Here is a 55,956-nt window from a genome sequence, read left to right on the forward strand (position 1 = left end):
TCATGCCAAGATACCAGTGGCAGAAAAATCGTAGACACTTCTTTGCTGAGCCTGTACAGTAAAGCCTGATTCATACTACATACTGTCGTTGCGCTGCATGCTTGTACATCTGCTATTTTTGAACGTTTCTTTGAAATCTTGACAGTGTGACAACTACTGATTCAGAAGGCATTTGTAGAATCGGCCTCAGGTCTTAATGTGTTTGAAATCAGCGCAGTGGCCAGTGAAGGTGAGGCTCAACGGGTTTCCTTACTAATCACATTATCCACAGTGTGACCCCGGTTCTAAGGAGGCCCCGCACTATAGTCTATCTATAGAAGAGAAGTCCTGGGTCTGAGGTTCTAAGGAGGCCCCGCACTATAGTCTATCTATAGAAGAGAAGTCCTGGGTCTGAGGTTCTAAGGAGGCCCCGCACTATAGTCTATCTATAGAAGAGAAGTCCTGGGTCTGCGGCGGAGAATAAATCCAGGCAGACAATTAGCCATGCTTCCTGTGGGCAGTGTGTCTCCCATAAATCTGAGAGGCAAACAGGGAGTGGAGAAAGACATTGACGAGGACACCAGATGATCCACGCCACCCTCCCACATCAAATGCAACGGGATGAATTTGAGTCCACATCAAACCACGGCGGGACGTGTGGACTGCACAACAAGTACAACCTGAATCTCTAAAGCCCAGAATCCTCCCTAGAACCACCGCACCATCTCACAGATGCTTTGCTTTGGTAGCATTATCCTACTCTTCTATTGTAGAATCACCATTGGCCAACATAATTACAACATCATAAATATAAGATCGGTTCCATGATATCTGTGCAGCATGCTCAGTTCTTTGGATTTTGGTCGCTGTCAATTTTGTCAAATCCAAACCTGGACTATGGGTTGAACATAGAAACAAACAAAACCCCATTGGTTTCTACAGGTCACTTTTTCGGCCAATTCAAATCCACCATCTTGGAACCTCAGGTCCCGAAAAGCAACCGGAAACGAATGCCAATGGCTGGGTTTCCCAAACGCATATGGTGTAAGACTTGTAGTGCTGCACATGCTCAGATGCCCTCATAGGCCGCACACAGAAGCCTGTGAACATAGACATTTCGTGCATAGATGTACCACGCAATGGTAGGCCTCAAGCCTCTGGGCAGCATGTTGCACAGAATCATAAAATGCTTTCATCCACTTTCAACTTGGCACCCCTGGGAGCTAGCTCTCTTGGCACGGCTTGTTGCTTGCCTTGTATATATATATATATATATATATATATATATATATATACATATATATATATATATATATATATGGCCTACTTGCAGCGTCGGCAACGCGTTTCCGGTGTTTTGCCTACGCTGCAAGTTGAAGCCGCGCACGGTCATTTCCATCCACCAGCTGTTTAAAAACCCGGAAGAGACGCCTTATCTAGGCGCTTTCTTGATGCCTCTTGACACTACTGTCTGGATGTACCCATTTGAGGATGAAAAGAAAAATGAGGACGGCTATTGTGATTGGCCGGAATGTGATGATGTATCTCTGATGATGTATGATGATAAGAGCGCCCCTCACTTCACAAGTGTGATTTTCTTAATGGTGCCGGATGCCTGCCGGCTGGTCAGACCACTGTTCCAGGAGCAGATAGGAGTTCCTTATAAGAACTACCACAGGAATGTGATGGATGGCTCTAATGGATCAGGTTCTATCTGAGCCATGTCCAAAACCACAGCTGGCCTCCAAGGACCCTACCAGTCAGACACTCCGGACTCATAAACACTGCCTGAGTGAACATTACTGTCAGGCACTGAGATCTGTGTTTAACATCAGTTAACTGGGAGAATATAACAGACGGACGGCGTTTCACGATTACTGACAAGTTAGATCAAGCGAGGCCGGAATGAATAGATCTGTCAGAGGAGTAGTGCTGCTACCAGCGCACTGTCCTGTCCGGGAGCTTCCTGTTCTCAAAAGTAAGAGCAGTAATATACATGGAGCTTGGCGGCGCGCAGCGCTGTGGGAATCAGAATGTAGGTGCTGCATGTGACATTCAGAACACGTCCCTGATTGAGGACCAAGCCTATAGACTAGCACGGCCTGGAAAGTAGCAGTGAGAGAGAGAGAGAAAGAGAGAGAGAGACCCATACCAGACAAAGACAGCAGTCAGTGGCAGGTTTCCAGAGTGGGGCAGTTAAACACAGAGCATGACCCTCCAACCTGCATGGACCCCAGAGAGAGCGAGTGCAAGGGAGGGAGGGCATGCAGACACCGGCCTGGTACAAGGACTCTTTCTTACAGGCTCTGTTTAGTAGCTCCTATACAGCAGTGGTTCCCTACCCTTTTCAGGCTTCCTGTGACACCCCCAAAATGTATCACATTTGAACTGGGGGACCCCCACCCTGATAAGCACTGATGTAGAAGTTGAGGCATTCAATTTTGTTTGACTTGTCTTCCACACGTAAATATTGTGAAAACAGACGATCTACAAGCTGTATAGTGTGCTTACTTAGAGAAAAGATGGTTGATATAAACATGCAACAGAATCCAATGATTGAAAAACACCCCAAAACGCTTGCTTATTGGGACTTTAATAAGCTTATTTTTGTTCATGTTGTCACCGCTATCATGACGTCAGTGATACTTTGCTTGAACAGTCGTTATTTTTGGAAAGATCTGGGAAAAATTAGGGGAAAGAATAAAATAACAACCCCCATCGCAGGAAAAAAAAGGCCAAACATCACAAGAGTGGGGTCTTATTAAAAAACTGGAGAGGTAATTATTTGACTAGTACAGAGTTCTGGGGGACAGCGTAAATCGTTAAAACAATTGTCCACCAAAGTCCACAAGGCTGAGTTATGACACCTGCGGCCTGACAACTTCTGTCCAAGCAACACATCATGTGCTGTTTACACTGTGTCCGCCAGATGGGAGAGATCCAGGCAGAGGGGTACTGTAAGACCACGGTGCATGCCGGAACTGCCCTCCAAGAAAAGAAATAAACTGCGTGCTCTGGACACCTGAAATCACACTTCACTTCACCGCACGCACAGTTGTATGTTGGTGTCACACTCGCTGAAAACGTATCCCAACTTTAAAATAAAGCTCTCGACGCGATGGCACTTACATAGAAAAGTCAGTCCCCCCCAACCCCCTCCCCCAGGACATTTATGTTTTGCGAGGAACAGAAGTTTATGTAGTGTGGCAGGCTCCGTTCGCCAAATGAGTAATAGATAGCCTGCATAAGATTTGGTCATGTCAGTCACAATTAAGAAGCAATAACGTGGAGTGTCTGATGAGGTGAAAGATGAGGAAAAGACAACTGGAGCAGAGCCATGACACAAGCACTGCAGTAACTTGATCTATAGGTCTGTCTCCAACTCTCTTGCATGCACACACACACACTCTCACACACTCACACACTCACACTCACACTCTCTCACACACACACACACACACACACACACACACACACACACACACACACACACACACACACACACACACACACACACACACACACACCCACCCACCACCACACGTGTCTAACCACTGTGGTCTGATTTGGGACCGCAACTATTTAGAAGCAGGGTTTCTTTTTTATATTCTTTCATTGAACTGATTAATCCCTTATACCGTATTTTATACTTCGGCAGGTTGAGCTTGCAGATATGCTATTTTCACTATCGTTTTTATTTTACTATCGATGATTTTCTTTATAATAGATTTATCGATTAGTTTGATTAATGTTGATCTTGGAACTCCTTTTTTCTTCTTCTAACATTCACCTAAATTTAATCTTTCATCTCGAGGGAACACCAACATGCTTGAAACTTGCTTGAAAATGTATTCAACACTCCCTCTATTCCCCCCGGGCCTTACGTTCATGAAGAGCAGCCAACGTGAAACACAGGCCCACAGCTTCTCAAGGACAGACTTTCAGCAGAGGGCACGAGATCACAGACCCGTGGGAAGTGAAGGGAAAAAGCCACAAAGGAAGGCAAGCCTGTGACAGCACCTGCGAGCAGTACGTGAAGTCTGATTACGTAAAGTCTTTTGCAGAAAAGAACTGGCTTGAATAATGTGATATGCTATTCACTTTAAAGACAAAATAAGTTTTATTTTCGCCGAGCGACGCCGTATGACAGGCTTGAGGTCCACACAGCTGACCATGGTGACACGACAGTCACATTCGGGAATGACATCACCGTCTCACAGCTCTCTCTCTCTCTTTCTCTCTCTCTCTTCCAGGAGCGGATGGCATCACAGTGTGGGGACGTCAAAGGCACAGACCCCACTCCATAATCCTGGAGTGTACATCAGACATTCCCCAACACACTGTCAGATATCAGGTTACATCATTAGCAAACACTCTGTTATCTCTCTCTAATTGACCCGGCACTGTACCGGCAGGGAGAGGGAAGGGGGAGGCTATGAGTAAATGTGTGGGTAATGGCAACAGACTATATTTAACTGTATTATCCCGGAATGAGCAGTGATACATCGACTGCCCGGAGGAACAGCTAGTAAGATAGAGTTTCGGTCCATCTGCCGGGACTGCATGCATGTCTGTCTGCCCCCTGTGTGACGTGACAGTCAGTGACGCCTGAGGAATAAACGTGTGCATAACACGAGCATAATGTTTTGCAGTTGTCCATGTCCGAGTGACACCGCTTTCCAAAGATGTTCAGCTGTCACGGCACTTACCGTTACCCATACAGTCAGGTCTGAAGAACTGCAATGGTTACAAACATCCCTCTTTATTACCTTTCCTCCCTGTCTTCCTACGGATCCTCATCTTGGGAAAAGAGGGCCAGGAATAGTTGAAAGGAGAGTCAGAGTCTGAATCCATGACTTTGACTGTATCCTAAAAGAGAGATGTTGGCCTCAAATACCTCCGCTTTTACGATAAATTAGCGACAAAAATAAATAAATAAAACACACTCCTCATTGGACTTCCATTTTGAGTGTAAAACCAGAACTGCAGACGAGAAGCGGCTTTTTTCCCCCCAGAGACTCACTGGACTGGAGTAGTAGACTGACTGTCACCTCAAGAGAGAGCCAGCATGTTCTCTCTCCCCTGCTCCACATCTACACCCCTCCCCCTCAGAAACCTCCCCCTCCCCCCCAGACAGGCTCTGAACCCGCAGTCCACCAGAAACGTAAGATCTCACACTGTTGTCCGTTTCTCGGGCTCTCTCTCTGTCCATGCAGCTTGTTCCCTCTTCTTGTTTTCCAGTGTTCTGTCTCTACCATGCTTTCTTTCTTTCTTCCTCTCTTGCTCCGTCCCTCCCGCTCCTGCTAAAATCTGTGCCAACTCTGTGTCTCACTCATTCACTCTTTCAACAACCACACACAGTGGAGGGGGGGGGGGGGGGGGGGGTATCCACAGAGACACGCACTGCATGTGGACACACACACACACGAGGAGAAGAAGTGGGGGTAAGTTTTGACGGGCGGAAAGAGTGACTGAAGGAGACAGACAGAGAGGGCGGGGGGGGGGGGGGGGGGGGGGGGGGGTCCGGGTCCGGGTCAAACATACTAGGTGACTTTAGAGCCAACAGCAAAGATAAAAATGGGGAAATTAACACACAGCTCAAGAGTGGTGCAGGGGTGCTGCAGGAATCATTAACTTTACACGGGTTATGATTGTCTCAGAGATAGGCCAGGCTGCAAAGTGTGATAAGCACGCACGCACACACACGCACACACGCGCAGGTTTAATTGTCTCTCAGGATTCCGCTGTATCTATACAACAATATACCCTCAGAGGAAAACTTTGAAGACTCCTTTCCATTTTGTCTCTCTCTCACACACACACTCTCTTAGCATGTGAAAGCCGGCGGGGGGGGGGGGGGGGTTGATGGAGGCGGGTAGACTGCCAGGTCAGCAGGCTCACCATGGAGACAGCAGTTGAGTGCTGCTGCTGTTTTTCCTTGCTTTCCATCTTCTCTCTCTCTCTCTCTCTCTCTGTTTGTTGGGAGTGCAGTCTACCGGCTAACGCAAATTTGAAAGATTACGGAAAAATAGAAAAGTAAACGGAATGGAGGCATCATAGAACAGCAAATAAAAGACATAAGGTTAAAGGGATGGGATGAAAAAGAGAAAAGCAAGGTAAATGATGCTCTATTAGCTATTCCCCCTTGCTGTTGGCAGGCCATGGAACTGGCACTGTGCCACCTTTGAGCAAACAGTGCAGACAAGTCACACAGCCCAACCGGCATAACACTTTTGCCTGGATTATGATTAGTGAACAATTATCATATATATATATATCGTGAAAATAGCAGATCTACAAGCTCGTAAATCGGCTGATTTAGCTGTATAGTTTCCAGCAACGTCTCGTCATAAAGAGCCCCCTCTCACTGATCTCCGCCGCCTCGCCGTGTTGTGGGGCAAACTGAACCAGAGCTGAATGGTGTGAATGACAATTCACACGCTTTGCGTTTGCAAAATTACTCATTTGCCGACTAGATTGAACGGAAAAAATGGAAAGACGAGGCTTGCGCTCGTACAACTACATGCTATTAGGAAGAGAGCATTATCTCCGCAAAATCGGGGATATTATGAACACACACACACATAATGGAAAGATGATTTTGACAGCTACTGCCCCACTTTCAATGCTACAACTGATGCGCAGCGCAGTAGCATACCTTATTGAAGGAACAAACTATTATAGGCCTACAATTGCTTAGCGAAAACATCTGCAGAAATCTTTCATGCCCCATGCTTATTTTACATCTGCTGGTGGGTGCTCAAACTGCTGATTCACATCCACAGACTAGTGCAAAACAGAAAATCGTCAATACTTTTTCTAGTTGAGTGCTATGTTGATTGCCCATTTGTATATGATAACACATGGTAGGCTATGATTCAAGAACACTTATTAACAATATATAATAGGCCTACCTCTAGATCCGGTGCGTTTTTTTATTGATTGATCTCCACGTTAACACTGTTCATTGAAAATAGCTGATCTGCAAGCTCACTAGGTTGTAGATGGATTACAATACTAATAGTGATATATAAATATATAAATAAAATCATGATATGACCAGCTAGACACCCAATTAAAATAGAAACCTCAGATTATATAAATGTGTATGTGGCTTAAATAAATGATCAGCCGTGCACATTTGCTTGATACTTGATTGTTTGATAGAAAGTCCAAACAATAAAATCCTCCCTTCTAAAGTCCTGCTGTTATGGCACAAGTATGAACCGAGCAAATCTGCACCATTAAAGTAGTGTAATAGCATGGAAAAGTCACTGTTTACAAGCTCGTCATGTCACTCTAGCAAAGTGATTGATCTGCGTCTCTCCTAGGGTCCTACTTGCCCCACAACAAGGATGTGGGCTGGAAGCGACAAATGTGTACGCCCCTTTTGGGACATTTTGCTGGGCCCTATTGTACGCCACCATTGTACTAGATGGCGTACAAGGTGAAGTATAACACGGGAATAAGTGGTTAATCAAACTAATCGATTTAGTTGATTATAAAAAATCTATTTATATTGATTTGTCGATAAGAAAAAAATCTAAGGTCTGCGCATCTTTCTGCCTTTAAGTGCTTATCTGCAATGTCTCCTATGTATTTCTGATCGTACAAACGCACGTCTTCAACAGATCCATTTTCACAACCCCACCCATACCATCCATCACCATATTCCAAACTCACCTCAAAACCCACCTGTTTAGGCAGGCATATGGCTGACCTCTGCTGCAAGCTGTGCCCTAGTTTTGTTTTGCTTTTAACTGTTTTTGTATCAACTGTTTTTAACCTGTACGGCGACCTTGAGTGCCCTGAAAGGCGCACTCAAGGTAATATTATTATTATTATTTGTTTATGTTTTTATTTCCGCAGCTCGTGCTGTGCTACTCAAACACTAGCGGATTATCAATCATTCTTTGACAACATTCAAGTAGAACTACCAGAAGTACAACCCAGGTAAAATAATGTGTCATTATATTATAAAAATATATAAATTGTGATTATAGGTCACTTCCTCCTTTTAGTATGGATGGCTTTCACATTGCAGCAATCCGTATCCGAGACTTAATTGATTGCGATCCCGGGTACGGTTAGGCGCTCCGCTCCCGGGAACGGTACGCATCATTCACACTACCACAACATCTGCAAAGTGGTCCCGAGTGCGCACCCGGGACCATAGTGTGAATCGCCTCTCAGACCCAAAACATATTTTGTTGTCGTTGGATAAGATTTTGTGGTATAAGATAACAGGCAAACATTATTCTACATCCTCTAATTGTGTAGACTTGTAAATTAAATAATGCAGATGTTTAACAATAATTGAACTCTTGAGTTAAAGATCTATATGGGTCTACTCTATTTGGTTACCAACTCTCCATCATTTAGATGGAAATCACCTGGAACCCCCTCAAGGACCACTGGTGGTCCCCGGACCACTGGTTGAAAACCACTGGTCTCTTCTCTGAAACCAGCCACTCTACAAGCTCACAATGTGAGGTGCAGGGGGTGTGATTTGGGTTTGTGCTGGATAAAGTGCAATAGCGTGAGAATGGGAAAGTTTAGGACTAGAAAATGGGACGTAATACAGTCATCAAATGAAGACCAACTGTGCACAGCGAAATCTGGGGTGTTCGTGTAACCCAGAGTGTATACAAATGTAGCCGTAATGTTTTGGGGTTTTTTTTCTGGAGCAGAGAGAATAATAAATAGTTTCTCTGGTGTGGCGGTGGACCGTGGTCATGCTTTAATCGTGTCTTTGTGAAGTGTAATCCTTCTTTCCGTTCTCCGATTGGATCCTATAGCCAAGGGTCACAGTCACTCTGCACAGTGAAATCCTCAGTGTTTATTTTACACAAATGGAACCAAGTGGACCCCATTTGGTTCCATTTGGATTCAATGAACACTGAGGATTTGACTGTGTGCTGAGCTCTCCCAGTTTGAGTTGTGGTCTTGTTATCTCTCTCTCTCTCTCTCCCCCATCCCTCTATTCTCTATATTTCTCAGACACACAAAACCAGCACAGGCGCTTGCACATGCGCACACACACAGACGATGCACGCACGCACACCCTGGGGATCTCAACAAGCTGCTGTTAAAGCTGCATTCAGCAGAGCCTTGGCAACCTCCATTCAGACTGAAGCCCCCCCTCCACACACACACACACACACACACACACACACACACACACACACACACACACACACACACACACACACACCTTCTTAAAAATGCACATACATTCACACAACAAGTACACACGTTGCAGACACCATACGTGCCAGGAGCCTGCATGTGCACAACTCCCTTTTTCCATCTGTGTAGAACTCCCTCAGGTAGCATTAAAATACAGATGTGTGTGTGTGTGTGTGTGTGTGTGTGTGTGTGTGTGTGTGTGTGTGTGTGTGTGTGTGTGTGTGTGTGTGTGTGTGTGTGTGTGTGTGTGTGTGTGTGTGTGTGTGTGTGTGTGTGTGTGTGTGTGTGTGTGTGTGTGTGTGTGTGTGTGTGTGTGTGTGTGTGTGTGTGTGTGTGTGTGTGTGTGTGTGTGTGTGTGTGTGTGTGCGTGCGTGCGTGCGTGCGTGCGTGCGTGCGTGCGTGTGAGAGAGAGAGAGTGAGCGCACATGCATGATTCTGTGTGTTTAAGTGTGTTGTGTGTTTTAGAGTGTGTGTGCATGCTAGGGTGGGGTGTTTGTTTGAGATGCGGGGGCATTACGAGGGCAAAAGGGGGAAAGGAGTGTTTGCGAGGGGCGAGACTGACAAATGACAAGCGGAAGGGTGGAGCACAGAAGAGGAGGGAAGAGAGAAAGAATGAGAGACAGAGAGACGTACTGTAGGAGAGAATGAGAAACAGAGAGCGGGACAGAAAGAGACAATGATGAGAATAGGACCTATCTTGCGCCCCAGCCGCACTACCCACAATAGAGGGTATGCGCATGCATAAAGTGAGTGGCAAATCGAGTGGCAAAGTGAGTTTAACGCTGTTTAATGTCGGTTAATGCAATCAGATAGGACTTTTCTGTTTGAAACTTTGGATGTATGGGCTGTCAAGGCCAGAAAGTCGTTTTTTGCAGTAGGCGTTCATGTCGCTGTCTTGCGCCACCAGCCTTGTCCCTAAAAAACCTGCGCTACCCCTTACATTATGCTTAGATGTGGTTTGGGCATTACATTAAGAGCAGGCTGCGCAATTCATTATGTCCAGTGCTACTGTTATCGTACAATCTCTCCCTCTTTGCCCATGGAAGAGGCAGTCCAACATTGATAAAATCATATTTGATACAGAATTATGTGTAATTATGCACACACGTGGTCAGACAATGCAGCAATGTGCTTTCCCATATAGGTGCGTGGGCACAACACCAATTTCACGGATAGCACAACTACAAGCCCTTCAGCCACACCTTCAGGCTCACGTAAGGGAGTCTGCATAATGTTCAGTGGGTAAGGCACAGTATCGCTTAGGGGTAACGCCAGCTGCCATGTGCAAAATGTACGGAACGCATAGCGCCAGGGATATCGCAGGGCGCAAGATAGGGCCCAGGGAAACAGAGAGGGAGAGAAAATGAGATTCAGAGACAGAGAGAGGAGGTGAAAGGAGTCAGGGCTGGTCAGGGGGAACATGACAGCTATGCTCGAGATTCCTCATCAGCTGCTCAGGACGTGTCTACAGGAGTTCTGTTGACTTTCACCTCAGCCATGGAGGCAATATTTCATCGCACACAGGTTGACTTGAAACATGGCATACACCCCTTTTGCAATGGTTGAGAGCTAGGAAATATCTAACAAGGAATTTGAATAAAGCATGATTTATACTTGGTCGTACAATTGAGTCGCACTCCAAAAATAGCCTATGTACAATGTCACATTGTGACGTGTTGTGAGCTTGTAGAAAAGCTATTTCCGGCGTGTGTGTGAGAGAGACCAAGTCTCATTCTGTCTGACTTCTGGCCGTTGGAGAATGGCATCGACTGGGACAGGAGAAAAAATGGAATTCAAGTAGCCGATGTTATTGTAACTAACTAGAGAAGGCTGGCAGAGCTAGGTCACAGCCAGGCAACACGTTCCAAAGGGAACTGTCTGAGAAGACTGTTAAAATCATCAGCAAAGCAAGGCAACACAACACACAGCATGAAATGGCATAACCATACAGCGCGAAAGCAACACCCACCGCAGGATGTTAAAAAAAACAGAATGCTGTTGTGCAGAGCCAAGTGCGCAAAAGCCTGATCCCCTGAGCTGAGTAACCACAGCATTCTTACACACAGGCATCTGTCTGCCCCGCTCTCATACCAGCCAATCATTAACCCACAGGATGTTCCCACTCTCAAAGCCTTCCCTAAATGGAGCACACCAACCTGGATTAAAGACGAAGCTCCTACCCCCCTCTGCCACTGATGCAGGGTAAGATGTTCTGAGAACAATGTCTAGTTCTGAGAACAAGGTTCAAGATGAGCTGCACTGTGAGTCTGGGACTGTTCTGCATGGCTGCCTTTGTTGGCACATAATAATGACATGAGTCCAAGTTCCACGAGTTCAGCAGAGAGTTAGGGATGTGCATGACTGACCAAAATCACGACAACAACAAAGAAATCCACTGCTTTGGGCAAATTTTCGTTAAATTTTCATTTAATATCCAACAGCAGAAAGTAAATGGTAAATGGTGCATTTATATAGCGCCTTTATCCAAGGCGCTTTACATAGATTGTGCATTACATTCACCCATTCACACACACATTCATACACCGATTGCGGCGGAAGCCATGCAAGGTACCAACCAGCACATCGGGAGCAATTTGGGGTTCAGTGTCTTGCCCAAGGACACTTCGACATGTAGCCAGGAGGAGCCGGGATTCGAACCGCCGACCCATGGATCATTGGACGACCTGCTCTACCTCTTGAGCCACAGTCGCCCCAGAAAGTGTGAACAATACATCAGCGGCCATTTACTGTACAGTATACTAGCCTGCACAGTATTTTGGTTGAATTAAACAATCCAATACAATTTCAATGGTATATAAAGTCAAATTTGAAATATGAAAATCGATTTTGGAGACAGGCACGAATAGGTAGATTGGGTAGAAGGCCGCAGGCAGAAAGAAATGTGATCCTGTAGTCTTGAAGGGGAACGGAGGGGCCTTGGAATTCTAAAGTTAGACAGTCATGTTCTAGACCGAGAGTCGACTTCCAAGTTCCGTTTAGGGGAGAAACCGTTTCCCCCCGCTCGCAGGGGGTTGGCGGCTTGTTGACTGAAAGTTACTTAAGATGACCCCCTCCATACCACCACCCATACACCCGTAGGAATAACAGCACCTAACACAACAACACTGATCCCTCATGCTTTGTATAAAACCAACCACATAATACCACCCGATGGCTTCGGCACTTCCACCAAGTCAGACTTTTGAAAAACAACACTGACTGTACCAGGACGTTCATAATGTGTGTGTGTGAGCTCGGTTAAATCATCATAGCTACTTCAACTCTCTCTCAGAGTTAAATGAACACCTGCACATGTGTGTGTGTGTGTGTGTGTGTGTGTGTGTGTGTGTGGGGGGTTACATACCTGAGTCAGATGGTAACGGACCGTCCTCCTCCTCCTCGTCATTTAGGTCCTCGGTCAGGCAGAACATGAGCGCCTCTTCGTAGTCCTGTGTGACGACAGTGAAACGCAGCGCGTCCATTTGTACTCTAGTTTGTCAAGACAGACTGTTGACTCACGACAAATTCAAGGAAAAGAGGGCTCTGTTTTTCTTCTATTTTTTGACGATGGGTTCTCAGATGGCACTGAAGGCTTTACATCACGCTACTAACTACAGCACGCCGACACTAAAGCTTTACATCATCACGCTACAACAGCACACGCTACCACCAGCACAACGCACACAAAGAAAAAAAAGGCAGCTGGATTAAGTACAAAAACATGAGTGTTTGGCAAGTGCCTGTGTGTGTGTGTGTGTGTGTGTGTGTGTGTGTGTGTGTGTGCGCGCGCGTGCGTGCGCGCGTGCGTGCGTGTGTGTGTGCATGCGTGGAGAGGGGGAGCAATTAGCTTGACCATGTGCACCACATGAACGGGGTCCTACAGGTTGAGGACAGTGTGTGTGTGTGCGTGTGTGTGTGTGTGTGTGTGTGTGTGTGCGCGTGCGTGTGTGTCACACTTGTTGCACACCACACCACTCATAAAGTGTGCTATTCACCAGTATGTGCCAGGTGGCTGCTCTGTACTCTGACACCTGAACAATGAGTGCTGTTGAGAACATGTGTGGTGTGCTGAACTCATACATCTGCATTTCTACATTTCTTCCTATTTTTGATATATTTTATTTTTAATTTGCAGATAAGACCAACATCTCTGGAACGATATGTGCCCTGTTGTTGTCAATTCCAGTGGTGGACACTAACTAAGTACATTTACTTACAATTTTGAGGTATTTGTACTTTACTTTGAGTATTTCCAATTTCCAGTACTTTTAGTTTTACTCCACTACAGAGACGATCTGCATAAAGACTATTCTACTTTTGGTACTTTAAGTACATTTTGATGCCAATACTTTTGTACTTTTACTCAAGTGCATTTTGAATTGAGTATTTCGATATTGCAGTATTGATACTTTTACTTAGGTAAAACATTTGAATACTTTTTCCACCACTGCCCCTAGCCTGGTAGTACTGTAGTCCCTTGTTGATGCTGACCCCTACTGGTTGCTATAGGGAGGGCGTAGGCCAGCATGTGTATCCTCCGATACACTTGACTCCGGCAGTCCGCTTCTTTTCCCCCGACAGTGAGGAGTTTCACCAGGAGGGCATAACGCATGTGGAGGAACACGCTACTCCTCCCAGTTCTGAACAGGCACCCTGACCAACCCGTAGGAGCTGCTAGTGCAACCGCAGACAATATCGTCCTCAACTGGCTTCCCCACCCTCGAACAGAGCCAGTTGTGTTAATTTAGGACAGCCGGCCAAGCCTGAAGCAATGCCGAGGATTCAAACCCCTAGTCTCCGCGGTGGTGGGCAGGAACTTTACTCGCCACTCCAGCCCATGTCCCGTGCGTTCCCCATCCTATCTCTACCAGTGAGAAAAAGGAGTGACAGGCAATGGACTTCCCACACTCATTTTAAAACAAGAAGAAATCCTCAGTCCTCACCGTAACACACTGGTTGAATTTCAGTTCAGAATTATTTAGCTTTTTAGGCTGTTTGTGAATCAATGCAGAGAATTGCGTCCTTGGTTAATACTGAAATACTCACGTTTTCCACATCGGCCGAGATGCCTCCATTGATATCAGGATACGATTCTTCAGAGAGAGGGTACAGGAAACAGGTAATTACAAAGCCATGAAACTATCAAGTGAGCACAGATGTTTGTCACAATCTTTAACGATGCATTTTCTATATGCACAGCGTCCCTTATGTATCGCTTATGTCAATTTAACACTTTCCCTCCCATTCACGAGTTAATTGATGTAGAACAGCTTCCCTCCCGTTCACGACTTACACAAGTTATGTTTTCATTGTTTAATTGATGTTTTTAATACGTTTTAAGACTTATTGTGTGTTCGGACGACGTCACCGGAAAAACATCCGTCGCACTGGCTTGCTAAGACTTCTGGGAAATTGAGGCCCAATGCATTCCAATGGCAATGGCGGCGCACAATGGGTGGCTCTGTCCTACACTCTTTGTTATTGATCGGCAGTTTGGATTATTTTTCAACGCGACGACAAAGGATCACACCATTTTAAGGCGGATTTTCATTAAACGGAACGATGATGTCGGCGTGGTGGTTCTTCAAAGGTTAGTGAAAAACTAGGCAGTCAAATGGGGATTGCGATGTTTTTATCCCGCAGTCAAACTGTTAATAAGCTCTTACTTTTGTTTTCCCCAGGGGGTATCATTACCATGTGGCCTTGATCCTCTATTTCATTTAACTAGCGTGCCTTGCAGATCAAAGGCCACTGCGCCCACCAAAAACAAAGCTTAGTAGTCCTACAACTACAGCCTATCTCAAACCCTCACCCTAAACCTAACCTCCCATGGGGCAGCACATCTAAACCTAACCTTAACCCATGTCTAACCAATGACTAGTCTAAACTAAGTATACACCCCGTCTCTGGTGTGGTGTTCTGTACAGTTTGGAGTCATGGGGAGAAAAAACGCCAGGAGACTTTGGAGGTAGAGACCCATTAAGAATAGAAGAGTTTGGGGAGCGTCTGGCTGATGTGGAGATGATAAAAAGACTCCTCCCGGGTTGAATTGCTGACAGTGGTGCCTCCGACTTGGCCTGGACAGTGGACACTTCAACAAACACAATTGGTGTTCCTGGGTGGAAAGCTGGCAGGGGAATGTGGCCTTGCAGTAGCAAGTCCTACTGGTTAGTCCAGGGGGCCTGTTCAGCGGGGAGGCAATCTGGTAATGCGAACCCTGTGTGCATTCGCGCTCACCCAGTGAAAACCTTCACTGTCAGGTGAAAAGAAGCGGCTGGCGACTCATGCACCCGCATCTGAGGAGGCATGTGGTTTTCTACAGCCTGTCCAGACCAACACTGGGGGTCGGCAGCAGTACACAAGAGGGATGGGGTGAGGGGGGGGGGGGGTGATTGGGGGCTGTTTGGCAACACCTATATTAGGGAGAAAATGGGGTGCTGAAAAAACAAAATGAGAGTTGAGGCAGGAAGTTTGAGACAAAAACTAAAACATACACAGAGAACGTTAAACAAGTCCATAGCTGTTTAAAGACGAAAGATGGTGGACTATTATCTGACAGGGGGCTTTCTCTGCCTCTGCGTGATACCAGACAATATGCACATTCAGTGTCCCAGCAGACTGCTGCCAGCTGGCTCCGAGGCTGCACCCCAGTGGGATGGAGAGGAAACAACCTTTAACATACTACCACACACACACAGCCGGGGTGAAGAGGCACTAAAGAGTGAAAGATTCTGCTGGCGTCTCTCAATGTATGGTGGTCCTTACTCCTGAACGGGTGAGTCTTCACTCGGAGGATTACTCAAATGAGTTAAGAGTGTGTGCGTGTGCGCTTGCATACTCTCAAGCTTGTAGTACTTGTACATCCCAGTAGAGCGCACCCGGGTTCAGTGAATATTGTACATCCCAGTAGAGCGCACCCGGGTTCAGTGAATATTGTACATCCCAGTAGAGCGCACCCGGGTTCAGTGAATATTGTACATCCCAGTAGAGCGCACCCGGGTTCAGTGAATATTGTACATCCCAGTAGAGCGCACCCGGGTTCAGTGAATATTGTACATCCCAGTAGAGCGCACCCGGGTTCAGTGAATATTGTACATCCCAGTAGAGCGCACCCGGGTTCAGTGAATATTTTCCTCTGATCCAAGAGCCAGTATTCCTTATTTATCCGCTTTCTCTACTTGAACCGATGAAGCTAAACCACTGCTAGTAAACATGGAAGACAACAGTAAAGATTGGATGCTTGGGAAAAGCCAGGCATCCTACTAGATCCCATAATGTAATGTACAGAGACTTGGAACAACAGTGTGATACCATTCTCACTAGGCTCATCCACCAGTTCTTCTTTCCCTAAGATGGTCTCGGAGCGCTCTCTCCTGAGTGCTTTGATCTGTGGGACACAAGGCATAGTGGAGAGGGAGAAGTAATAAGTATTTGTACACTGACTCACTGATGTAGATGTGAAAATGACTGAGGGACTTTGGAGTTTTAGTGCACACTGTCTTTTGTGAGGCTTTTCAGGTACATAATATGGATAGCTAGAGAGCAATAGATATAACACTCTAAGTGTTACTTAGACTCCCAAATTGAGCATTCTAAGGCTTATGTGTAGAGTTTTAGATAACATTAATTTAAAGTACTAAAGTACTGTTATAGTAATGTTTGTTTGTTATTTAAGTTCAATGGGCCTCATTCACTAAGCTTGGGTACACGCAGATTTTATACTTAAGTGCAATTATGAGTGTTTCCACGAACAGAGTCTGATTCATGATAATTTGTTGTTAATGATTTCTTGCGTTGGGTACACTGAAACTCTGAGTCACGTCTCCTCTGGAGCAGTCGTACTGTATGTGCCACTATACAAATCAGGCTTAGCTCTTATTGGAATCCCTTATTCTTCATGCAGAATAATAGTAACAAAACTCAAATAATGTTTATGTGCCAAACATTTGTCATAACTTATAAAAGAAAAAAAAGGGGAAAAAAAGTGGTTTCAGTTGACAATTAGAGATGAATATAATTATTATGTCCCTCAGCGTGTTTGTTGTTTCTGCAACTGTGAACACATTTGCCAAATTGATTATAATGGCCTATCATGCCTTAATGTTGCAGGAGACCACACAGACGCACATTAGTTACACAATAGACTACACATCTTACCATCGGATGAAGCAGCCTGGATAAAGTCAGTATCCATGATCAATAAACTCTTATCCATAATCTACTGTATATCAGATAGTGGCCAAGACGTTGCAATGCATTGTACGTTTCTTACAGTTTCAGATCTGTTCTTTTAGACGATTGACACCATTGAACTTCACAGAACCTCAACATGGTGAAGTTTGCTTCACGTTGGATGTTCCAGTTGCCTTTTATAAATGGGGCGTAGAACGCATACATGAACGTGCATTTGATTTATCAAGGTGGGATGCATCATAAGATAAACCTGTGATGCACACAAACCAAGGCTTTACACAAGGCTTTACAGCATATATCCTAAAATCGACACTAAAATATAGTAGGAAATGTACAAACAACTTTGTGAATAAGGCCCAATGACTTTTAAGCTAGCCAATGTTATGTTGCAAAATGTTTGTTTAGCCACTGTCACCCAAGTATACAGTGTACACTGTACATGCCAAAACAACATACTCAGAAATAAAAGAGACCGATGCCAGGATTGAGGGAGGAACTCAAAAATGGCATTTCAACGTTTCCCTCAGAAGCCATCATGATGTTGTTTTACTGACATTTGACTGTTCCAATATTCCAGTTATCTAAAGTCCCACACAATCCCCTACAATCTTTAGGTTGTAGGGGTGTGTGTGTGTGTGTGTGTGTGTGTGTGTGTGTGTGTGTATGTGTGTGTAATCTCAGAGCGTGTGTACTGTTATTAAATTCCTCTCCTTCCTCCCCCCTCTGTCCACGACTTAAAATCTCACCCTCTCTCTATTAGCTCTGAGATTGTAGATCGGCCAATTTTGGGAGAGTACAGTTGAAGTGGTTAGGATGCTAGGATTTGTTTTCTCCCAGCAGTCTGACCCAAGCCTTGCATGTTTGAAATGCATTACAAATTACAAAATCACAGAATGGTGAATCTGTGTCCAGATACTGTATGGAGCTCAACGCACATGATCTGCCTGTACTGGGCACAGAGACAGAGCAGAACGTACAACACCAATGATTCATTAAATGGGTGGCAAATTCAATTAGATGAGGTTTTCCCTTGAATGAAGTAGAAATCTATACTTCTGGCATGGCTAAGTGCAAAAGATCCAGTTCCACATGTCTGATGAATGGCTCAGGGTTTAATTTATATATAAATGAGGCCCATGAGAAAATGCATCAACCTAAAGTACCCAAGTATCACGACAACCGTCACCACTGACATTTTTTATAGTGTTTTGTATCTTAATTTAGTCACGCCAATTCCTGATGCCCCATATTCTAGCCCGTTGTCACTGCTAACAATCATGTGCTTCCTCTGATACACCTGAGAGTGAGGAGTTGGAGGATGTAACACATGTGGAAGTACACGGTTACACACTGTTGCTCCCAGTTCCACAACCCACTTAACAGGCACCCTGATCAACCTGTAGTCACTATAGTGCAAAGACAGAGATCTCCCTCAACGTCGGGCATCCCTCCTGCGAACGAACGTGGCCAATTGTTTTCGTTGGATTCAAAACCACTGACTCGTTTTTTCGAAAATGTTGAACTAAAAGACAAAGTCATTTTGTGCCTGGGCGTTGTGCTCTGCAAGTAGTCGATCTACAAACTCACAACACGTCACGCTGCAAAGCGTTGTGAGCTTGTAGATCGGCTATTTTCAGCATGCAGCATGTAAGAGCGACTTACATTAGGCAAGATGACTTATGAAATACTAAATCAAACGTTGCTGTCAAAATGCACACTGCCACTGACCTCTTTGAGGAAGTGTCCATCTCTGAGCCTCTCTCTCAGCAGCAGGATGTCACTGTGTCGGCTCTGCTGCTGTGAATTCCATGGCGAGTTCTGGCGGATGGTCAGCGCCAGGTTCTCCGTGTCGTGACAGAACCTCAGCAGGCGGGACCGGTCCGCCCACACCTGGGAGAGACCTGCCGGAGGCGTGGCCAGGGGGTTGGGCGGGCTGTGTGGCACGCACACACACACACACACACACACACACACACACACACACACACACACACACACACACACACACACACACACACACACACACACACACACACACACACACACACACACACACACACAGTGAGATTGTTTAAAAAATTATGAAAAAACATTCCTGAGTTTGACAGGTGATCCAAGCAGGTGTTTAACATTTTCTGATTTGAGCATAAGACACGCTTGTTACAATGTACAGTACATTACAATATTCGAGATATCTGAGGAATGCCAATTATCTGGGGCAATAGTACGTTAACTGTAGAACAGTCTGGCTTCTCCGTTCTATATAAACCATTAATTTGATATAATGTGATGCATACATACCTTCTTCTGAAAATTTCACAATTCACAGATCACTCATTTACATACCGTAAGATTGCCGTGCACTGTGCCCAGTGGTTCTCAATCTTTCCAGGGTGTGACCCCCCCCTAAATAATCATATTTAATCTGGGAAACCACCAAAATAATTATATTTGAACTGGGGACTTGGAATTGCAGGACTTGAGACATTCAATGTTGTTTGATTCGGTTCCACAGATAAATATTGTGAAAATACTGTAGCTGATCAACAAACTAAGGTGGTGTGAGCTGGCTATTTTCTAATTTTTTGCCTCTTTCTGATATTAAGTAGATTCCTTGCATTATTCGCAATATTTGACAATTTGGCCAATGTTTGACCAGTTTTTATAGTATAGTTTGTTGATTACCTTTCATGCATATTAAGGTCTTAAAAGACCATACATTGTTGCTTTACTGTTATCTGGGGACCCCCTGACCCCCCTGGGGGTCCCGACCCACGTGTTGAGAACCGCTGCTGTAAGTCACAGTATGACTCCATGATTGTCGAGCACTGTGATAGACTATATAAGTGTCGTACTGCAGTGGTTCCCAAACTTTTTCATGTCAAGGACCCCAAATTGACACTAATCAGCCCACGGACCCCCATTTTAAGAGATATAAGAGATATATATTTATATTGTAAAGTCAAAGTTAATTTAACTTTGAGAGTGTACAAATGGAACCAAATGGACCCTAACGGGTCCATTTGGTTCCCCCTAATGGGTCCATTTGGTTCCATTTGTACACTCTCTGAGTTACAGACCCATAAGGGTCCATTTGGTTCCTAACTATCATTTAGCTGGGGACCCCCTAGAACTCCCTCAAGGACCCCTAGGGGTCCCCGGACCCCACTTTGGGAACCACTGTCTTACTGTAAGCAGCTCTAGGAGCTCTGCGTTTCACTAATGTGTCATACTGTGTAAGAAGCTCTAGGAGCTCCGTGTTGCCCACGCTTCGGGCCAACTGCAGCGGTGTGACGCCCTCCTCGTTGGGCAGACCGACAGCTATCAGACCACCAGGCTGGCACAGCAGCAGCTCTGACAGGCGACACAGACCCCAGCGCACTGCCAGGTGGAGGGGAGACTCCCTGGGAGTGTACTCTGGAGAGAGACAGAAAGATACAGGACGGGTCTTAATATGCAGATATGTGAAACGTTTAATTCCTCGAATATTACAGGATCATAAGAAAGGTGCTGCCAGGGAGAGCGAATTGAGATTCGCATTAGTATAGTATTACAAACTGGCTCTTGGTTGTGGCAAGATAAAAGGTAGAATTATGCCTACGGAGTGTGTACTTACTGTATGTATGTATGTGTGTAAGACCACCAGTGGTGTGAGCCATATGGACGAGTGAGGACTGAGGAGAGTGAAAGGGTGGTGTTGAAAGATGCAAGATGCATCTGCATGCAACCTGAATAGTACTGTGAACTAGAAAACCTTCAGAGATTCAGCAATTCCCAAACTGTGGGTCGGGCCCACTGGTGAGGCTATTGCATGTGGGCACCCAAAAATGTGACAAAACACTAATAACAATATAACATTGATATTTAAATATAGGCATAAAATCATGGTATCTTTTTTCTTTAAAACATTGAAAAGTTCATTTTCATTGCGATACATAAATAAACACGGCAGCTGTTCAACTGCCATATTAAGTGGTCAGATGGGTGGGCCGCAAAGTTGCAAACACTTTTCAAGTAGACCCTGATGCAGAAAATGGGAACCAACACATGGCCTGTTATGGTCATTCTAAATGTCAATCAAACAGGGATGAATACCCAACACACAGTCAATGTTGCTCCGTTTAGATTCGTTCAAGCTCTAGTCTCCATCAGGGTATCTGCAGTTTGCACTGGTTTTTAAAGAGCTTTCATCTACATGGGTGTGGCTCTGCAGTCACATGCTCAGATAATGAGTGCAACGGATGTAATCCATTCCCATTTGCTACCGATAATCACCACAAGCTCTCAAGGCATAATACATAATATAATAGAAGACAAGAAGAAATTATAACAAAGAAAGAAGAAAGACTAAATTAATTTGATACCTGGTGGCAATCGATCCTGTGGTACTTGTAATGTAGCCAATGTAACTCTACGCATCATTGCTGTTTATTTAGACATTTACATCACACTACATTTCCACATTTGTGACCGAACAGTGGTTTCAGACACAAGGGGGCCTTGGTCATTTTTCATTTTATTTTGTTTACATATTATGAAACTAACAACTAAGACAATCTCGTCAGAAAGCACAGCTGTGTGTGGTGTGGAGACCACAAACACAAAACTGGCAGCGACTTGACTTTTCTTCAGTGGGCGACGACGGGTAATCACTTTATACTGTTATTACAAGATACAACAGCATCATATCAAGTTAACAAAATGATGTTGTTGTGTTTACTATTGTCACAGAAACACTGCAACTAATCTGGGCGGCTGAGCTGCGTGTAACTGGAGAACAAAGATAGCTACGGCCAATCGAAACCACTCTATGTAAATACGTGCAGTAATGTTCAAACCCCTAAAATTCTCAAATAAACTGTAAATACAGATTTTTGCAATGTAATTGCAACGATTTAATAACACTAAAACGACTATCTGTTGGAATAAAAACCTTCTTTAACATTCCAACTGTGTTAATGTGGCTAAAAACGAAAACCACAAAAGAAAAATCGAATGTATTTTGGTCAAATTATTGTGGAGTTCCATTAGCGCCGACTTGTGATTGAAACCACTGGGACTGGCACATATGTATGTGCGCATATGCTGATGACATGGATCTTCATATGTGGGCATTAAAGGGAAAGGCCTGGCTGCAAGATAAGATCTCCTTATGGACATGAAAGGGACACAGACAGACGTTTACAACAGATACTCTGACTCAGACATATTGGTCGGATCGGCAGTGCGATGTAGGTGTGAGGGCCTCGAGCAGCCCGAATTCTAGATACCTCTAGATACCGCTAGTTATTTGTATTTGCAGCAAATCTTATGTGGGAAAAATGAAGACAATTTAAAACACATTTCAGAGCACCATAGTTCTGTTGCAGTAACCGATCATAAATAATTATGGCTTTTTCTGTCATAATTTCTTTATCTTATATATTCTATTATTATTTTGTATTTATTGTGTATTATTATGTATTGTGTCTTGAGAGCTTGTGGTGATTATCTTCTGTAACTGAGAATTATTACACCTCGGGCACACATTATCTGAAAGTGTGACATGAAAAGCCACACCCATGAGGATCACTGCTCTTTGAATGTCAGTGCAAATGTTGAAAGGTTGCTAATTAAAATAATCAAACTGGAAGTACACAAGTGTGCAGTATTCTTCCCTATGATTTTTTTCCCCCAGCGCCAGCACCTCATAATGTGGTGTTCCGTGTGCGTTTACATTCTCTCTTATTGAAGTAATTCTAAATATGACCCAACCACGTGCAAGTGAACTTGAACGTGAACGCTGCGACCTTGGACCTGTGCTATTGGAAAAAAACAATAGCACAGGTCCTAACCAACGTTTCTACCAATTGGATTAAAAACTGTCACGGTAACTGTGTTATTGCTGTGACCATTGGTTATTTTATTTAAACAACCAAATAAACAAATAAACAGGGGTGATTACAATACACCTGTTCCACCGGGTGCAGGTGTAAAAAGTGTGCTTGCAGAGCAGGACAGCAGAGCCCAGAGCCAGAGAGATCATGTTTAGAGAATAGAGAGCACTCCTCGCTGCCGATGCAAAAAGAGCAGAATAGGCAGACGTGGCACTAGCCATCACAGAAGCAAGAAGACAGAGAAAGAGGGATGTTGAAAGCAGATGGGATAACACAGCGAATCGTGTCTGTCGAAAACCTTGATAATTAACCTCATTACCACAGACCAATCAGTGCCAATGTCTCTCCTCGCGTCCCCATTTTGTCAATCTCCCCTGGCATGGCACTGAATACCTCTGCTCCACTGACCCACTTTAACGTAATAATGGCCTTTCAACAAACCACGGACACGTTCTTACAGTACGTCTTCTCCTGTCGCTCACAGTGGCCCAGCTTCCCTCTATCCAAGTTCGGGAAATGTCACAAGCTGATTCACGGCATAAACAAGTGCACTATAGACTATATAAGTGTCGTACTGCAGTGCAGTGGCAAACTTTTTCCTGTCAAGGACCCCCAAATTGACACTAATCAGCCCGCGGACCCCCATTTGAAGAGATATGCCAGGGACCCCCATAAGAGAAGATTTTTACGGCTCTAGCAGTGATTCTCAACCCGTTAAATTTCAAGGACCCTCAGTTTGATATGCATTAGGCTTCGCACCCCCATTTAATGGCATTTCTATCTCTGTACAAATGGAAATCTAAGCAAGTTAATCTAAGTCAAGCCCCAGATAGCCAAAACCCAATTTATAAAAACCATACCAACGTTTCAAAACATGAGCAGTTTATGTAACACTGCTGATGGTCAAACTGGCTCTTCGGTCATATCAGCGCTGCAAGTGATCTTAAACTCTTCAATCAACACTTGTCAGTATAATCCCAAGAAATGTCAATGATAAAAAAGATCGACACTGGGCAGACGGAGTGCAGCAGTAAAGTACAGTCAGGCACATTGGTGATGTCACAGGCAATGTTATCCAGACAACCATACGGAGACGCTGCGGCCAAACAGACTGCCATAACTGTATTATCACAAAATCTGATTTGTTATTTACGTTAGTGGCCTACACACCCACTCAACGCATGCACACACACACACACGCGCGCACACACACACACACACACACACACACACACACACACACACACACACACACACACACACACACACACACACAGTGGTATTTCATGAGCATATTGACCAGCGCAATGAGCACATAAACCCTACTTGCACACGCACACCACACGCACGCACGCACGCACGCACGCACGCACGCACGCACGCACGCACGCGCGCGCGCACACACACACACACACACACACACACACACACACACACACACACACTTAACCTGGGGCTTCTTCCAGATGGGGAAGCTCTATTAACCACATTACATGCTGCTTAAATAGCTTTGATGAAGTTAACAGAAGCACACCATGTGACCGTGGTCACTTCCGTTCTCAACCCAGTGAGAGCGTGTATAATGGGAGTGATGGAGGACAACATGGAGAAGGAAAGGAGGAAAAACAGGAGGAGCAAGTTGAAAAGTTCACCTTCCTTGGATAGCAAAAGGGTCCAATTTGCCACTGCTGACAATGACAAGTAAGGAGCCTTTGAAACTCATCTGTTCCCATGGTTTTGGAAAGTCTTATATTCATAAGCTTTTGTATATTGACAGTGCATGTTTACTACTATTTGTCTTAAGAATAGAACTGGCAAGACCTGGCAATTACCTGTTAGCGTTTTCCCACTGATGGCTATCAGCACCAACACACGAAAACACATCCAGAATAGGCTAATTATGTTCAATCTGGCATCCTTATTTGTAAGGACAGGGCTTAGGTCATTCATAATAACTGTCCCTACCCTCTCCACTGGTGCTGCCCAGGACATTCCAGTTTTGAGGGATATCCAGGTTGGCCATGGCCAGGGCCACGCGGCGATCCATAGCCCAGCGAGAGCTCTCCTGGCCCAAGTTGAAGAGGCATCTCAGCTCCTTGTGATCTGTGGAGCTCAGCCGGTGACCGTGGGTCACCAGGTGCTCTGCCAGGTCCTTAAAACAAAACAGTCACGTCACCAATAATTAGTCCTAATACAGTATATAGCGTTTGTGTGTCTGTAATGTATCATGTGTTCCTGATCAACTGCAGGCAACATCCTGGAACAAACCATTTGATTGAGGATCATGGCATGTCAAATTGGGGACAAAGTTGGCATGCCCAATTTGATTTCACTGCAGTTTCACAAGGTTATGGTATGGGACTATGGGTTAATGTTGTAGATCAATTATGGTTAAGGTTAGGATACGGTATGTGAATTGTGAATGTACAGGTACGTCAACACATCATTTATACCCTAGGTGGGTTTGGCGAAAGGGCCTTTCTGTGTGATGTTTTCATGTTCTCCCTGTGTCCCCTAGTGTAGGTACCCTCACAAAAACATCTTAAACTGCCTCCCCCTGGCCAGCCGGGGCGGCTGATGGAGGGGAAAGGAACTGGTTGGAATAACCAACATGTTCCTTCCACGCGCTACGTCCAACCAGGGAAACTCCCCCCAGGTGAAAAGAAGCGGCTTGGACTACTCATGCATAGAAGGAAGTATGAGGTCAGTCTGTTGCTCTCCCTGGGTTGGCAGAGGGAGTGTAGTAGAGCCCAGGATTACATTAGATAATTGACACTGGGTGACAAAATCATGGGATAAAGATTTAGAAAATAAAAATAAAGTTAAGCTATTTCCACTACTTATTTTTAAACGTTTGAAAATGTATGAATGTTTTTCAACATGGCGATTATGCAAAACAATTGCTATAACTGGAATAATTGTGATTTGGCGATTATGTAATAATTGCGACAGGCCTACATGGGTGCGCGTTTCTGATGCTCCTACCTGCGCGTCGTCTTGGATGTACTCCAAGGTAGACCCTCCCACCCAGGTAAGGGGCGTAGCTTCAGAGCACAGGTAAGCCTGGACAGACACCACCTCGGCCAGGTTGTGTCCTACAGACCAGGCAGAAATTACATCATCACACGACCACACCAAAAGCAAACCACGTCATTGACATATTGATGACACAGACAACCCCAGCATAAAGCCTTATTAACCTGTGAAGACCTGATTCTACAAAATAAGTAAATCAGTAGTTCTCAAATTTGGACCCATCATCTGAAAATGTTTTGTTCCAGGACCTCCCAGAAATTATATTAAAAAAAAAACGATTTTTCTAAAATGTTGTGCAAGCATATGTTCCTATTATAGCTAAAAATCTAAAATGACACAGATGCTTTCCCAGTTTTTAAATAATGGGTAAACCACACAAAAAATAGGGACTCCAGGATAACTCTTCCAAAAATCTAAACTACAGAACTGTGATGGAGAGCAATTTATGAATGATGAATACACAACAATGCAGAGCTACTAAGAGTAAGCTTTAAGGGGGTATTCTCTGTTGGTGGTATGTGGTGGGTGCTGTGTGTGTGCGTGTGTGCGTGTGTGTGTGTGTGTGTGTGTGTGTGTGTGTGTGTGTGTGTGTGCGTGCGTGCGTGCGTGCGTGCGTGCGTGCGTGCGTGCGTGCGTGCGTGCGTGCGTGCGTGCGTGCGTGCGTGCGTGCGTGCGTGCGTGCTGCGTACATGTGTCTTAGTGTGTGGTTGTGTGTTTCAGACACGGCCACCTACCGGGGACCATGAAGCAGAGCATGACATCGCTCTGAGCTCTTATGATGTGGAGAAGCGTGGAGCCCTCCAGAACGATGAAGACCTCCGTGTCCTCGGACACCGACTCCACGCCCTCCAGCAACGCAAATACTTTCGCCTGTCCCTGGGAAGATGGGCAAATGAAAGGTGAGAGAGAAAGGTGTTGTAAGTCAGTGGTTCGGTCCCCACACACTTTTTTACAACTTTTTAATACCTAAAACAAAAGTTAATAACTGGTCAGACGTTAGCCAAATTATCAAATAATAGATGAGAACGAAGCAAAATGTGGGAAAATAGTCAACTACAAGCTCACAACGCCTCACGGAGGCATTGTGAGTGAGCTTGTATCTGTATTTTGACAATGTTTAGCTGTGGAACAGAGTAGCTGTGTAATGCTTCAACTCCTACAATTCCAAGTGCTTGTTAGGGTGGAGGGTCCCCAGTTCAAATATGATTATTTTTGGGGGTTGCCGTCTGAAAAGGTTCAGAACCACTGCTATAAGTATGCTATATATGATTACAGTGTTGAAAGGCGAGTCAGAGAGCCATGGTTCTGAAGGAGTTGCACAGTACTGCATTCAGCTGGAGAACAGAAATAACACTTCCCCTTCAAATCAATAAAAGCAGGAATGTCTTGGTGCCTGCAACCATGATCTGCCCTGATCCCAGCAGTCCAGACAGAACACTTTTAGACCACTGCTCTAAGAGAAATGAGACAGGAAGATAAGCCTTGTCGTGAAGGTAAGAACATGTTCTGCCATCTCTGTCTGGATTCTATCACAGAACCTCAAGAATGAAAGGAGAAGTATGACCTCAAACTCCACACACACACACACACACACACACACACACACACACACACACACACACACACACACACACACACACACACACACTAGCCCTTTGTCTAGCGCATCAATAGCAGAAGCATTTCACCTTAAAATAACTCCATACTCAACCAACAAAATTAACCTTTGACCTTTCTTTAAATGTGTACACACACACACAGTCACTCATTATGATATTGTATTTGATAATATTTGCTTACATCTTTTAGATCCTCTCAAACTCAAACTTACAAAGAGGTACTTGACCACAATTCTACTCTATTTGACTAAAGCTTAGCCTCACAGACCACAGGTCTATTCAAATGCACCACCTGACAGGAGACATCAAATAATCGTTGGATAATAAAAGTTATTTTCTTTCCTCCGCCCTTGTGTGAGTTCAAAACCGCACAAAGTGAAAACACTGTTGTGATTACAGCAGAGTTATTGATTGACTAAGTCATACAAAAGTAGAGCTTGCTGAGAAACTGATTGATTACATTATTTTGTTCCTTAGAGAATATGATCTAATGCGCAAAAGATGTGTAATTCAAGAATAATGAAAGTCAAACAAGTGCCTATTTGAGTACAACATAAAAAAATCAGTCTCCAGTCTTGATGATGTTGAACTGATGAACCCAAGCCAGGTATAAATAATGTCTGGCTAAAATTACCTTGGATTCAGACCTGAGCACAGAATTTGGACGCAAATTCTACGGTTCATTCAAGACTACGTTTCAGGGAGACAAGGCTAATGTTTGAGGTTACATAGTTGGAATTCATGGTCCCACATGACTGCCAGCCATGCTGATTTTTATACTTAGCCATATGATGGTGGGTAAATTCAGCAACACTTACATACAGAGGCACTTTCTTTCTGCTCAGCTCCATCTGCAAACCAAAAAAACAACAACAGAAAACTTTCATGGAGAATTCAAGGAACTCACTGGTGTCAAAATTCTTTCTCCTACTTCCTTGGCTATTTGTGTGTGTGTGTGTGGGAGGGGGGGTGCCCTCCTTTGATCCCAACAGGATTATCAGTGATAATTAAAGTCTGATGAAACAACTGAATCCTTTGATCCCAGTATGTCCATAATTACTTTAATGATGGCAGCTCCATTTTCCATCTCGCCACAACTCTGTAGAAGCACACAAACACACCTCAATTATGTGATGGGGATCATCATCTGTTCATGACTGAGAGATTCGTGTCTTGTCTTGATATGGCCTAGGCATGGGCCTATTATAATGTGTCCCACTTCCACAGTGAATGGTAGTCAGTGCGTGTCTGTGGCTTATCGTTGGTTAATGTATTTTCCCAGACAGCTGTACTGGCCTGCTTCTTATCAGTGACCACTTCCTAAACAGGACAAAGCATATCAACATGTGTCTTCATAACCATAACAACCATTTCTCAGAGAGAGAGAGAGAGAGAGAGAGAGAGAGAGAGAGAGAGAGAGAGAGAGAGATCGAGACGCACAATCATATAACGGTAGTTAACTTTGGTAAAGAGATATAAGAACGAGGTGTGTGAGGTGAGGAGAGAGGTAATAGTCTACTTGCCAGCCCATAGAACCCCATTGTGAACCCATTGTGTTGAGTACACCAAGGTTTTATGTTAGAAATGTTGAGTATGGGTCCCCAGCATGTAGAAACTGCTGGATGCTAACTTGCATGTTGAGACATTTTCATGATTGGCATAATATGTGACCATACCAACCTATAGAAGGCAACAAATACAAAATGTCATCATGCTTTATGTAGCATGTGATGTGTCAAACTAGGGGGTTTTCATGATGCTGAATCCATTCCAAGCTTTAGTTTTGCATCATTGGGCTCTAAACGGCCATAGCCACTTGCCCAAATGTGCTGGGTTAGTGTTTTACTAATGCTTGGAATGGATTCAGCATCATGAAAACCCCCTAGTTTGACACGTCACATGCTACTTAAAGCATGATGAAATTTAGATTTTTGTTTCTACATGCTGGGGACCCATACTCAACATTTAACATAAAACTTTGGTGTACTCAATATGCCTGGGTTCACATTCTGGCAAGTGGACAGTGGACTAATAGGCTACAAATGTCATACTCATAATCATGTCAATTAGTATAATCATTCAAGTTTAGACCTATTGTTAATCCACCCCGGCTCTTCAACAATGGGTCTCACGGTCTAGCCATATTCTGAATGTTCTCTAAGTCTAAAGTAAAATACCAACAACAACATGCCTGTCGGGAATTACAATTTTCAAGTGTAGAATAGTTTTTCTTCTCGACTTTACCTACCTCGAAAATGTTTAGCCGTCAGTTGGCACAGGACACAGGATCTGGCATAACAAAACACTAATTTACAACTAAAACACAGCTTTGCCCGTGTATTAACTAATTCGTTACGATCGACAGCGAATCCAGAAATGAAAAGAAAAAACGTCGAACAAACTCCTCTTATGTTCTCAGCTTCTGCCTGGAGAGTGCATGAGGTACACTTTACTGAGTAAGCATCCTTTCGTCTTTGGTGGAGGAGGTGTGTCAAATGAGTTCTGTTTTCCTTGTGGATTGTGGAAGTAAAAGTACCACATACTTTCTTTTACAGTCTTGATTTTCTTTAGGATACAGCGACCTCTCATGGAGAAAGAATAGTTTGCAAATTTAGAATGCAGAATTATCTCATTATAATCAGTGGAAACTAAGTAACTACTAGTATTTCATACAAAGTACAATGTTGAGTGTTTTCTTTTTCTTGTTTCTTTTTTAACTTTACTGGAGTATTTCCAGTTTTCAATACTTTTACTTCTACTCCATAATTACATCTCAAAGGCAAATGTTGTGCTTTTACTCAAGTAAATGTTCTAAAGGTACTTGTAACTGAGTATTTCTACATTGTGGTATTTCTAACTTTTGCTTATGTACAAAATGTGAATACTGCTTATAATACTGTATAGTTATAATAACTCATACTCATATTGCTTTGACTTATGATAACTGCTGCTGGACACACTTAGATGTGCAAAGATGGTGGAAGAATTAAAATATAATATGCATTACATCAAGTGTCTTAGATTAAGACGCTCGAGTCGTACGAAACTGCGAAACAACGTAAAAAGACATACCTTCCACTCCTTGGAAAGCGCTGGTGAGGCAAGGTTAGTCCACTCCCATTGTGGTGTGTTTTGGTCGCGTGGGGGCGCTGGTTTCAGATCTCTTCATGTATTTATTCACCATCTTCTTCTTCATTGGTGCTTCCATCATGGCGTCCTCCTGCAAGGCTAGCGAGAGACAACGTGATAAGCCCTTTAAAACTTTAAACGAACAGCTTTTGTTCTCTTGTCCAAATAACGAAAGTCTCTTTTTTTAAAGCCAGTAATACATATTGCTACACATATTCCTTCGTATAGAAATTCATGTGTCTGAGAAGCCTTCGAAGTGGATGGTGAACCATGGTGAACCAAGTGGCAGTTGCTGAACCATGTGTTAGCTGGCTAGCTAAGTGCTGCTGAGTGCTGAAGAGAACACGCTTGCCGATTTTGTGGTATGTTATGTCTTATGGTCCACCGTTTATATGTTTAGTTCTAAATTATCGAATAAGTTAACTAAGAGTTTAAAAATGTATAAGTGTCAAGTTAACTCTGGTTACATTTGCCACGTTTCATCGCTGTTATTCGCCATGGCGGCTTTTGACTATTTTTTTTTGGGGGGGGGGGGGTCAAAGTTCTAGTTTTTGTCTAGCTCTGGTCCATAGCCGTGCGTCTAAAATGCGATAAACGTCTAAAAATGAGGGTTTTTTAGACATCTATTCTTAGATTAGACGTTGATTAGCGGTTGTTTAAACGTCTATATAGACCGTCTATATATAGACGTCTAATAGACGTCTAAAAAAACTTTAATTTTTAGACGTTTTTTATCGCATTTTTAGACTGCCCTTTAGACGAATATTAGACTTCTATTAGACCAAAAAATGCTCAGTGGGGCCTTAAGGACTTAAGGAGAAGTGGACCAGAGAGTGTCATGGACAATGTCAGATGTTGCCTGAAACGGAACTAGTCTTAAATAAACAAGGGACTAAATTAATTTCGCTCCTATGCCACCAAAATGTGGAACGCCCTACCAACAGTCATGCGAATCCCTTGACTCCTTCAAAACCGCTCTCAAAGGGCACCTACGGAGTACGGACGGCTGCAATTCGAAACTGCCCCCCGTAAAATCTGAATCCCCCACCCACCCCTTTTCCCCCTCACTATATGTTTTCCCCCCTTTTTACCTCTATGATGATTTCCTGTTTTTGGCGTGTATAAATGTAGTGTATAAATGTTGTTCAGTTTTGTATTGAGTTGTGCTCAAAGTACTGTAATTCTCCAATTTGTTAATAAATACTTCAATCAGCTTGAGCTAGACCTACCATTATAGTCATAGACATATATTATGTGTGTACAAATGGAACACAATGGCCCCTACGTGTCCATTTGTTTGTATTTGTACTACACACTCGGAGTTATAGGGGTCCTTGAAAATTAAAGTTTGAGAACCACTGTACTGTGGCTAGTCCAATATGTGCCATAATGTCATAGTAAATTATAGCCCCTTTCGCGACCCTCAGTTACCTTTTCTGTATTTTGGACGGCGGTCCCGAAAGGGGCTATTAAGTAAATTAGTGTCATACATATTCAGAAGAAAGCCTGTAGACTTGATCTTCAGTAATTGGGTCTTATGATCAAAATAAGAATTATAATATGTGAAAACAGTCTAAAACGGACAAGTCTTTGGACAAACGCTCTGTTGGAACATTAAACAGGTTGAGTGATGATTATTTGAGTGATCCATCGACTGAACATTGTGATGAACTCAATAATTCTGACAACCTCTTTTGGCCTACAGTCAAATTCACTGGGACACACACAGTGCATACGCTTCTCCCATCCCTCTTACCAGCACATTTGCCTGTTGTTGCAAATTAATTACAAGTCTTGCCATGGACACATTTTGTCTTTGTATGGACATCGGTGTTAAAATCTGATCAATGATTTTACGATGTAGTCTAATCGATTTCTTGTCTCATGTGCAATATTTGGCTTACTTTTAACCATTTTTGTGACAGATAAGATCATCAGTAACCAGTAACACAGACATGGCCTCATTCAAACCTACGAAGATCCAAGTGTATCCCAAATTAGGAGAAAAGGTTACACAGGATACACTGTACTGGAAAAACTACAAGGTATGTATGTTTTTTCTTTTTTTGAAACGGTTTTAATAGTTTCAGTTGGTCAATACCTTTTAAATTAACTATGCTTTCTTGTTGCGCTTTTGACAGGCTCCAGTCCAGATAAAAGAATATGGAGCAGTCACAAGCATAGACTATTCTCCCTTGGCTCCACATAACTATGCTGTGACGGCATTCACAAGGGTGAGTTATTAGGTCCTTGCAGACTGGACGTGTTTTTTTTGAAAACCGGTGAACAAACGCTGTTAAAAATCCAAAACGCGCAGCAGTGTGCAAGGACCTTTAGAGTTAGAAGAGAACATTTAACGGGTTGAGTGATGATACCTATGAGTGATCCATCGACTGAACATTGTGATGATCTCAATAATTCTGACAACCTGTTCTAAAAGAAACCAATGTTTCGGCAGGTAACTGCCAAAAGGCAGTTACAGGGTATGATCGTACCCTGCCGCAACGTTGTTTTCTTAATCTGCGTCCCGTATTGCCACTTGCCAGTGTGCGGCCACCTTCTTGTCTCTTGAAGACGCACATTAACCACTTAAACCCTATATACCTTGTTCTACAACAAATTGGAGATATTGACGATCAGATCTATAAGCTGGCATTGTGAGCTTGTAAATCTATTTATTTTTGGCCTATGATATGCCCAAATGCCATCCAATGGGGATGGCAGGTTAAAGATTAAGTAAGTATAAAGACACTTACAAATCATGCAATCTGACACTACATAGTCAGATTGCTATGGTTTGGCTTGATGAAAAATTACATGTTAAATTAAAAAACTTGGTCTACTGGTATGTAAAGAACGGGGAAAATAACTGTTAATGTTGGAATTATCTTAAAAAAATAATTGTTTTGTCTGACCTCTTAGATCCACATCTACGGGCCGTTCTCCCAGGAGCCTGTGAAATCATTTACAAAGTTCAAGGACACAGCGTATTGTGGGAGGTTCCGGTCCGATGGACAGCTCCTTGTTGCAGGATGTGAGGACTCTGTGGTGCGGCTGTTTGATGTTAGTGGCAAAGTGGCGCTCAGGATGTTCAAAGGACACACAAAGTAAGTGTCCTCCTGTGACTTATGCTCATGTGCCAATTGTCACATGCTTGTCCAGCTTAGAATTTAAAAAAAAGTTGTCTTACAGACATGTTTGTTGGACAAATTCTCTTCTCTCTTAGAGTTAAAAGAGAACATTTATCGGGTTGAGTGATGAATATTTGAGTGATCCATCGACTGAACATATGATGATCTCAATAATTCTGACAATCTGTTCTAGACAGCAATCATTCACTGAGGGAGGGAGGAGGGGGCACAGAAGCAAAAATGATGACATTAAAATTATGTTTTCCCATTTCTTCTCAGGGCTGTTCATGTAACAGATTTCACCTCGGATCGTTATCAGATCCTGACAGGGTCAGATGACTACACCTGTCGACTCTGGGACATTCCCAGCGCCACTGAGCTGACCTCATACAAAGAACATACAGATTATATCCGCTGTGGAACAACTAGCAAACTCAACAGAGAACTCTTTATCACTGGTAAGTAAATGACACCTGAACTGAATTTCGGCCACCAAAAACAAAAAGTTCGTTTTTTTTGGCCCAAGGGGTTTAAATGATTACTGAAAGAATGTGTGACATGCTTATCAGCATTATGATGTTGAAAAGACAGTTCAACGGTTGCATGGACGGACGGGTGGTGTGTGCATACACTTGTCCCATACAGCGGCTCATCCACGTTTGCTTCTTGTTGCAAATTAATTACTAGGTGCCATCTGAAAAGTCCTTAATGTGTAGATCATCCACCTTCAGCGAGCGACGCGGCTGGATTAATACATGTGCATAATAAAGCCTACTGCATTGAATACACTTGCTTGTTAAACCTAATCCGGAAGTTTAACAAACTGTCTTCTGTTGGACAAACGCTCTGTTGGAGTATATAGAAAGGAACATTCAACAGGTTGAGTGATGATTACTTGAGTGATCCATCGACTGAATATTGTGATGAACTCAATAATTCTGACAACCTCTTCTAGCCAACAGTCAAATTCACTGGGACACACACAGTGCATACGCTTCTCCCATCCCTCTTACGATTTGCCTGTTGTTGCAAATGAATTACTAAGCGCCATCTGAAAAGCCCTTAATGCAGCAAACGGCTTCAAACACAAATCAAATCAAACTTTATTTGTATAGCACATTTCTAACGACCGAGGTCGAACCAGTGCACTAGATCATCCACCTTTGGCGAGCCACACGGCTGGATTAATGTGCATAATTAAGCCTACTGCATTGAAGAGACTTGTTGAAGCTTGTTAAGCCTAATCCGGGTGTTTAACAAAGTACAGAGTTTTGATTGATTACTTTATTGCAAATGCAAACGGCACAGGGTACAGTTAAGCACTTGGTCCAAAAGGATAGCACCGCAGAAAGACCTTGCCTTGTTTCCATTCCACTTGTCTCTTGTTAACAGAAGACCTTTTTTTTTTTTTTAAAGCAACATCAAGCAAAAAACAAACATTTCTTTGGTATTGGCAAAGAAGAGTGCTCAAATATAAATTACTATTTTTATAATGAAAAATTGGTTTGTGTTGAGTGAAGTTGTATGCAAATAAAGCATATTGCATATATGATTTATAGATGTTTTGGAAGGAGGGCTTTACTTAAGGTCTTTGTAATTGACCGTTGATATTGTACTGTAGGTTCATACGACCACACATTGAAACTTTTCGATGGCAGAGTGGGTAAGAGTGTGATGACCATGGACCACGGCCAGCCAGTGGAGAGTGTTCTTCTGTATCCCTCGGAAGGTCTTCTTGTCTCAGCAGGTAGTCGGCTTTTGAACGTTATTTAGTACCCTTTGTTAAGATTTCCCTTCTCACAACTTGCGAATCACAGCCTATTCTAAATCGAATTGTCTGTTTAATAAAGCTGTGCCATATTATTATTCTTGTTTCAGGGGGCCGTTATGTGAAAGTGTGGGATCTGCTGAAAGGTGGTCAGCCTCTGGTGTCACTGAAGAACCACCATAAAACCGTCACCTGTTTGTGTCTCAGCAGCAACGGGCAGAGACTACTGTCTGCCTCACTGGACAGGTGTGTGTTTAAAATGACAAATGTAGGGGAAGAACTACACCCCCAAACAGGCAAGGAGTCAAGTCTATTACTTGGTTGGTGATGCGGGTTAGCTGAGGAGAAATGTCTGTTGAGTGATTATACCTGAGTGATCCATCTGAGTGATCCATGCTACAAAAGATGACCTCCAACTGTATGACAACAGCCAGCTTGTCTTATTTGTGCAAACCTATTTATGTACAACTTAAATGCTAGTTTATGCTTTAGTGACAGTGTTGCAAAGGCAATTTAGAAGCGGTTTTAATTGTCACCATGTATGTATAACATTTTTTTTCTCCCTCCTTCCAGGCATGTGAAAGTGTACAACACAACGAACTATAAAGTGGTCCACAACTTTGACTACCCAGCCTCCATCCTTAGTCTCGGATTGGCTGTAAGAAACTACTACTCTATACATGAAGAAAAAATGTTAGAATGTTTATTTTAGAGCTGTGTGCTCTGTTTTACCTCAAAATGGTGATTTAAGGCCTCTACAGACCAAGTGGTCTTGTCTTGACTAACTACGACTGTTGGGTGATCAGCTTGGGTGACATCTTTTGTTTTAAAGTTGCTCCAAACACTGCAGACTACAGCTGACAGTAGTCTGTGTCAGCTGATTCTACACCTGTGTGGAGGAAATAATGTCCTTGCCATATGTTATATACCCCTTTTCCACCCACATTAATAGGCAATTGACTCCTTTCCCATTGCCATTAGACCTTGTGTATAATGTATACCTTACTGCTTTTCCCTGAAAGTCTTTCTATTGCTGTCCCGTAGAAACTTAATCTTGTCTTCTGTTGGACAAACCCTCTAGAGTGTTTGTGTTGGAACATTCAACAGGCTGAGTGATGATTACTTGAGTGATCCATCGACTGAACATTGTGATGAACTCAATAATTCTGACAGCCTGTTCAGCCAGTCAAATTCACTGGGGAACACATAAACAAATTATGATCATAATATAAAGGCCCATTTCTTCTCAAGACTGTACATGTAACTCACTTCACCTCGGATCGTTATCAGATCCTGACAGTCAGGTTACCAAGCTGACTGTCAGGATCAGTTATAACTACAAAACTAGCAACAGGAGATAATCTACCATTACAGATAAAAGGATGTCTACCATTTTAACAATCGTGGCGTTGTTCTGCCAGAAATTATGCATTCCATAAAATTGGTGCCTGCAAGTCTCTCACTCAATTATAAAATAGCAGATGGACAAGCTCACACGACGTTGTGAGCTTGTCGATCAGCTATATTCAGTAAAAGCTTTCCCCACAACACAGAAAACTGACACTAGCTTTGTGTGGTTATGGTCTTCATCAGGGCTGGACATACTCTTATGATATGACCCCCACTAATGGCTGACTGCCGCCAACGGCAGCAGATGGTGTACAAACTATGTCTAATTTGTCAGCCTCAGTGGCTGACAAATTCACTGCAACGTGATACCTTGGTGTGTAGAGGCCTTTAGGGAGGATGTTAAGCTTTGTCGTCGCACTTCATAAAACTAACAAATGTGTGTCTCGACAGCCTGGTGATCAGTCCATTGTTGTGGGGATGACCAACAGCGTTATGAGTGTCAAATACAGGAAAAGCCCCGAACAGACAAAGGAAACCTCTGGTCAAAACAGACGACGACCGGCGTACCGCGTCTTTGTGAAGGGGAAGAACTACACCCCCAAACAGGCAAGGAGTCAAGTCTATTACTTGGTTGGTGATGCGGGTTAGCTGAGGAGAAAGGTTTGAGACGCAATGCGTGTCTGTTGAGTGATTATACCTAGAGTGATCCATCTGACTGCTACAAAAGATGACCTCAAACTGTATGACAACAGCCAGCTTGTCTTATTTGTGCAAACCTATTTATGTACAACTTAAATGCTAGTTTATGCTTTAGTGACAGTGTTGTGCTTGATGCTTTTTACAGTTTAATTTGTTTTTGTTGCATGACACGCGATTTGGGTCTTTTACCGCATCATTGGGAATTCATTACTACTTCTCTTCTATTTTACAGGATGACTACCTGGTCAGTAAACCAGTAAAACAACATTTGGCAAAGTTTGACAAGGAGCTGAAGCGTTTCAGTGTTTCCAAAGCTTTGGATACAGCTATGGAGGTACATCCCATCTGTATTCCACTATAATGTACATCACATCATTCTTGATGCTGAAATATTGTTGACTTAGTTCATCTTCTGTGAAGCTAAGTACAATGATATGGAAATGTATTCTTCTACTCTGGATTTGGAAACAGTTGTACATGTATGCAGGCATGATTTTGTATATAATTACTCAAAAATAATCTAGATATTAAAAATAAAAAGTACTGGTGGTGGTATTGTTGTACTGAAAGATGATCTATTTTTTTTATGTAGTCTTGGGTCAGGTTTAAAAAGCCAGAGATCCCGGTTGCTGTCATGAAAGAATTGGATCGAAGAGGGGCGTTGAAAAATGCTTTGGCAGGAAGGGAAGAACAGAAGCTCTGCCAGTTGCTCAGCTTCCTCATAGCGTGAGTCTCGGACAGCACATTTCTCAACCATTCCAAAAGTCATATGATTGGAATGGCTCTACACAAACTCAAATGACCAGGCCGTACTTTTGTCAAGTGCTAGGTGAAAGTGTCTTTCTTTTCCATTTTACAGGTATCTGCTCGACCCAAGATTTAGCCCCGTTCTCGTTATGGCAACTGAGATGATCCTGGATCTCTATCAACCAGTGTTTGGCCAGTCCCCAGTTCTAGACAGACAGCTGCTACGTCTGCAGGAGTTGCTAGAGAAAGAGCTGGAGTACGAGCAGGAACTTGTGGAGGTGCTCGGAATGTTAGACACATTGTTCACCTCGTCCCTGCCCAGGAAAGATGTGCCATGCCCAGGAATCAGCAGACCCAATGGCCTGGCTCAAGCAGGCACGGGGGCTTCAGCGCCACAACCGTGGCAGTCTGCAGTAACTGGAACCTCTAGTTAGAACTTCACTTCACCAAACAGACAAGTGACAGAAACTCTCATGATGCTACATGCCACTATGTGGACATTAAAAGCCTGAACATGAAACCTTTTTTTTTATGTGGGAGATTTAAGAGACTGAAAACATGCCACCAATGACATCCAATATTTTAGCTTGTGGTCTCTGACAGTGGTTCTCAACCTGTGGGTCTGGATGTTGGGTGTCCCCAGATGACAGTGAAGAGACCATTACTGCATCAAAAGTAATCAACAAACTATTAACTGGTCAAACATTGGCCAAATTGTCAAATAATATAAGAAAGCACGGGAAAAAAATAGCCCATCTACAAGCGTGTTTGTAGCTTGTAGATCGGCTATTTTACACTATCTGTCATACCCAGTCAAACCAGGTGTAATGCTACAATTCCAAGTACAATTCCAAGTACTAATGCTACAATTCCAAGTACTCACCCTACTTGATTCCAAGTAGGGTGATTATTGTTTGATTATGATATGAATATGATTATCTTTTTGGGAGGGTTCATGGCCTGAGAAGGTTGAGAACCACTAGTCAATGAAACCAAGAGTGTTCATAAATTAATATGCATACAGATTTGAGGATGTTTTATTGGTCACGTAATTATATTTTTAACTGTAAATGTTTTGTCTGTGATATTTACACTGTACTGGGTGGGGGGTGGGTGCATTTTCCATGTAAGAAAGCTGGAATAAATCTTATATTGAAAATTGTGAGAATGACATGACATGAATCTTATTTAAATTACGTTATGATCACTGATGGTTAACACTGCTATGCATCCCATGTCTAAATGCAAAGTAATCTGCTTATAACAGTGCATAATTGCAGGTGTAATGCAATCACAACACAAAGCCTCTTATAATAACTTGTAAAGTACCATCTTCATAATTACTCATCGTCTTTCTCTTTAGAAAAGAATGGTATATTATAGTTGTAACAGGGATTTTATAATGCTATGTTGTATGAAGTCACTAAATAGTAAGTGCTATAATCAAAGTCAAATATATAGCTTTACATTTTTGCACTCCTCAGGAATAATTACTTAAAGCACCCATATACCACTTAAGTTGCAATGACTAATCACAACGCATGTATTACAAGTTTACAACTGATAATTCTAATACATTATCCTTCCCAAAAAAAGTGTCCAGCAGTTAGGAAGTTAAGTATTATTTATAATACTTGACTTTATAAGTCATAGAATGCTTTATAAATGTTATAAAGCAATATGAGTTATTATAACTATAGTTATACACTATAAGCTGTGTTGGAGAAAGTACTCACATTTTGTACTTTTAGTTTAAATAAATGCCAAAAATGCAACATATACCTTGGCTTGTTGTACGACCTCACCTCAATATAATTATAAATATGATTACATTTATTTACGTGCGTCCAGTCCAGGACACGCCCTACGGTACTGGACGCAGTCGGCGTCATTGCGTCACTTCCGGCTCTCTTTCCTTTCTTCGAGCTTCCACCAACAGTGTAACCCGCGTGTTTACACCTCCCAGGTCAGAGCCCAGTCAATAACACTTTATATCGCTTATGTGGCCCGCTATGCTTTGCTTTCCTGCGGTACACGCGCTCTCGCAGCTCCGTGTATGTTCCAGTATTGATAAAAGGTGATGGTTGTACTCGTATAGCCAACCCACCACACTGCAGGGCCTAGCGTTAGCTGTTAGCACCATGCTAACCTGTTCACAGCAACATTTGTCACACATGTTCTTCAGGGCACGTTTCCGCATTCTGTTCTGTGTCTCTTAACGAAGCTGGTGTGTGATCATGTTTGATATATTTCACACACCAGGCACCAGCACGTCTTCAGTAGACAAACATATCCTAGCTCAGGCTAGCTGCCTGTCAGCCTAGCCTTGATATCCATACACATCCAGAGAGTCACAGGACCGTTGGAGACAGATCAGATAGGGTTAACGTTTGCTCTAGTCCAGTAGGTCTAACACTTTTACATTTCAAGGTATCCCCTTGACTCTTGACGGTATAATTACCAAATGGACCCTAACGGGAACATTTTCATACAGACTTGTAAGGGTGAATTTAGAACCTCATAAAGGAACCCAGAGAGTCCCTGGAATCCACTGCTCCAGTCTGTAGCCACCAGATCGACGTGAAACGGGCCACTGGTGCTTTGTGCAGAGCAGTGGTGTGCAGCTATTTTAGGGCATGGTTCCATGGGACATTGGGACAGCTGTGCGTTCTTGTGCTTCTTTGCTGACTAAGACTGATACTAAAGAGAGCAAGATTGTCTGATAATGTTTGTCATTAAGATTAGATACTTATTGTATATGCAATAAGTGACCCAAGAAGACACTTATGTCGCAGAATGCACATATTGCTTACAATTTACAATTAGAATGCTGTCACAGAGTGACATAGACCTCTACAATCCTTAATTTGCCTAAGAAATAATCATATTGTCCACGTTACCATGGGAGCTGTGTTTTCAGTGATGGCCTCCCTTCCTAGGCGTGGTACAACATATCCTTATTCTGACTCAACTAGGCTTGTGTCGGTCATATGCTGAATGAGCAGAAAAAGGCACATTTGTGTAATTTAATTGTAATCACATATTGAGATACTATGCCTGCGGTAGTATAACAAGTAGTAACACTTATTTTCGTTTGTCTCTTGTTTGGGTGGCAGATGAAGGAGACGATAATGAACCAGGAGAAGCTTGCCAAACTGCAGGCGCAGGTTCGCATAGGCGGAAAGGTATGTGATGAAACATGCTCTTTGTCATTAGTTGTCAATGGATTTCACAAATTGTCTTATTAACTATTAACTAACTGTCGTTTTTCACAGGGGTCCGTCCGCAGAAAGAAGAAGGTGGTGCACAGAACAGCTACAGCAGATGACAAGAAACTGCAGTTCTCACTCAAGAAACTAGGAGTCAATAACATCTCTGGCATCGAGGAGGTAAAGTAGCTGTCTAGTACAGTATATACTGCCACTGACAAAAAAATATATATTTCTATTTTACTGTGTATGTTTCCATCACTTGTTGGAGAAATACTCGCATGATGTGAGTGCTACAGGGATGACGTCTTTTTGTAGGTCAAGCCAGAAGTTACTCCCATGATGGTTTCCTGCTGCAGATTTGCAATGGATTTTTTTTAAATTACAAATTTCACTTATTGATTTTGGGACTACATACTAGGGGGTGCATACTTAGTTTAGACTAGTCATTGGTTAGACATAAGGTTGGTGAGGGGTGCGTTAAGACGACCGGATTAAGGTTGGTGAGGGGTGCGTTAAAACGACCGGATAGGGTGCGTTAAGGGTTGTGAGAGGGTTAAGGTTAGGTTTAGATGTGTTGCCCCGTGGGAGGTTAGGGTGAGGGTTTGAGATAGGTTGTAGGACTAATCAAAACAGACGACGACCAGCGTACCGCGTCTTTGTGAAGGGGAAGAACTACACCCCCAAACAGGCAAGGAGTCAAGTCTATTACTTGGTTGGTGATGCGGGTTAGCTGATGAGAAAGGTTTGAGCCGCAATGCGTGTCTGTTGAGTGATTATACCTAGAGTGATCCATCTGACTGCTACAAAAGATGACCTCAAACTGTATGACAACAGCCAGCTTGTCTTATTTGTGCAAACCTATTTATGTACAACTTAAATGCTAGTTTATGCTTTAGTGACAGTGTTGTGCTTGATGCTTTTTACAGTTTAATGACTAATGACTGGTCTAACCAATGACTAGTCTAAACAGATTGTGTCAGATAAAGATAAGAGGACTACATAATTACATAATATTGGAGGATAATAATGAAGAATTTGATTGAAAACAATTGTAACAGTGGATCATCCCTACTTGCCACCACCATAGTTTCTTTTAGGTGCTCCATTTTGTTGTCATATTTGACCCCAACTTATTCTCTGTCCCCTTCTCCTATTTTCTTCTCCCATTACCACAGGTGAACATGTTCACAAACCAGGGAACAGTGATCCACTTCAACAACCCCAAAGTACAGGCTTCTCTGGCTGCCAACACATTCACTATTACAGGGCACGCTGAGAATAAGCAGCTCACAGAGATGTTACCAGGAATCCTCAACCAACTAGGAGCCGACAGTCTCACCAGCCTAAGGAGATTAGCAGAGAACTTTCCTAAACCAGGTTAGAGGCACACAATTGTTTTATCTAGTACACAAATAAAGCATTCAGTTTTCTATTCTGGTTTTACCCCCTAGGTCTTTTGGCTTGTTTTACAATATTTTTTTAGATATGTTTTTATGCAAATGCTTTTATTCTGTACTGTAGCACTATGTCATTTGTTTTAAATGCAAAGTGCAATATAAATAAACTGTATTATTATTGGGTGATCCGCAACAATAATAACATTGGATATTACTGTGTTTTCCCCTATAGTTGGAGAGATTAAAGCCCCAATGGTTGCTGCTGATGACGAGGATGACGATGTTCCAGGTTAGTAAAAACATTTGTTTGTTTTGTTTTTTCAGTTGAAAGAAGTAAAAAAAAAAAAAGGGGGTTTTCTAGGAGTTAATTTTTATATCCCTGCAGCTCCATCAAAATCTGTAGACATTTAGAATGAGAGTAGAACGGTAGAGGATATGACATGTCTGAATCCAATGGGTTTGAGTGATTTTTACATCCGATGAAACTTCTTTTGTCTTGCTCAACATAGTTATTAGGCTTGTGGAAACCTTGGTTTCATGTTGCCATTCTTCACCCAAGTGTTGTCCAGTGAAACATCTACTACTTCCTTCCTGACCTTCCTGAGTTAAAAAGAAAATGGTGCAGTCTCTTTCTGATGGTTTATGAATACAAATAAAAAATGATAGGCGCACACTCAAGCTTCTCTGCTCGTGTTTTCATTTCACCAATGACTCACTTTGACTCACCTGTACATCCCTTGATGTAACGCTGGGGTGAATTCTCCATCTTCTTACTGTCAGCTGTTGGACTTGAAATCTGTCAGATGGGCTGGCCTGGGGAGATTTACTGTAGAAAGGTTCTCTGTTAACGGATGATGTCCAGAGGAATGATTAACTTCAAATACCTTGGAAATAGCATTGAAACCCTCCAAGGCACATGGGCATCAACAGTATTTCTCTGTCAGAGCCTTGACAAACGTTTCTCCATTACTAGTCATGTCAACAGCCACAAGTTTCACATGATTGAGACAAGCTCTCATTATTTGCACCATTTAGTGTGCCATCTTCAAATTGTAGGCATTTAATAGGATGAAGGTTTTACTTAAAAGAAGGATGTACTTAAAATTCTCTTAATGTTTGTTGAGTTATGGTATGATCTATAAGGGGCAATAGCATTGAGTTTGAGGGTTAGGGTTTCAAAACTGTTGGAAAAGACCTTTTGTTTCATAATCTTTCAATGTACCAGAAGCCATAACCCCTCGGTATCACTATGGTTTCAGACATAACATTTACTTTTCTCAGGGTCTGGTGAGTCAGAAACTTACAGTCCATTGTTGATTGGCAAATATGTTTGCCAATTAATGTAATTATTTGTTATTTTGGGCAACAGTCATAAGCCAAGTTTAGGTGTACACCTGGCTTACATGAGACATCAATTACTCTTACTCTGATATTTTTCTTCCCCCTTGTCTATCATTGTCGTATTTACTCTTCCACTATCTGTTCATTTTCAGATCTTGTTGAGAACTTTGACGAGGCATCTAAAGACGAAGCAAACTAACAAACATCAGAAACCTTCTCACGGCACTTCTTGACATATGCTTCTCTCAAAAAACAGCTTTTATTTTATAACCGTTTGTCTCCCTTATGGCTATATATGTAGAAGTTCTTCTTGACCATTAGGCCCCACAAATAACATGAGTGAAGTATTACTCATGCCAGCCTTTACTTGCCATTTTGTCTGATTTGCCTTGTTCTGTTGTAGCTTGTACCAATAACATGATTTAATTAATTGGGAAACCATGTCCTTCCGCGCATTGCCTCTCCTGTGTTACAATACCAACAAATCGTGTATTGGTGGAATTATACTTGTAATAAAAATTACATAAAACTTGATAAGTCACTAATTTGTATTTTATTTATTATTATTGCTTAAAATGTTAATGGCTTTTGATAGCTAATAATGCCCCACGGGGTGAGGATGGTTTTGAGCTAAATAAATGATGAGGCTCATATAACAAGTCTGCCATTTTATCTATGATCGAATCCCGGCCTTACCACAGTTAAGTGGTTCTGAAGCCTGGTGATCATCATACACTAACAAACAGGTGATATGTTTTAACTTTTACTATATGCCATAGGCCTACAAATGTCTTTTGCCATTTATATTTGTTCTATATTTGATATGACAAACAATATATTCATATTATGTAATCAAAACAAATGGCAAATAATATGAAGGCATGTACATAAATGTAAATACATGTCGTTTTGACATGTACATCTCTTCCCATAAATAGCTCTCACAACATATTGCACACTGTAGATCTGTTTTTGCATAATGTTCACCTATTTTGCCCATTAAGATGAGCACTGCCTACAGTGCCTAGCAGCCACCTAATCCCATGTCTGTGTTACCCAATTAATTGGGAGCTATTCAATCTGTGGTGATTGTGTTTGACTGACTATAGCTTTAATATGCAGTTCAATGGGACCATAGTACAAGGACTTAATGATTTTCTCTGGCATCCTTAATTTCCTTAACTGCCTATGGTGGTACAGGCAGCTGCCATGCCTTCTTTGCCACATTCTCCAGGTAGGTTCACACCGAAGTCATTACATTACAAACTAGAAAAAGTGCCCTTCTGGGCACAGGTCTCCACCAGGAGGATAGGACTGTGTGAGATGTTTGGCAAAATGTTTAGGATTAATATAAACATGTTTTTGAGGCATTTTGTTCCAAAAATGTGTTTTGCAAAAATCAACCTGTTGGTGGCGCTATAACAGGCCAATGTGAAAAGGGTGGGATATATTCCTCAGCCTAGTAAGAAAATGTGTGAAAGATTTCACGTAAATTGCATGCTGCGTTCATGATTTGAGGCTTTTGTTCAAAACGGGGCAATCTTGCAAACTGAAAGCTAATTATAGCCAATTAGGATGGAACATGAAATATCGGACAGATCCGACGTGAGCACATGACCATAGAGATAGTGTGTAACGATTTGTGAGATTTTTGGACAGAATCTGGAGGAGTAATATCAAAAAATGTGTTTTTACAAAAGTCGGCCTCCTGGTGGCGCTATAAAAGGCAGATGCGGAAAATGCAGGTCAACGGTTTGTCCTTGGCCTCTAGGGAGTGTGCATGCAACGTTTCACGCAGATCGGTGCAGTTTTAGGTAAAACGTGTGAAAAGCTGCCTCATGGTGGCGCTATAACAGGCCGTTCTGGAAAATGTGGGGCAGAGGTTCATCGTTGGCATCCAGGGAGCGTGTGTGCAAAGTTTGGCATCGACCGGGTTAACGGTGCCGGAGATTAGCTGGTAACGGACGGACGGAAGGACACACGGACGGACACACACACACACGGACGGACACACACACGGACGGAGTGCAAAACATACTCTCTCCCCATGCCTTCGGCCTGGTGGAGACAACTACTGGATTTTAGTGTAGCCCCATAGAGCTTACAAATGCCACTTGTGGAAGTTATATTGTACAGCTCTGTTCATTTTTCATAACATAATTATATAATAATTATATATTTTATTTGTAACAGACTTTATTATACTTTTAGAAATCTCAAAAGTGCTCCAGGGAACCGGCATAATAGCAAAGGCAAAGCAATAGAAAAAACTAAATAGATTTGTCATAGGCCTACAGTGAGTCCTTAAACGTGTGCCATTATAAAATACTCCAGAAGGGAAGAAAGATGGAAAGTAATTTAATTTCAAACTCTTCTCATGTCCACCAACCTCAGTGAATGTGATAAAACCACATTGTAATTGTGATATTTTGTAAAGTGTTTATTTATTAAACAATTGGCCAATTGAACATGGTCATAAATAGTCATGCTTAATATTTAATAATTTCGTCCACAACTTTGGAATATTTTGGTCACAGAAATGTTTGTCCTCTGCAGTTTACCCAACTATTAGAGCAATGCTAGTACTAATACTAATATAGTACCTATGGGAGCAGAACGGGGTTATGTGTCTTGTTCAGTGACACTTGTTTCATGTTTTATTTTTGACAAAGACATGCACGTATTTTGGTGAGGGTGATTGGGAAATTGAGGAAACTATTGAAGGTAGCCTAGAACACTGAGGAACTGAAACTTTAAACTGAATTCTTAGAAAGACTGACAGAGAATCACTCCTAAATTAACCAATATATTTCTCAGAATGTAAATGTATTTATCTTACGTCTTAGTGTTGTTTTAGACATTACACTGTAGGTGATGAGCTCCATATTGGTGAGTAATGGCAAAAGGGAAATTCCTCTTACCTATATATGTGAGGAGTCAGACGGATACTAGTTGTCAGTCTGTTCAAAAACGACATGTTCTGTTAAATATTACACATAATACACAAGATAGCAGGTCATGTTTCCAATTCACTCCTTTTTTCTTTTTTACAGAGTAGAACCCTAGCAAATAAAGGAATCTGAATCTTTACACAGGTTTGTGTGACTGACATGATCGGTGATACTCGTCACAGCATTTGGTTGGAATATTGTCATACTGTAAGTGGCTTTGGAGCATTTGAGCCTGTTAAGATCAAGCACACTTGCCTAGACACCCATTAAGCAATCGCCTCAAACCCGTTATTGAGAATACTGATGGATGTATTGAATCTCTGAAATGAAATGAAATGATTACTATATTTACCCAGGGTATCTGGGCTAAGCTCAAGAACTTGTTTCCAGCCAGGCCCTGCTCATAGAACATTTCATCGTAGTGGTTCAATGCCTTGTTCAAGGGCACTTCAGCGGTGGTAATTTTAACGTGTCGGACTGCTGATTCGAACTGGCGACCTTCCGGTATCAAGACCGCTCCGCAATCCGTTCGGCCACCGCTGCCACAATTGCTCTGACTGGCCAGGTCGTTTTTGCAACTGATGTAAAGTCATTATTAAGACTGTCTGCCAGAATCTTCTTATTTAATATAACCTAGTTTCCAATATCTAAACTGAGGTTACTGTTTTTTGTGTAGGCCTACAACATGTTAGTCTGTAGCCAAGCTGCTTGAGGGACTTTGCTTACTTGAGTCATTCCTGCATTTAGCAATATTTTCAAACAGGCTGTATTATTATAGAGATCTAATTTATTATTATTGTTATTATTATTATTATCATCATCATTTTAAGAACTGTGGCAGTTGAGTACAGATGAATCTTCCTAGTACAGAAAATGATGGAATGGTGACATTCGCCCCTGTTTTACCTCGGGCAGGGCTACTCTACATCAGCCATGCAATAAAGGCCTTAGTTTCTCTTTTGCTTTCATTAGAATTTACCCCATTTCCAATTGAGCTAGGAAGTTACTAGGAATAATTGACAACTCAGTAGTGCACACGCACATGTCTCTGAGCATTTCCGTAGAATATATATGAAGAACTGAAACTTGAAGCTGAATTCTTAGAAAGACTGACTGTCTTTTTAGTTTACTCTGTAGGTGAAGAGCTGCCCTTTAATATTATTAATAATGGTGATGGGGAAATTCCTGTTGGCAATATTACAACATCTCTAATTTGTCTTTACCAACTTATGAAAATGTATTTCCTCTTTTAAAAAATACTGTGTGTGTGTGTGTGTGTGTGTGTGTGTGTGTGTGTGTGTGTGTGTGTGTGTGTGTGTGTGTGTGTGTGTGCGCGTGCGTGCATGCACATGCATGTGTTTATGTGATAATATTTTGTTTATCTGAGAGATTTTGTTGACAAACTGATATTTTAGAGGAAAGCACTCATATTTGGAACAATCCATGGCCACACTGACATGGCCATATACTCACAAATTTGCAGCCTCTCTTCATACTATATTTGAAATAAACACATGCCTATTGTACTGCAGAAATTTGACATGCAAAACAGTGTTGAGGAATTGAATAGAGGGTATGCGTGTGACATCATCATCATACTTGGAAGTTATGTGGGAATGCCTACTTAGTGGCAAAAACGTACTTTCTGGCCTTGACAGCCCATACATCCAAACAGGAAAGTCCTATTTGATTGATTGATTGATTAAATGACTTTAAACAACATTAAATTCACTTTGTTTGTCACTCACTTTGCTACTCGATTTGCCACTCGATCTGCCATTCACTTTATGCATGCGCATACCCTCTATTCATACCACCGTGAGTCTATGGTCTCTTAATCATGTTATGACAGTTTTGCCGTTTAGGTACGTTTTGATTGGTTTATGGTATTCATATAAAGAATGAAAAGAAAAATAGATTTTTCTTCATGGTTCGGTTCAAATATCTTGTTGCCTCTAATAGTGACCCTGTGAACAACTCCATCTGGGCCTTTCACATTATTGTAATGTAATTTCAGCACATGGGACAGAACCTGAACAGGACGTTACTGTAGCTCCGCATCCATGTCTGTCCATAGCTACCTCAGTTTGGATAGGAATATGATAATAGAATAGAACATTTTATTGGCACAATATCCCCAATTAAAAGCACAACAAATTATTAATCACAAAAAAGCCAAAGCTCGTTTCTATTGTGGTCCATTTTAACAACTTGAACCCCAGCATCCAGGAAAACACACAGTCTTCTGACAGTCTTGGGGGGAGTACCATGACCATATCCCCCACCCACTCTTTCCATGGGTATGATGATGTGTGGTTTGTTTTTTGAACAAGTCACCCACCTCTCAAAAGATTTAAAGGATGCAGTCCAACGAGGCATTTCATCAAGTCAGCAGGAGTATTAAGCCTGGTCACAGATTTTTCAAAGGGACATCGCAGTCTACAAAATGGTACGTGAAAGTGAGGTGATGAATGATTATTGAACGAAAAATGTATAACCTCTGGTTATTTTCTTATTTTACAGTCACTATGGTATGGAAGTTGTACATTATTTTTATTTCTCTGGGACATGGGTATAATGAGACGAGAGGCATATATTGTCAACTTGTTTGTTTTTGAAACATTTTTTTTTTTACTATTAACTCACATTGCTAAGAGAGGTAAAATAAAATGAATGCATCCAATGAAAGTGCTCCATGATCACTATAGCAGAGGAATATTGTTCCTCTATTACTACTAGTAGATGCAATACCCTTCATAACAATTAATATTGTTTTTAAAGACAGTATCAGTGAATATTAGATCTCATTATCTCTCTCTACCACCCCTCTCTCTTTTTTTCAGAAGACTCTATCATCATCCGTCGTCATACTCCTTATCAGCCTCACAGTAGCGTATGGACATAGCACATTTCCTCATTTTCCTGACACTGGTAAGTTTCATAATAAGATTTGAGATTTGTTACATCTCAAACAGTACAGAAGTACACAAGAGCAAAATTCTTTGGTTTTGGTCCCTCAACAGGTGAGAAATAGTATGTATGTACATTAATCATAGCACAGTTGGTAGTGCTGTCGCCTCACAGCTAGAAGGTCCTGGGTTCGATTCCCGCTCGGGGCGCTGTGGGTGCTGGCGGCGTGTTTCCTCCTCCGCGTCATCAGTGCCCATACCCGAGGCGGGGTTGACGAAAGGGCCTTTCTGTGCGGAGTTTGCATGTTCTCCCCGTGTCCCCTAGGGTAGGTACCCTCACAAAAACATGCAGTAATCCTGGTCTCTAAACAAACTGCCTCCCCCTGGCCAGCCGGGGCACCTGATGGAGGGGAAAGGAACTGGTTGGAATAACGTGTTCCTTCCACGCGCTACGTCCAACCAGGGAAACTCCCCCCTGTCACGTGTAAAGTAGCAACTTGGACACTCAGGCAGGAAGGAAGCATGAGTTCAAGTCCGTTGCTCTCCCCATGTCCCCCATATATGGGGACTAGGTTGGCGGAGGGTGTGTAGAGAGCCCAGGATCACATTAGATAATTGGCACAGGGGTGAAAAAATGGGTTACAAAATCGAGGGATAAAAAAACAAAAAAAAAAAAATCATAGCACATTTGTCACTAATTACACTTTTTGGTATGCATTAGGCCACGGACCCCGATTTGATAAAAAACCATTTGGTTATACTAAACTAATATTAATTTAGTTGGGCACCCCCTGGAACCCCCTCAAGGACCACAGGGACCCTGGACCCAACGTTGAGGGCATAGTACTATATTGTATAGGCTGTCTCTGATTACATGTACTGAATCATTAGCATACTCCTTATCTGTCTATGTGTTTGTGGTTTGTGTCTGTGTCTAAAGTGGTGGTGGCTAAACAACATAACTCAGTCACAATACCATGTAACGTGAAGACTAAGAGACCGGTTACATGGAGGTTTACGACAGATGGCGAGGACGAGGAAGTAGCAGATAATCACGATGGCTTCAATCTGACTGTGAGTGATGTGGATGTTCCAATGCTGGGAGAATACAGCTGTTGGAACGGAGTGGAGATGCTATCATCAGCCTATCTACGGTTTGAGGCTGTCGACGAGGAATACGGTAAGATATTTGTTTGTGTGCAATATTAAACAGGTGTACCACTTAACACTAGAATGTGTATGATAGCTGCAGCCTATGGTCCATGACTGATCAATATTCTGCAATCTGCATTTGCTGCACTGAACTGAGGCTGACTGTCCGGTTGTCTTGTCGATACACAGAATGTTACATTGAGCCTCTCAACCAAAAGCAGACAACATTATTTGCATAATTCTTAATAAATAGAAAAAACTATAACAAAGCCCTTAATGTCTGGAAAACTATCTTGTCTATTTTCACAAATTCTTTCATTAATGACTGACAGAGAACACTGAATGCTCAACTGAACAGGCCTGAAATGTAGGCCTACTGTGTTAAATAACTTACAGAGATGGAATGTAATGGTATTTCCACTTCATATCCCAGATAATAAACAATCACAAAAATGCACGTTTTGTGATAAATGATTACCATATTTGTGTTTGTAGGGTCCTTGCACTGCCGTGCAAAATCATATAGTTGTAACTTCAGCTGCAAATGGAACCATAGTGATTTCACAGCAGTACGCTTGGGACTGGGCCATTCTTGGTAAGACAATTTATTTACTGCATGAATTAGGCAACAGTGGGGTCTCCTCTGGATGTATCCTTGCTGGTCTGATATTGCTGGTTTGATATTGCTCTGGCACCTTCTCTTCTGTTACTGTTTACTCTCACTTTCCTACAGACTGATTTTGTTTGTGCTAGATTTAAAATTTCATTTGTTAATGTTATTGAATGCAACTCTAGCACTGACGGTGAGAAGTCCTGCACCTGGATCAATAGCACTGGCCGGCACTCAGATGGGGGATTACAGTTTGAAATAACCCACTCCCTCGACCCATGCAAAGAGGAAAAGAACAAGCTGGAAGTCACTGCAGAGGCCATCAACCACTACTCTTACCTCAAGATTACCAAGAGGTTTTATCTCAGAGAGATTGGTAATTCTAATTTAATTGGCTCTAGTGTCAAATAAGGGCTGCAATCATTGGTGTTTAGGTCAAAGCGCAGGGTACCACGCCGTGTGGCCAGTAATTGTTCACGCACACGCGCAGCTACGGCACTGTAACGTTATGGCACGGTGCGCATGCACGCTAGAATTTTTAATCTAAATACCGTACCGCCGGAAAATAAATCACCAATACAACACTGGCTGCAATATTTTTGCTAGACAAAATTACATTATATCTTATATTAAGCCATTTGCCAATAAAAAATATTTTCACTATTATTTTTAATCATCTGGGGACCCCCCAAAATAATTTGGTGACCGCCCCCATGTTGAGAACCCCCACAGTACAGTACAGTACAGTACAGTACAGTACATTATTTTGAAGTACTGTATTTCAGGTGATCTTTTTTTTTGGTCTGAACATAAGAAACAATATAAATCTAAATCTGTGATTTTGATGGTGCTGATTCACAATAGAACTGTGGTGTTTTTTTAACCCCTACAGTCCAGCCAGACCCTCCCAAGAGACTGTCCTGCCAGGAAATGCCAGGACAGAACCTGAAAGTGAATATAACTCCTGCATCCAGCTGGTCTTCCCCTCATAGCTACTTCAGCCTGGAACATGAGATAGAATACGTGTATAGGGACAACGGCAAGGTACAGTACAGCAAGACAAAGGGACATGAAAACGCAAATATGTACACACACACACACACACACACACACACACACACACACACACACACACACACACACACACACACACACACACACACACACACACACACACACACACACACACACACACACACACACACACACACACACACACACACAAACACACACACACTTGGGGAGGCTACCATGACCATAGCTTCCACCCTGCACTGTTTCTCTACTGGGTACTTAACTATGCAATCTCTCTCACTCTAGACGGGGCACTCGACATCGGCTGATATACCAAAGGGAATTACCAAACTGAGAGCACGTTCCAGAGACTCCCTGCAGGAGGTCAAACTTTGGAGCAAGTGGAGCCCCTGGATATCTACCTCTACTTGCATTTCTACTATTATGTCATAATGTCAATTTACTGTCTCAACTCTTTCTTTCATCGCCATGTAAATGCTCAAATTCACCATGTGTCTGTCTCACTATGAGGCATCATAAGCTGATGATATCCCAGCCCTCACCTCATTTTTTGTTCAATAAGTTTAATATGAAATCATCACCCTTTTAATTACTCAAATGTTTCATAAAATGTTTGTGTATTAATTGACATATTTAATTATAAATGTTTAACAATTAACAGTGAAGAAATAATTGCTTAACACATGTTTTTTATAATATCATTGCTCAAGCTCACAGTTGTCCTTGCAATAATTGGGAACTTGTGGTCTTAACCCATCTCATTGACAATATTCACACAGCGACCATTTTGCTCTTACTTCATACTCATTTCCGGACCCAAGTATGAAGTAAGAGCATGTAAAATGGTCAATCATGGGTGCTAACATTTAATTAGAAAGTTTGTTCCTACTTAGTTTAAAATACAGATCGAGGCCTACCAGTGTTTAAATACAAGATCTTTCCTGTGTATCTTCTCTCCCTGTGTTGGTGTTTTTGTGTACCTTGGTGGTTTGGCTATTAAAAAGGGTCAGGGTACTAACGTATAATTTGTTTTTCTCTTCACAATAAAATTGAGAAAACAAGAAAATATCATGTTTTATTTTTAAACCTAAAATGAAACGACAGAACACAGGCCTGTTTTTTGTTATTCTGAATGTACCCTGACCCTGTTTGCGCCTGTTTTCTGTTTGTGTCAGTTTCATTTATTTATTTTCTCTTCTTAAACAGAACCAATGAAAACAAAACACTGAAGCTGTGTTCTGTTCTTAAACATAAATGGACAAAAGAGAATACAGGCCTGTGTTTTGTAGTTCATATTATCCAACTGAATCAAGAAAACCGAACTTAACCTGTTTTCTGTATTTCTATTTTCCATTCTGAATCAACAAAACAGAACACGAACCTGTGTTCTGTACTTCTATTTTCCATTCTGAATCAACTAAACAGAACACTGAACCTGTGTTCTATATTTCTATTTTCCATTCTGAATCAACAAAACAGAACACGAACGTGGACCCATGGCGCTGATTTCCAATGTTTACAGACATTCAGAATAACGAAAAACAGGCCTGTGTTCTGTGGTTTCATTTTAGGTTTAAAAATAAAACATGATATTTTCTTGTTTTCTCAATTTTATTTTGAAGAGAAAAACTAATTATACGTTAGTACCCTGACCCTGTTCCCCTCACTGTATATGTTTTCTTCCCCTTTTTACCTCCTCTATGATGATTTCCTGTTTTTGGCTTTATAGAAGTGTATATTTGTACGTTTCTAAATGTTATGATGAATTGAACATTGGTGGACCCTATTGTAAACAAGAGTAATGCTTTGTTTATGGTGTCGTCCACAGTTAACAGTTTTGTATTGAGTTGTGCTTGAAATGTACTGTAATAAATACTTCAATCAATCAATCAATCAATCAATCAGTTAGCCAGTTAGGCCTAGTGGCGGAAAAAAACTTCTGGGAATTCAGATATTATCGTACAGCTCGCTAACCCATTTCTAAAATAAAGAAAAAAATCTGTCCAAAAACTTTTTCCCCCTAGACTCCCTCCCTAGTAGTCCCATTTACTCATTACTGTCAATTGGTTAAATGCTTTGGGCATAATAGTAAAAGGGAGTAAGGGGACGTGTAGAGGATGTTAGGCTGCAAATGCTTTGATTCATTTCATCATTTCAACATCTCTAGTCTCTAGAAGACAGTTTCCTCCGAGGTGGAAAGTCTGGTGACGCAAGTCGTCTAGACTGAGAACCTTTTGTCTTTTTGATTGATTGAAATATGTGTTAACAGTTTGCAGAATTACAGTACATTTCAGGCACAAACTCAATACAAAGGCTGTTAACTGTGAGTGGACGACCCACATTTGTACGTCTCTAAATGTTTTGATGAATTGAACATGGTGGACCCTGTTGTAAACAAGTGTAATGCTTAATTGGGTCGTCCACTCACAGTTAACAGCCTTTGTATTGAGTTTGTGCTTGAAATGTACTGTAATTCTGCAAACTGTTAATAAAATTTTCAATCAATCAATCAAAAGCATTACACTTGTTTACAAGAGGGTCCACCATGTTCAATTCATCAAAACATTTAGAGACGTACAAATAGACACTTCTATATAGACCAAGAACAGAACATGAATTCATCATAATGGAGG

At 42.3% G+C, this 55,956-nt stretch overlaps 5 protein-coding genes across 6 annotated transcripts in view; 3 read left to right on the forward strand and 2 right to left on the reverse strand.

Annotated features, from left to right (window-relative positions):
- LOC306934247 (rho guanine nucleotide exchange factor 28-like) overlaps positions 1-4,927 on the reverse strand; it is a 35,171-nt gene extending 30,244 nt beyond the window's left edge. The window contains exon 1 of the mRNA XM_079516816.1: positions 4,749-4,927. Within this exon, the coding sequence (XP_079372942.1) occupies positions 4,749-4,833 (85 nt within the window). The 5' untranslated portion in view covers positions 4,834-4,927. The remainder of the gene's footprint in view (positions 1-4,748) is intronic.
- Positions 4,928-12,811: 7,884 nt separating this feature from the next.
- On the reverse strand, positions 12,812-30,275 carry LOC306934339 (rho guanine nucleotide exchange factor 28-like; the record flags this gene model as incomplete). The annotated part of the gene is made up of 9 exons (XM_079516908.1): positions 30,141-30,275; positions 28,711-28,743; positions 27,008-27,149; positions 26,223-26,332; positions 25,203-25,389; positions 20,551-20,778; positions 19,090-19,262; positions 16,489-16,555; positions 12,812-12,816 (listed from the first exon to the last, which is right to left on the reverse strand). Exons 2-9 carry the CDS (start codon positions 28,741-28,743, stop codon positions 12,812-12,814), a joined length of 945 nt encoding a protein of 314 aa, XP_079373034.1. The 5' UTR covers positions 30,141-30,275.
- Positions 30,276-31,079: 804 nt separating this feature from the next.
- utp15 (UTP15 small subunit processome component) lies at positions 31,080-39,452 on the forward strand. The gene is made up of 12 exons (XM_079517338.1): positions 31,080-31,383; positions 32,947-33,066; positions 33,163-33,255; positions 33,944-34,128; positions 34,432-34,610; positions 35,774-35,899; positions 36,031-36,166; positions 36,494-36,578; positions 37,721-37,876; positions 38,202-38,303; positions 38,562-38,695; positions 38,829-39,452. Exons 2-12 carry the CDS (start codon positions 32,977-32,979, stop codon positions 39,148-39,150), a joined length of 1,608 nt encoding a protein of 535 aa, XP_079373464.1. The 5' UTR covers positions 31,080-31,383; positions 32,947-32,976; the 3' UTR covers positions 39,151-39,452.
- A 1,119-nt stretch (positions 39,453-40,571) lies between these two features.
- On the forward strand, positions 40,572-45,203 carry LOC306933464 (transcription factor BTF3). 2 transcript variants are annotated; one of them, XM_079515699.1, is made up of 6 exons: positions 40,572-40,682; positions 41,833-41,901; positions 41,992-42,105; positions 43,104-43,305; positions 43,558-43,614; positions 44,819-45,203. In XM_079515699.1, exons 2-6 carry the CDS (start codon positions 41,833-41,835, stop codon positions 44,863-44,865), a joined length of 489 nt encoding a protein of 162 aa, XP_079371825.1. In that variant the 5' UTR covers positions 40,572-40,682; the 3' UTR covers positions 44,866-45,203. The 2 variants fall into 2 exon arrangements, with proteins under 2 accessions (XP_079371825.1, XP_079371826.1); XM_079515700.1 differs by having other exon boundaries at positions 40,669-40,793.
- Positions 45,204-49,977: 4,774 nt separating this feature from the next.
- il12b2 (interleukin 12B 2) lies at positions 49,978-53,755 on the forward strand (the record flags this gene model as incomplete). Its single annotated transcript, XM_079516911.1, has 7 exons — positions 49,978-50,076; positions 50,461-50,548; positions 51,467-51,706; positions 52,174-52,273; positions 52,474-52,664; positions 53,181-53,332; positions 53,609-53,755. The coding sequence occupies 7 exons, from the start codon at positions 49,978-49,980 to the stop codon at positions 53,753-53,755; spliced, it is 1,017 nt and encodes a 338-aa protein (XP_079373037.1).
- Between the last annotated feature and the right edge of the window lie 2,201 nt (positions 53,756-55,956).

This window comes from Electrona antarctica (genome assembly GCF_951216825.1).
Source record: "Electrona antarctica genome assembly, chromosome: 12".
NCBI lineage: Eukaryota > Metazoa > Chordata > Actinopteri > Myctophiformes > Myctophidae > Electrona > Electrona antarctica.

Bases quoted from the DNA above. Each gene is read 5' to 3' on its own strand.
- LOC306933464 (XM_079515699.1), top strand. From the start codon at position 41,833: ATGAAGGAGACGATAATGAACCAGGAGAAGCTTGCCAAACTGCAGGCG. The intron at 41,902-41,991 runs GTATGTGATGAA...CGTTTTTCACAG, and splicing joins AGGTTCGCATAGGCGGAAAG to GGGTCCGTCCGCAGAAAGAA. The intron at 42,106-43,103 runs GTAAAGTAGCTG...CCATTACCACAG, and splicing joins ACATCTCTGGCATCGAGGAG to GTGAACATGTTCACAAACCA.
- utp15 (XM_079517338.1), top strand. From the start codon at position 32,977: ATGGCCTCATTCAAACCTACGAAGATCCAAGTGTATCCCAAATTAGGA. The intron at 35,900-36,030 runs GTAGTCGGCTTT...TTCTTGTTTCAG, and splicing joins AGGTCTTCTTGTCTCAGCAG to GGGGCCGTTATGTGAAAGTG. The intron at 36,579-37,720 runs GTAAGAAACTAC...GTGTCTCGACAG, and splicing joins TCCTTAGTCTCGGATTGGCT to CCTGGTGATCAGTCCATTGT.